The following is a 72089-nucleotide window of genomic DNA, read 5'->3' as shown; positions in this document are numbered from 1 at the left end:
TATATCGTGTTTGCTTTCGTTCTTATGGAGACCCAATCATGCCGACATACTTCACACTGGATCTTTCACTAATAAATAAAAACTAATTATTTTATAACGTGATATACCTTTGGAGTATTAGCTGCCTGCTGCCCTTGCACACATTATCTTTAAATCCTTCGTGCACGCACACCATTATTTGCTCTTTGTTAATGCAATAAATATTATATAAATAATAAAAACTCGGATACAATTATTATACCACATGCTTCTACTTATCTGTTACAAAAGTAAAACAAAATTTAATCATCACTATTGGAATTGTCTGTGCATCATGTTTGAGATGATACCATTAAAAATGATAACCACAAATTATACATACAAAAGAGAAATACAAACGTTTACAAAATCAAACAAATGGTTTCCCGAAACATGCCAGATTCATAACTAGAAAAATTAAAGACTTAATGAAAAATATAGAGAGAACTGATTGGGGATGAAGTATCGGTTGTCTTCAAACTAAAATGTTAAAAGTGTACTTAAAGAGAAACATGACTATCAAACATGACTATCGAATTGCCCTTCAATGTTTTTTCATCCACCACATTCTATCAACAATTGGAACTCTACTTTTTTTTTTCTCACCGTTTATACATTTTTTACATGTTAATTCTCAATACAACGTATAACATTTAATGTTAAGCATATAGAATCCTAGTCCTTCTTAAAGCACTACACTTTAAGTCAAGATACTAAACTTGATACAATTTAAATATCATTTGTGTGGGTGATTTTAAAGATGCTTAATAAATCCAATTTTCGTTCCAGTTCGAATTAAATGTAATACTTGCAAAAATCATTTGGTTCCAAAAGTCTAAAATTATGACAATTTTAATAGCATATGAGAAAGTAGCAATGAATAACAAAACAAGATTTACAAGTGTTCTACTACAAAAGTTGTGGTCTTCTAAAAGTCCACGATCTTCTATTTTTTTCCTCCATGAAATATAATCTTAGTGCATATCAAAATACAAGTGTTAGGGGTGGATAATCACAATGAGAAATACTCAAGGTGAACTCTTCAAGAATAATGGCTGGTTATGATAATCAAATTTCAAATGAAAACCCCTAAAAATAAATCTTAATCAAATTTCAAATGAAAACCCCTAAAAATAAATCTTAATATCAAAGATGATTTTATATACTTTAAAATTTTAATATAAATCAATATCATAAGTACAAAGATATTTTAACAAGAAAGTAATATGAAATACATATACAACTACACCCAAACCTACTTCAATATCATACCCAATCTCCCAAACAATGACATGGACTCCAAGCTTATGTATAGACCGCATAAAACACAACTACACAAATTTTACCTATATATAAAACTAGCTACTAGTGTCCATCATACTAGACCACCTATAGATCAAGAAGTCTACACATGCACATGACAACCGTTTAGAATGCTGCATCATCCTAATTTTTTAAAATAAAATTACATTTTTAAACCGATATAAACACTCATTTTCACAAAGGTACATTCAAAGGAAAAATCACTAGTTCATAAATTGAAATCCGTAAATCAGAGTTATAACAAAAGTATCATGGAATCTCCAATCATAAAACTGCTATTGTGTGTGTACAATCTCGCCTTTGCATCCCTACAAATCGATAAAGTACCTGGAAAACATTTAATCCACAACTGTAAACACAAATCTTAGTGAGTTTGCCAAAGTATCACATATATTAGATCACATCAAAACATATATATCAATTATGGTTTATTAGCAACCCTATAGACTATCAACAACCTTGAGTTATCAGCAACTTAAGTACAACAACTTGAGTTATCAACAACCTCGAGCTATCAGTAGCTAAAATACAACAACTTGGGTTATCAACAACCCAAGCTATCAGTAGCTCACAAACAACAAATTGGGTAATCAGCAACCCCAAGCTATCAGCAACTCATATACATCATATGATATAGGTAAAACATTAGGAAAACTCACCTAATCTAAACCATAAAAGCTCAACAACAACCTCATCAATATAACAACTAACACGAGCTACCTAATACCAACCAATACTAGCCCTTAGTAAAATACTCAATTCTACCAAAGTTTGACTAAAAGTTAAACTGGTCAAAAAGTCAGTGGTTAGTGGTCAAAGGCTCATCATGTCATGGAAAACCTTTGGCCGCATCGTAGCCAAGATAAGACAAAACAAACATGGGACCTCTTGTCTACCGTGTCGTGGCCAGCGACCCACCGACTTAGCAACCTTTACTATCAAGGAGTTAATCATTTAAGTCAAAAGCCACAAATCTCATATCTTACTCTTATAAGTTACTTAATGGATAAAGTTTCCAACTTTATCTATTCCCATGGTTCAACTAACCAAGATCTAGACTTTAAGTCTTAAAGAGTCCAGGAATGTATGTTTGTCGACTTAATCGATTAAGTCCAAGCCTCCAACTTTCAGATATGAATCAACATGATGTTTAGATGGATAATGTTTCTAACTTTGTCCATAATAATGCCACAAACTTCCAAGATCTAAAACCCTAAGCTAAGAAATGTCTAAAAAACCCACTTTCTTCTTTCATGGAGTAAGGAGAGTGGTTGCATACACTAATTACTCCACCAAATCACTATATCTAAACTTTAAACATGAACTAAAGCTCACGGAGTTCTTCAAACTGTATGGAATAATTCACAAAGGGACCACAACTCACAAAAATGGACCAAAACACCAAATATTCATAGATCTAATGATGAAACACAATAAAGCGAGGATGTTTGCAACTCACAAGGGCCCAAAAGGTAGATGAAGGCTGATCTTTCCAATTGCAAAGCTTAAAAACGAAGTCTTTGAAGAGCACAACATCTAAAAGCCATAAAAACTCAAGAATATGCATGAGAGGAGAGAAGAAGAGCTTGATTTATGAAAGGAGGCTAGGGTTTGCCAGAAAGAGGGGTTCTTGATGCAGTCGAGGCAGCAAAATAACCTACAACAAGGGTATGAAGCCTTTAAATATGAACAAAATCCTAATTTAATGAGCTTGGGTTGCACAACTCACCACTTCATGGTGAAATGCTCACCATGCCATGTTGATGTGATTTTCGCAAATTCATTCTAGCTTCAAACATTCATAACTTCTTTGTTTCAACTCCATTTTTAGTGATATTTATATACACACGAAGGTATTGATATGCCCCACAATTCTATATAATTACTTTTGATTTAAAACATACCACACTAAATACATTAATTCATGCAAGAAGTCAAAAATATAACTTTACACATTTTACCCTTTCGCTCCAAAGCATAATTCAAGGGCTTAAATCACTTAATTTAACATTAACAACATCCAATAGGGTCTAAATCCCATTCTCTTGAAGTCCAAGACCTTTATTCGATCAATTACAATCCGCTACCCCGAAATCAGAAACATCTTGAAACTGGATGTTACAAATGCTACTCATAAACACCCTTTAGGTTGTTAAAACTGAGCATAGGGATCCCAAGCTCAACTTGATACACAAGTAAATGGATCCTATGTGAAATATATTGTTTTCAAAATATATTTCATAGTATGTACACATACATTAGTGTCCATATTGCACATAATAGGTATATTATATGAAATCAACAAGTTATAAGAATAACAATAGATTTTTAGATACTTACTCATGTTATTGTTGGATTAGATGTCTAAGTCCATAACTATTAATGATATGCATTCGACCTGACTTGGCATGGTCTATTTGGGTTGCACTACATCGTAACGATTTGGATAAACTTTTGCAAGAAAAGGATATTTATGATTTATTAATATATTATAAGTTCTAATATATTAATATGAAATCATATTATTTAATTAGTATTGATCAAGATTTAATTTGGAATTAATTTTGTGATCAAAAGACACTAATTAAATATATGGGCATTGATTGTGTAAATCATTCATTCTTATATATGTAGGCTTATGATCCATACTTCTTCATGTTGGGCTAAACCCATGGAGTAACCCATGGATACTCCATGGAGGTTTTAACCCATGGAGCATGAAGAATATGAAAGGACATGAGTTACATGGTGTAACCTAATAGCTAAAATATATAAAGACCCCATAGCTCAAGAAATCGACCCTAAGGATTCATATGAGAGGTCTAGCCGATTTTGATCATAAGAACTTTTCTTTCAAGTTAATCCAAGTTGTTGTTAGTGTTGTGTGAACCATTTGAGGTGTCACACTTGGGGCACTCGACTCTTAAGCTCCATGGAATCAAGCTACAACAAAGAGGTATGTTATCCTAACTAGCATCTTGTATTATTTATGTTAAATTGCATGCTAGTTATAGGTTTAATGCCTTGGAATCCATTTACATGTATAATTAGTGAAAACATAGATCCAAGGTATTTAGGGTTGTACGTACACCATAGGATATTGTAGTATACTAAAACCCATCAGTGGTATCAAAGCCTAGGCTTGTTTTCAATTATACTTGATGCAAATTGCTGATATAAGGCTGAAAAATCAAATTATTTGCTGTCTGGACAGCTGAATCGCTGATTCCATTAAAGGACTCGACGAGTCCATGTATAATTTCATCTAACTCGTCAAGTTGGTTCATACACTCGACGAGTTGGACCCCCTGACAGCATATTTTCGAGTTTTTTTGGCTGGAACTGGACTAGGAACATTACCCTAAGCTGTTTTTGAACTTATAAATTTGTTTTTGATGTAGTAATGTTCATGATAATCCAATTTCAAAGATAATTGTCAATAGATTGATGTTTTGTATTAGTTTAATGGTTAGGCTAATTACCTGAATTTTTTTTTGATATGAATTATCTTTTTCTTATGATTTAACTTAGATTAACAAAAAAGTTATGTATAATGTGTTTTCAATGCAAATTGAACCAAAAGTTGTTCATAAAATGTGTTTTTGTAACTTGTCCTCAAGTTGTATGAAAAGTGACATTAATGATTTTTAAACCTCATAAAATTTCCATAAGTTATAAAATATGAGTCTCAATTTTAAATGTTTAAAGTCTTCCATAACTTGTCCTCAAGTTATGGAACTTGAAGATTTTTTCATTAAAACTATTTTAAAATCATAAGTTATAGAATTGAAAAGTTTTTTGAATTGTTCAAAAATTGACCTCAAGTTTTGGAATTTGTAAAGTTTCCCCATGAATACTTTAATTCCATGTTAAACCCTTAGAGTTTTAAAAGTTAAAATTCAACCCTTATACTATTATAATATTAATAGTTTTATATATATATATATATATATATATATATATATATATATATATATATATATATATATATATATATATACTAGCCGTTTACCCGCGCTAAGCGCCGGGCGGCAAAGAGTTTCTTTCGGAAGCTGGTTTTAATGTGATGATTAGCTTCCTTTAGATGTGGGTTATTTATAATCATACAATACGACAGGAGTTGAGTCTACATTTAGAATTTCATCTGATAGTTCATACTTGATTTTAGAATATATAAATACACAGCTATCTGCAATCATGTAGAAAAGTATGTTGTAGTTTTTGGGTAAAGGTTGATGTTTTGTGTTTTGGGTTTGAAACAAAAATACCATGTCATTGGGTTAAACATAAAAGTATGTTAGTGTTTTTGGTTAAAGTTAAAAATATAAAGTTATTTTGTGTTAGAATTAAAATAGTTCTTTTTTTCAAATTAATAATTGTAGTAATGTGTTTGTTCAAAACTATAAATATGTTACTCTTTTGCATTAAAAGTATAAATATAAGTTGGAGGTCGGAAATCAAAAATCGGCACTTAGCTTGGTCCGACCAATTATTGAATTTGTTGTTGTTGGGTCACTTGTTCATTTAACGAAATGAGAAGAATAGCATAGTCAAAGTAGGCCAAGTCGATCTTCGTTTCTAAAACTGTAGGAAGGCCTAACAGTTGTTGAAGGAATAAAGATTGTTTCGACTCTTAGAGTAACAGAGTAACGGGGAAGGGCTATGTGAGACTTTCGCATCATATGGCTCCGACCCAAAGCTTCCATTGTCGGCTTTGTCTTTAGTTATCAAAGGATACCATTTTAAGTTTCTAATCTTTATTGTGTCTATTGTTTATTGACATAGTTTCGGTTGAATAAAGTAATAAAAAATTATGATTGATTGACTTTTTATTTGAATCATTATAGTCTTTATCACATATGAAACTAAGATATCTCAAACACCTTTCCATCTTTCTTTATTTATATTAAATATCCATCTAATGAAGAAATTCATAAAAATATGACTTAATTATGTCTAGATGAGTAACTTAGTATTTACGACATCATTCTTGTAACTACAGATGTATGAGAAACACCCAAATAAGATATAAAACAATTTCTACACTTTGTGGAAAAATGACAATTTCTTATATATTTGTTTCTTCTTTGGTATCGGTGAAATACACATACATAGACAGATACAGTGGGGTCTGTTGGTAATGGCAGTTATGAGCATTTTTTCAATTAACCCATTTTAGTAGAAATGAAATTGGATAAATTTATTTTGGACATAATTCACTTACTTTAATGTGGTTTGTAAAGTTACAAAAAAAGAACATATTCACTTACCTTTCAAGTACAACACCCCTCTTTACCAGCCATTCTTTTTTTACATAAATTACAAGATGTGGATATCTGATGTTAACTGCACCACTATTAACTAAGACATAAATAGTTCACTACATTACAAGTGTGTATAAAAACAAAAACCTATATAGATCAAACTACATTAAACTATAATTATCAGGATAACATACAACTTCCCCTTTCGAATGACTTGAATATCATCAAAAGGTTCAACTTTACTCCCCTCCATGGACTTGATTTCACTACATCACCATTGCCTCCCCTCCATGGCAATGATTTCATTCAATAATACATTTAAAGAGAAAGAGAAAAGGAAAAATATAATAAAAATGTGAAAATATCCAACCAGATAACAATTGATGACTACAAAGAAGGAAAAAGAAAACTGGTCTTAAATAGGAATGAAAAAACATACATAAAGCTAAAAGATTCCCATTGTCAGACTATAACCCTACCATGTTTTATTCGAAAAAAAAGAAAAGATTCATATGTTAATCTAAAATCCTGAGGTAAACGTTTATTCAAAATAGAACATTGCCCAAACCTGTATCGAAAGCACCAACTTTGATCCTACAGCCAAACATACTAACAGATCTGGCACACAAAAGATTTAGAGAGAAAATAGTAGGGCAACCATATTAGCCTTCTTTGGACATCTACAAGAATTTTTGTTAGGCTGCCATATTTTCTCCAACTGGGCTGCAAAAATGAAAAAATAAAAACGATCAATCTCTGCAGCTTCTACAATGACCGGAATGGATTCAGCACTGACCTTAATTCCTGTTCCAGCTGGAAGTCTGGAATTTGATTTAGTAGAGCCACTGCATTTTACAATCTCACATTGTATAGTACCAACAAAAAAAGTGTTCTTAGAGGAAACCACAACAATATCTGAAGTAGAGATGATTCAGGTGCAAGTGCAACCTTGTCACTGTATCTCCCATTAGATACAACCAATGTACCATTGCCATTGGTAACAGAACTGCAAAAACAATGAAGATAATTACAATTTACAACTGAAAATGTATCAAAAGTAACAACAAATAGGTGCAGGGATGAAATTTACTTTGCCACATGTGCACCATTGTTTACTTTTCCAGAATCAATTGGAATGATCAGCCTTGAAACCCTTTATTCCTTCCCTGAACTCAAATTTCTCCGCCATTGATTACCTTGTGTCCATTTATAATCTTCAGATGTATGACTGCTTATCTAAATAAAATAGCAGAAACAACTTAATGAGTTGTTTCATCAAGAAAACTACAAGGTTTTTTGTATTGAAAGTTTGAAAGCCCAATCAATTGTATAACTTATAGATTTACGCCGATCATGTTTCTTTTTAACTTCATGAAAAGTATCTGCAAAGGCAAAGCAATAAGTCAATAACTATAACTTTCAACAAAATAAGCTAGTCAAAAGCCTCATAATATAGAACATCGAATACAACTAGTTTATAAGTACGTAAACAAGTTATGAATCAAAAAATTGAAAACACAATGCAGTGCGGATAGGTCCAAAACTGCCAATCTATCAAATATAAGAACCCTGATTCAGCTGTATACGTTGAAACAGACACTACAATAGTGATCATGTTACTTCTATCTTAGACATGCACACAGTTACTAAAAGTAAGATAAAAAGTTTTGTTAGGGTTTTTTACCGATATATAAGAGACTCTGAGCAGCTTCATTAGGATCCATGTTGCAGTCTTTAACCATTGTGTAAACATCCTCTACGTTGTGCTTCCCATCGATCTCTATGATATAATGAATCATCTTGAATCTTCGGCTAGCTTCCTTAGGATCCATATCACAGTCTCTGAGTGTTGTGTACACGAACTCATCCTTCTGCTTGGATCCTATGGTCTTTTTGATTTCTTGAATTACCTTCCGAGTGTTGTGCAGAATCGAAACCCTAGTGATGCCGCCGCCGCTCAAGGTGAAAAAGCGAGGCCAACAAGGCGCTGAAGAGATCTGCCTCTCATGTGGCATACCATTCGAGGTCAGGTGGTGACGGTGATGATGGTGGACGCACTGAGACATTCAACAACGATGCCAAGAGAGGGACGGTAGAGATTTGGTTTGATTTGGTGAGTATCGATCAATTTTGAAGCGATTAGGAAGGAGACGGAAAGAAGAGGGTTTTGATTGTTGTGTGTAGTGTTGAGTGTATAAAAGATCAGGGTAACATCTTATCGAAGGTAATCCTGTGTAAACCTATACGATAAGGTAATCCCGTGTATATTCTACATATCGATTATAAGCTTAATATTAGTGTACATTTTGTAATAGGTATTGTACCTCTTAATTTTCAAGAAACAAGCAATATGTTTAATAATATAGTAAAGATATATATATATATATATATATATATGTATCTATGTATGTATGTATGTATGTATGTATGTATGTATGTATGTATGTATGTATAAGAACAAAGCCAATCTTATCGTTAGTAGGCCTCATTCACGAAGTTGGTCTATAAGGGTGGGGGTGGGGGGTATAATGAGTGTCCACTCTCACCCACCGCTTCCTGGACTGGTGGAGAGTCGTTAGCTGAACGGGTTTGACAGGACTATAATTCTCCCTTCATTAAAAGTATAATGATAAATACTAAGTAACTAAACACTTATAAATTCCCAGTCTTAGTTACTTAGGAAAATGTGAATTTGATGCTAACCCATGAAATTACACTTTTGACCTTACCAAGTCATTGATGGAGCATGTGTGGGTAACCAGCACACTAACATGGACTAGTAAGAGTGGAAAAGGGTGACTTAATGTTTATCATAAATCGGTGGGGCACGTGTGGGTAACCGGCACATTGATTAGGTGATAAATATTAAGGGTACCAAGTCAATTTGCATGGTTATTCACACCTTGTTTGTGATCCTCGACATCCCAGTCACAAACTTGAGAGGGAACAATCGAGATATAAACATGCCATTGGTTAGTTCAATGAATCTAAAAAGATCTAGGAGTTTCAAACCAATTAAAACCTAATACCTATTTCGTTTTTCATGGTGGAAATTGGTGAATCATCATTTTCCTACCTTCAAATATTTTATAGCTTGGATTACGGCATTCCTCTTCCAAGTTATAAAATATAGTGTTGGGTCATATTGGGTGTTATATTAAGGACACTAATGAACTAACTTAAGTATCTCCCATTAAAGATGTCTGGTTCAGACAAACTATGATCTTCCTAAATCTCTTGAAATAAGCTTTCCTAATGAAGATAATGTCCCATGGTTGGATCATGGAAATCATACTTTTCTTCCTTCACCTCCTCCAATTATTCTCCTTAACCAACAAGTTCTTGAAATGTTCTAAGTCACTCAAGCCTTATTGGTAAGACTATGTGTGCTCACATCTTGGAGATGAAGTCACATAACGACCACCTTCATATTTTGTAAGGATAAGAATTGTGTTTTAGAGAAGTAGATCTCTTATTGGAATTATAAAGTGAATATCAATGTTATATATAACAAGTTCTACGTACAAACACATTTGACTTAAACTTGTTTTCAATCATACTTATCTATTTTATTGTTATCTTTATTATATAAATGAAATGCATATATTCCTAACTTCATGAAAGGGATCTTTGAAGGAAAATAATGTACCTTATTTGACATATTGAATCTTATTTATATATATATATATATATAAAAGACTCCTAATGGTATTTTAACTAAACTAAATAGAAAATAATTATTAAGGAATTATACATAGTGTTATATGACTTCATTTCTAATGAATGTCTAGATTTTTTTGTATTAGATTCCTAAATAAATTTATGAAATAACTATACTCGTTGTAAATATATTTTACATGTTAACATAATTGTGAAACCTTTATTGAAGTTTTAAAATATAAAGTTGTTATACAAACTAGTAAGAACCATGTAAAGCCTTAGTGATAATAAATGATGAATTAAACATTACTTGATATGGTTTACTATCTAATCGATAGAAATATTGTCATTTTATTCTTTTGGGATTATACCTTAATCACTATTACTTATATTTCGAATGCAATAACCAACTAATAAGTAGATAAAACACATAATAAGATTTAATATTGAAATTCTCCATCCCAATGTTACATAATGTTTTGTGGATTTGAAGCCAGTGTTAGACTAAAGCTACTAGATCCAAAATCTACTAAATACATATTTTTAGAATATTCTAACAGGTTGTTTAGATTATTATATTCAAACCCATCAAGAATAAGTTATCTTATTTGTAATGCCCTGATCCTCAGGTACGGTTTAAATAAGACTCCTTGGGTTAAGTCCTACTTGACGAGTTGGTTGCGCTACTCATCGAGTAGCATCGGGGTGGGATCGTGTGATAAGTGACCTACTCGACGAGTCCATATTGGGACTCGGCGAGTAGGATTTGGCAGATGAAACCCTAAATCTCGGGGTTTTACACCCTATTTAAAGGAACCTTAGCCTCCTGTGGGCCTCTTTACAGTTCTAGGGAGCCCTTGTGAGACCTTAATCCGTGTGTGTGTGTGTCTGCCCTTGTGTGTTGAAGCTTGAAAAGACGATTGAAACGACCCAAAAATACGACCAAAAAATTTCATTTTTCAATATAACCAAAAACTATAATCTGAGTGTCATATTATAAAAACTACACGTGATGTATCCCAAACATAATAAAAATTACTGTGCGGAAAAACTGTATCATATCTATGTCATATCAAAATTACAAACTAAATCAACTCCCAGGATAAAAGCTGAAGCTATGGTGTGTGCGATGCCATCATACCGAGCTCTTCCCTTTGCTTGCGGAAGTACCTGAAACCAAAACTGAAACTGTAAGCACGAAGCTTAGTGAGCTCCCCCAAACTACCACATACCATGCAATACATATATAAAGCACAGACTGGGCCTTGCCCACTGCATCAGACCGAAGTCTGGAACTAGCTGCATCGGACCGAAGTCCGGAACTGACTGGGACCTTGTCCCCTGCATCGGACCAGAGTCCGGAACTAAGTGCATCGGACCGAAGTCCGGAACTGACTGCATCGGACCGAAGTCCGGAACTGACTGATCATGGCATAGCATAAAACATAACAACTATTATAAACACATATACTGCATACTGCATCGGTATAGAGTCCGGAACACATAACACAAACATGCTTGTATCACAAAGACATCAAGCACTCTAACTACTGCATCAGACCAAATTCCGGAACTACTGATAATTAAACGGGCCGGCATTGTGGCCGTAGACCCGTTCCTACTGAAAGGAAACTCACCTCGTAAACTGGCTGCTGAGTGTATGGCTCTGGAAGCCAACTGTTGCTGCTCCGGTATCTCCCCGGCTACAAGTCCATAAACACACCCAATCAAATACTAAACACTGCACTGGGTAAAATAACTCTTTTACCCTTGGTCAAAGTCAACTCTCGGTCAAGGTCAACTTTCGGTCAAAGTCAACCCTCAGTTGACCTGACTCGCCGAGTTGGGCCGCCAACTCGCCGAGCCCCTATTCTCACTCCTCGACCCTACTCGCTGCTACTCGTCGAGTATGGCATCGACTCGACGAGTACCCTCTCAATCCAAGAACTCAGACAATCTTCATCCGTCTCGCCGAGTCATATGAACAACTCGACGAGTTGTTCTTGAGCTTAAGAAGATTGCCTTGGACTCGCCGAGTTGTATGAACAACTCGCCGAGTCCCTCCATTACTGAGTCTACCCTCAAACTCGTTGAGTCCACTCCACTACTCACTGGTCCCACTCGACGCCGCTCAAAAGGAAGAAATCGGGGACTCGCGACTCGACTCGCCGAGTCGTTCTTCCGACTCGCCGAGTCACCGCCATGCAACTATTCTACTATCGATTCTGCTCGAATCCAATACATACAAATGATAGATCTGAGTCCAATAAGCTGATTTACCGCGTAAAGTTTCCAACTTTACGTGTACAAACACATGAAAAAGGGGATAAAGGCTAAAAGACACTTAAAAGGGGTAGATCTAGGGTTATGATGCAAAATAGCTCCATAAAGGCAATAGATATGGGCTCTACAACTCCTAAATGAACAGATCTAAGGATATCTCAGCATAATAGGGCTTCCATATCAACATAAGGCTTGAGAAAAGCATCAACTAGATCTAGAGGGGGGGTTTTAAAGCCTAAAAGGGAAGGAAATCTGAAGAATACCTTAAAGAGCTCTTGCTTTCCCTTGAATCTCTGTTCTACAATCCTTCTCCTTGCTCCTTTCTTCTTCTCTTTCTTCAAGCCTTCACAATTGCACAGAAAATCACTTAAAATCACTCAAGAACGAATTAGGGTTTTCTCACAGCTTCTGAGGGTGAAGGAGGCGAGAATGGAGGCCATAAGGTGGCTTAAATAGTGGGCAACCCTGGGATTTAGGGTTTCTCCCAAACGGACAGACTCGCCTAGTCGCCAGCTAACACGTGCTCGAAATCCCGCCCCTACTCGGCGAGTCAGGCTATGAACTCGCCGAGTTCCTCTTTCAAAACTTCAAAATAAATACCAAGAAATCATCATACCGGAAACGGGTCGTTACAATTCTCCCCCACTTATCTCATACTTCATCCTCGAAGTCTACTACAGCTGAAGCTGCAAATATCTCTGGGTAGTGCTCTCTCATCTCCTCCTCAGCCTCCCACGTCCATTCAGACCCCTTCCGGTGCTGCCACTGCACCTTCACTAACTGAATTTCCTTGTTCCTCAAGGTCTTGGTCTTCCGGTCCAGAATCGCGACCGGCCTCTCAATATAATTCAGGCTGCTATCAACCTGAATATCTTCTAGGGGAACGACTGTCGACTCGTCTATCAAACACTTCCTTAACTGAGACACATGGAAAGTGTTGTGGATCTGACTAAGCTCCTCCGGAAGATCTAACCGATAAGCAACCCGACCCACCCGGGCCAAAACCCTGAAAGGACCAATAAACCTGGGACCCAACTTGCCCCTCTTCCGGAATCTGATGACGCCCTTCCAAGGTGAGACCTTCAGAAGGACCATATCTCCCACCTGGAACTCCAAGTCTGAACGCCTCCTGTCGGCGTAGCTCTTCTGCCGACTCTGCGCAGTTTGCAGTCTACTACGGACCTGCTGGATCAACTCGGTCGTCTTGAGCACCACCTCTGTGCTTCCGATGACTCGCTGACCGACCTCGCCCCAACAAATCGGGGTCCTACACTTCCTCCCATACAGCATCTCAAAGGGAGGTCGGTCAATGCTCGCATGATAACTGTTGTTATACGAAAATTCCGCCAGCGGAAGATACGTATCCCAACTGCCACCAAAATCTAGAACACATGCCCTAAGCATGTCCTCGAGAGTCTGAATCATCCTCTCGCTCTGTCCATCCGTCTGAGGGTGGAAAGCGGTGCTGAAATGGAGACGAGTACCCATCTCGTCGTGGAACCGCTTCCAGAATCTGGATGTAAAACGGACATCTCGGTCTGACACCACCGATACCGGTACTCCATGACGTGCCACAATCTCCCGCACGTAGATATCGGCTAACTTCTCCGCCGATATACTCTCCTGGATCGGGATAAAATGGGCACTCTTCGTCAACCGATCCACTACTACCCATATCGAATCCACTCCTTGTGCGGTCCTGGGAAGCTTGGTGACAAAATCCATGGTGATGTCCTCCCATTTGCACACGGGAATGTCTAACGGTTGCATCTTGCCGTGAGGTCTCTGGTGCTCCTCCTTGACCTTCCGGCAGGTCAGGCATCTCTCAACGTACCAGGCGACGTCCCGCTTCATGCAGGGCCACCAATAATCAGGTCGAAGGTCTCGATACATCTTCGTCGCCCCTGGGTGGATAGAAAATCGAGACTTATGAGCCTCGTCCATCAATACTTGCCGTACTCCACCCCAGTACGGTACCCACACCCTCCCGTGAAGCGTCAGCAATCCCCGACTGTCATAATCAAACGAGGCTACACGGCCCACTATCCTCTCACACTTCTGCCTCTCCTCCTTGAGGCCCTCCACCTGAGCCTCCTTGATCCGCTCCAACAACGGAGTGATCATTGTCATCCTCAAACACAGATCTCTGATAGGGGCCGCCGACACTTTGCGGCTTAGGGCGTCGGCCACCACATTGGCCTTCCCTGGATGGTAAAGGATCTCACAATCATAATCCTTTAGCACATCCAACCACCTCCTCTGCCTCATGTTCAGACTCGGCTGATCCATAAGGTACCTCAAACTTTTGTGATCCGTGTAAATAGTACAACGGACCCCATAAAGGTAATGCCTCAAAATCTTGAGGGCAAACACAACTGCCCCCAGCTCCAAATCATGGGTAGGATAATTAGCCTCGTGAGGCTTCAACTGTCTCGAGGCATAAGCTATCATATGGCCTCGCTGCATCAATACTGCTCCCATACTTGTGATCGAGGCATCACAGTAGACCACGAAGTCCTCTACTCCCTCTGGCAAGGTAAGAATCGGAGCCTCGCACAATCTCTGTCTGAGGGTCTCGAACGCTGCCTGCTGCTCAGGCCCCCAACGAAATACCACCGACTTCCTGGTCAGTCGGGTGAGCGGCACTGCTATCTTGGAGAAGTCCTGAATAAATCTCCGATAATACCTTGCCAATCCTAGGAAGCTCCGAATCTCAGATGGAGACTTCGGGACCTCCTACTGCATCACGGCCTCTATCTTGGCCGGGTCTACCAAAATACCCTTCTGGTTGACGAGGTGACCAAGGAACTGCACCTCGCGCAACCAGAACTCACATTTGGAGAACTTTGCGAAAAGTCTCGCCCTCCTCAAAGCCTCCAGCACCTCCCGCAGGTGCTCCTCATGCTGCTCCTGCGTCTTGGAATATACCAAGATATCATCTATGAATACTATCACCGACCGATCCAACATCGGCCTGCACACGCGATTCATGAGATCCATGAACGCGGCTGGAGCATTGGTGAGCCCAAATGGCATCACCACAAACTCATAATGACCATACCTGGTCCTGAAAGCAGTCTTCTGTACATCCTCATCTCTAACCTGCATATGATGATAACCGGAGCGTAGATCGATCTTGGAGAACCAAGACGCTCCCTGAAGCTGATCAAACAAATCATCTATCCTCGGAAGTGGGTAACGGTTCTTCACCGTTACCTTATTCAACTCCCGATAATCTATACACATACGATGTGACCCATCCTTCTTCCTCACAAACAAGATCGGCGCTCCCCAAGGCAAACTGCTCGGCCGAGTGAATCCCTTGTCTAACAGCTCCTGCAGCTGTGTAGACAACTCCTTCATCTCAGGGGGAGCTAGTCGATACGGTGCCTTGGCTATCGGAGCCGCACCAGGAATTAGGTCGATCCTGAACTCAACCTGTCTCTCAGGAGGTATCCCCGACAAATCCTCGGGAAACACATCCGGGTAGTCTCGCACTATAGGGACATCATCAACTGTCGTCTTGCCCTTCTCCCAGGCATCCAAGACCTAAGCTACAAAACCGGCGCAACCCTGCTGAACATAGCGCCTCGCCCTAGCGGCGGAACAAAAGGTCGGTCCACGCTGTGGTCTCTCGCCCTGAATCACTAACTCTCCCCCACTGGGAGTGCGAACCCTCACTAGCTGAAGCTCACAATCAATCACCGCCCCATTGGGGCATAGCCAATCCATGCCCACAATAACCTTATTCCCACGCAGGGGAATAGGTACCAGGTCCACTGAAAACTGCTCATCGAACAACTGAAGGGAACACCCTCTATGCACTTTGCCGACCCTCACGGTCCTATCATCCGCTATCTCAACCTCTAATGGACAATCCAGCTCCCCTGGAGCTCTACTAAATCTCTTGCTAAGCGCAAGCGATACAAATGATCGGGTAGCCCCCAAATCGAATAATACCATAGCAGAAATGCCGTTCACAGAGAACGACCCTGAATAAAACATACAATAATAAGCAATGTTCAAACGATAATAATAATAAAGAGATGGAGGGAAGATACATACCCGTCACCACATCAGGAGTTGCTCGCGCCTCCTCTGCTGTCATCTGAAATGCCCTACTCTTCGCCACTGGCACATCAGCTCGGCCCTGCCGGCCATCTGTAATCCTCAAGGTAGCAGGGGCAGGTGCAGCCACCTTCCCTGCTGCAGCTAAACTCAGACACTGGGACTTTTTATGTCCCCTCTGATTGCGCTGAAAGCAAATAAGATCTGATGCTGCAATGGCAGTAGCAGGGGCCGTACAATCCCTACTCAAATGCCCAATCCGACCGCACTTGTAGCAGCCGGAACTCCTTGCCTTGCACGCCCCCTCGTGCAATCTCCCACACTTGCCAGATCGACCGTGGCTCTGCTGACTCCTAGATCTGTGATCTGAAACCTTGGGCTTTTTGCCCGAACCGCCTGAACCCGGAACCGCCTCCGGTTTCCTCTTCTTCTCCATCTCGAGATCAATCTCCCTCTCCCGAGCCCTAGCAATCATATCTTCCAGCGTTTTACAACTGGACCGGCTCACAAACTGGCGGATATCGCTCCGCAACATCTCATGATAACGGGCCTTCTTCATTTCCTCATCAGCCACGTACTGAGGAACGAGAAGAGCCCTCTCCCTGAACTTGGCGGTGATCTCCGCCACTGTCTCTGTAGTCTGGGTGAGGTCCTGAAACTCCTTAGCTAACTGCTGCACCTCAATAACCGGTGCAAACTCCGCCCTGAACCTGGTAGAGAAATCAGCCCAGGTCATGGCGTTCAATGCTGCATCATCCCCAATGGCATGTCCGACCTCCTCCCACCAATCCCGTGCCCTGTCCTTCAGAAGACAGGACGCCAATCTGACCTTGTCCCCCTCGGGACACCTGCTAGTGCGGAAAGCGTTGGCCACATCCGCCAACCATCTAGTACTCGCTATAGGGTCCCGCACCCCATGATAATCCGGAGCTCCACATGCCCTGAACTCCCTGAAAGTAAGGGTGCGCGACCCCATCATGGCCGCTACCTCGGCACGGAAGGTGCCTAATCTCTCTTCCATCAGCTCTAGAACTCCCTCCTTGATCGAACCGAAGATCACAGGAGTCTGCTCTATAATGATGCGCGTAATCTCCGAAGAAAGGAACTCTCGGGTCTGCTCATCCATGCGCTCGTCCCCCGAGCCTGAACCTGATCCCTCCCCGGCACCTCCACTGCCGGCTGCTGTTCTGGAACGCAAAACCACCATTCTGAAACACATCACAACTACATCAGAAAACGGAAATATCTCAAGGGATCATTGATACTACAACTAGCTTCCTGGTATTGTCTCAGCCTTTCTTGATTCGAGTACGGATCCTCTGCTTTCAGTAGTACGGGCCCATACTACCTTCCACATCTATCCGTACTTTCTTCAAGAACTGCCTTGACTCCACCAAGTCACTTCTACTACTACTGATCTCCGCTACTCTCATCCTAGGCTTGCCCTAGGGAAACCTCAGACTCAACTCAACTAGTCCTCAGCTGCTGGAGGTCTCCTTATAATGCTAATTTGCCACCACCTGAACACCATTACATGTGACGAGGATCAGATAATCCTTCAAGTAAAAGATCCGTCCCTATAACAGTTGGACTCAAACAAGAGCTGCACAATAGGGCCAGTTCCAGCACTCTGGGATTATTCAACCCTGATCACATGTGGCGAGACGTGTTCACCTAATGGCTAACTCCCATCACTCAGAACCCCACAAAGCACGAAGCAAGCAGCATTCGGATAAAGGAAACATACTCAGGCAAACTATTCTCATAACGAGAAACTGTACTAGCATACAATGCTAAGCTCATACTATCAGGCATAACCTAAACAGGCTATCCTACTGCTGTCTACTCAATACTAGCATGCAATACTCATAAAGCTGTAACACATAAAGCAGGCACATAAGGCATCCTCCTAGATCCTTAGTCCTATACTAGCATGCTGTTCTACTGAAACTGAAACTGCACAAATAACTTGTATGGGTAATTTGGGAGTACTTACTTGAGCTCGACTGATCGCATGCACCACACCTTTATCTCGTTTAAAAAAATTTCTTTCTTTCTAAGTGCTTTCAAAATTATTTTAGAAAACATTTTCCTTTTAAAAATCTTTTTATTTCCCCTTAGTTTGAGTTCAGATACGCTATAAGTGTATTCGAATCCCTCAAACCAGGGCTCTGATACCAACTTGAAACGACCCAAAAATACGACCCAAAAATTTCATTTTTCAATATAACCAAAAACCATAATCTGAGTGTCATATTATAAAAACCACACGTGATGTATCCCAAACATAACAAAAATTACTGTGCGGAAAAACTGTATCATATCTATGTCATATCAAAATTACAAACTAAATCAACTCCCAGGATAAAAGCTGAAGCTATGGTGTGTGCGATGCCATCATCCCAAGCTCTTCCCTTTGCTTGCGGAAGTACCTGAAACCAAAACTGAAACTATAAGCACGAAGCTTAGTGAGTTCCCCAAAACTACCACATACCATGCAATACATATATAAAGCACATACTGGGCCTTGCCCACTGCATCAGACCGAAGTCTGGAACTAGCTGCATCGGACCGAAGTCCGGAACTGACTGCATCGGACGGAAGTCCGGAACTAACTGCATCGGACGGAATTCCGGAACTGACTGCATCGGACCGAAGACCGGAACTGACTGATCATGGCATAGCATAAAACATAACAACTATTATAAACACATATACTGCATACTGCATCGGTACAGAGTCCGGAACACATAACACAAACATGCTTGTATCACAAAGACATCAAGCACTCTAACTACTGCATCAGACCAAAGTCCGGAACTACTGATAATTAAACGGGCCGACATTATGGCCATAGACCCATTCCTACTGAAAGGAAACTCACCTCGTAAACTGGCTGCTGAGTGTATGGCTCTGGAAGCCAACTGTTGCTGCTCCGGTATCTCCCCGGCTACAAGTCCATAAACACACCCAATCAAATACTAAACACTGCACTGGGTAAAATGACTCTTTTACCCTTGGTCAAAGTCAACTCTCGGTTAAGGTCAACTTTCGGTCAAAGTCAACTCTCAGTTGACTTGACTCGCTGAGTTGGGCCGCCAACTCGCCGAGCCCCTATTCTCACTCCTCAACCCTACTCGCTGCTATTCGTCGAGTATGGCATCGACTCGACGAGTACCCTCTCGATCCAAGAACTCAGACAATCTTCATTCGTCTCGCCGAGTCATATGAACAACTCGACGAGTTGTTCTTGAGCTTAAGAAGATTGCCTTGGACTCGCCGAGTTGTATGAACAACTCGCCGGGTCCCTCCATTACTGAGTCTACCCTCAAACTCGCTGAGTCCACTCCACTACTCACTGGTCCCACTCGACACCGCTCAAAAGGAAAAAATCGGGGACTCGCGACTCGACTCGCCGAGTCACCGCCATGCAACTATTCTACTCTCGATTATGCTCGAATCCAATACATACAAATGATAGATCTGAGTCCAATAACCTGATTTACCACGTAAAGTTTCCAACTTTACGTGTACAAACACATGAAAAGGGGGATAAAGGCTAAAAGACACTTAAAAGGGGTAGATCTAGGGTTATGATGCAAAATAGCTCCATAAAGGCAATAGATCTGGGCTCTACAACTCCTAAATGAACAGATCTAAGGATATCTCAGCATAATAGGGATTCCATATCAATATAAGGCTTGAGAAAAGCATCAACTAGATCTAGAGGGGCGGGGGTTTAAAGCATAAAAGGGAAGGAAATCTGAAGAATACCTCAAAGAGCTCTTGCTTTCCCTTGAATCTCTATTCTACAATCCTTCTCCTTGCTCCTTTCTTCTTCTCCTTCTTCAAGCCTTCATAATTGCACACAAAATCACTTAAAATCACTCAAGAACGAATTAGGGTTTTCTCACAGCTTCTGAGGGTGAAGGAGGCGAGAATGGAGGCCATAAGGTGGCTTAAATAGTGGGCAACCCGGGGATTTAGGGTTTCTCCCAGACGGACAGACTCGCCGAGTCCAGAATATGGACTCGCCGAGTCGCCAGCTAAACTTCAAAACTTCAAAATAAATACCAAGAAATCATCATACCGGAAACGGGTCGTTACAAGGATCTTTGGAGGGAGAAGGCTTGGAGGAGAAGGAGATTGGAGCAAGTGGAGTGTGGGAATCAACACTTATCGTAGTTATCATCTTTCTAGAGGTACCCAAATCGCCATTTCCTTGTAGATCTCTTCTATTGCTTGAGTTCTAGGGTTTCTTTTATGGAATGTTAAGCTGATAAGATGAGCTATGGGCTAGATCTGAAGTTGTAACTTCAGATCTGGACCTTCCTTGGATTCTAGAAGCATAAAGTAGCAGTCATGGTCATGATTGAAGTCTCTCTTGAGCATGAATCCCCGTGAAGAACTTAAATTAGGCATTTAGAGCCTTTATAGCCATGCATGCATGTAAAGTTTGCAACTTTACGTGAAAAGCATGCCCTAGAAGCTTGGATTTGTGATTTGGAGCCGTTGCATGGCTCAATTCAGGTCTGTATGGAAAAAGGACTGAATGGACTCGGCGAGTTGCAAGGTTGACTCGGCGAGTCGTATGAAGATAGCCGTGGACTCGATGAGTAGGATTAGCATCTCGGCGAGCCCGATGAAGATTGCCATAGAGTCGACGAGTTGTATGAACAACTTGGCGAGTCGGATGAGTTTTCCCTAAGTTATGGATGCGTGTGTATCCGTTGTGTGGTTAGAAGGAAACCCGGTGAGTAGTCTTAAGGGTTCAATCGAAAATCATAAGAACTCGGCGAGTCACCCCGGTGACTCGGTGAGTGGGAAGGAGTTTCGAGGAACTCAGCGAGTAGCCTCAGGTACTCGGCGAGTTAAGGTCAACATGGATTGTTGACCTTGATTAGGGACTTTGACTTTGATCAGGGGTAAACTGGTCATTATACCCTCAGTTCAGTTATCGGTATCTGATTTAGTGCTTATGGAAATTGTACCCGGGGAATTCCGGAGCAGCAGTCATCCAGCTTCGGATTTAACATCTCAGCAGCTAGAGTTACGAGGTGAGTTTCCTTCTAGTAGGAACGGGCCTACGACCACAATGTTGGTCCGTTTATTTAGCAGTTGTTCTGGACTTCGTTCCGATGCAGTAGTATGTATGCTTGATGTCTTTGTGATTCATGCATGTTTTGTTATGTGTAGTATGTCAGGCAAGCACGATACATAATGTGATTAAGCTATATGTTCATGATATGCTATATCCAGTTTATTCCGGACTTCAGTCCGATGCCGAGCGGGGCCTGATGAAGTGGGCGGGGTCCAAGTTATTCCGAACTTCAGTTCGATGCCGGGTGGGGCCCAGGTATTCCGGAATTCGGTCTGATGTCGGGTGGGGCCCGATGCAGTGGGCGGGGCCCAAGTTATTCTGGACTTCGGTCCGATGTCGAGCGGGGCCCGATGTAGTGGGCGGGGCCCAATATGTGTTTATATGTTATCGTATGGTATGTGGTAGTTTGAGGGAGCTCACTAAGCTTCGTGCTTACAGTTTTCAGTTTTGGTTTCAAGTACTTCCACTAGCAAAGGGAAGCGCTCAGAATGATGGCATTGCATACACCACAACTTCAGTTTATCCTGGGAGTTCATTTCAGATATTGTCATGTTTGATACAGTGTTGTTTTGATACTGTTACTTTGACATTTGAGTTACTCATTTCATGATTTTGTTATATATGATGTTCGAAGATTTGATTTTTAGTAATATTAGAACAAAAATTTTTGGGTCGTATTTTTGGGTTGTAACAAATTTGTATCAGAGCCTTGGTTTGAGGGATTCAGGCACACCCTCGGGTATGACTGGACTCAAACTAAGGGGATGGTAAAATATTTTTTTTATTCAAAAGAAAAATATTTTCAAAAGAACCTCTGGAAAAGAAATTTAAATGAAAGAAGTTTTGAGAAAGAGAAAAGGGTGTGGTGCATGCAATCAACCGATCTCAAGTAAGTAATCCCAAATTACCCATACAAATTATGTTATGCTTATCAGTTTCAGTTTCAATAGAACAACATGCTAGAATAGGACTAAGGATCTAGGAGGATGCCTTATGTGCCTGCCATATGTGTTTCAGCTCTATGATAATTGCATGTCAGCATTGAGTAGACAGTAGTAGGATAGCCTGTTTAGGTTATGCCTGACAGTATGAGCTTAGCATTGTATCTTAGTACAATTTCTTATTATGAGGATAGACTTGCTTGAGTAGTTTCCTATGTCCGAATGCTGCTTTCTTTGTGCTTTGTGAGACTCTGAATAATGGGAGTTAGCCATTAGGTGAATACGTCAAGTCACATGTGATCAGGGTTAAATAATCTCAGAGTGCTGGATTTGGCTCTATTGCACAACTCTTATTCGAGTCTAACCGTTGTAGGGACGAGTCTTTTACTCGAAGGATTATTTGAGCCTCGTCACATGTGATGGTATTCAGGTGATGGCTAATTGGCATTACAAGGAGGCCTTCAGCAGCTGAGGACTGGTTTGGGTAGAGTCAGGAATTTCCCTAGGGCAAGCCTAGGATGAGAGTAGCAAAGATCAGTAGTAGTAGTAGAGGGGACTTGGTGGAGTTGAGGTAGTTCTTGAGTAAGGTACGGATAGAAGTGCAAAGTAGAAGGGGCCCATACTACTAGAAGCAGAGGATCTGTACTTTAACCAAGGAAGGCCGAGGCGAGACCAGGAAACCTGTAAATAATAGTGATCCCTCGAGGTATATCAGTGTTTCTAATGTGTGATGTGATGTGCTTTCAGAGAATGGTTGGTTTACGCTCTAGACTAGCAGGCGGCAGTTCAAGTGTCGGGGAGGGATCAGGATCAGGCTCGGGGGCCGAGTATTTGGATGAGCAGACTAGGGAGTTTTTCACTTCAGAGGTTACCCATATCATACTTGAGCAGACTCTTGTGATCTTTGGGTCAATCAAGGAGGGTATTTTGGAGTTGATGGAGGAGAAGTTGAGCACGTTTCGTGCTGAGGTGGCGACTATGATGGGCTCGCACACACTCACCTTCATGGAGTTCAGAGCTTGTGGAGCTCCAGACTATCATGGGGCGCGGGACCCTATTGCGAGTACTAGATGGTTGATAGATGTTGCCAACGCGTTCCGCACCAGTAGATGTCCCGAGGGGGACAAGGTCAGACTAGCATCCTGTCTTCTGAAGGATAGGGCACGTGACTGGTGGGAGGAGGTTGGTCATGTCATCGGGGATGACGCAACACTTGATGCTATGACTTGGGCTGATTTTAACACCAGGTTCAGAGCCAAGTTAGCACCGGTTATTGAGGTGCAACAGTTAGCCATGCAGTTTCAGGATCTTACTCTGACTATAGAGACGGTGGCGGAGATTACCGCCAAGTTCAAGGAGAGGGCCCTTCTTGTTCCTTAGTATGCAAATGATGAGGAGATGAAGAAAGCCCGTTATCATGAGATGTTGCAGAGTGATATCCGTCGGTTTGTGAGCTGGTCCAGCTATAAAACGTTGGACGATATGATTGCAAGGGCTCGTGAGGGAGAGATAGATCTAGAGATGGAGAGGAAGAGGAAGCCAGAGGTGGCTACAAGTGCAGGGAGTTCAGGAAAAAGGCCCAAGGTGTCAGATCATAGGTCCAGGGGACAACAGAGCCACTGTCGGTGTGGCAAGTGTGGGAGAGTGCACAATGTGGTGTGCAAGGCAGGGAGTCACGGCTGCTTTAAGTGCGGCCGGATTAGGCATATGAGCAGAGGCTGTACAACTACTACTACCACCACCACAACAGCAAATCTGATTTTCTTTCATTGCAATCAGAGGGGACATAAAAAGTCCCAGTGTCCGAGCTTAGCCACAACAGGGAACGTGTCGGCACCTGCCCCTGCTACTTTGAGGATTACGGACGGTCGTCAGGGCTGGGCCGAGGCACCAGTGGCGATGAGTAGAGCTTTTCAGATGACAGTAGGGGAGGCGCGAGCGACTCCTGACGTGGTGATGGGTATGTATTTACTTTTATCTCTGCATTTATTATTGATTGTTTCTCATGATTATATGTTTTCGTATAGGGTCGTTCTTAGTCAACGACATTTCAGCTACAATCTAGATCGATTCGGGGGCTACCCGATCGTTTTTTTTCGTTTACGCTTAGCAAGAGGTTTAGCAGAGCTCTGGGGAACTGGATTGTCCACTTGAGGTTGAGATAGCTGATGACAGGACCGTCAGGGTCGCGAGAGTGCATAAGTGGTGTTCGCTTAAGTTATTCGATGAGCAGTTTTCAGTAGACCTGGTTCCTATTCCCCTGCGAGGGAGTAAGGTTATAGTGGGTATGGATTGGCTGAGCCCCAATGGGACAGTGATTGATTGTCAGCTACAACTAGTGAGGGTCCGCAACCCAAGTGGGGGAGATTTAGTGATTCAGGGCGAGAGGCCACATCAGGGACCGATTCTTTGCTCAGCAGCGAGGGCAACACACTACTTTCAGCAGGGTTGCGTAAGGTTCGTTGCCTGCGTTCTACATGCTCGGGAGAAGGGCAAGGCGACAGTTGACAACGTACCGGTGGTGCGAGACTACCCGGACGTATTCTCGGAGGATTTGCCTAGGATACCTACGGAGAGATAGGTTGAGTTCAGGATTGACCTAGTCCCTGGTGCGGCTCCGATAGCCAAGGCACCGTATTGGTTGGCTCTTCCAGAGATGGAGGAGTTGTCTACGCAACTGTAGGAGCTGCTAGACAAGGGTTTCATTAGACCGAGTAGTTCACCATGGGGAGCCCCGATCCTATTTGTGAAGAAGAAGGATGGGTCGCACTGTATGTGTATAGATTACCGGGAGTTAAACAAGGTAACAGTGAAGAACCGTTACCTACTCCCGAGGATAGACAACTTGTTCGATCAGCTTCAGGGAGCATCTTAGTTTTCCAAGATTGATTTGCGCTCCGGTTACCATCAGATGCAGGTCAGGGGTGAGGATGTCCAGAAGACCGCTTTTAGGACCCGCTATGGTCATTATGAGTTTGTGGTGATGCCGTTTGGGCTCACCAACTCTCCAACCGTGTTAGTGGACCTCATGAACCGCGTATGCAGACCCATGCTGGATCAGTCTGTGATAGTATTCATTGATGACATATTGGTTTACTCCAAGACTCAGGAGCAGCATGAGGAGCACGTGAGAGAGGTGCTAGAGACGCTAAGGAGGGAGAGACTTTTTGCGAAGTTCTCCAAGTGTGAGTTCTGGTTGCACGAGGTGAAATTCCTTGGTCACCTCGTCAACCAGAAGGGTATTCTAGTAGATCCAGCCAAGACCAAGGTCGTGATGCAGTGGGAAGTCCCGAGGTCTCCATCAGAGATTCGGTGCTTCCTGTGATTGGCAAGGTACTATAGGAGATTCATCCAGGATTTCTCTAAGGTAGCAGTTCCACTCACCCGACTGACAAAGAAGTCGGTGGTGTTTTGTTGGGGGCCTGAGTAGCAGGCGGCATTTGAAACCCTCAGGCGAAGGCTGTTTGAGGCGCCGATTCTTACCCTGCAGGAGGGTGTAGAGGATTTTGTAGTCTACTATGATGCCTCGATCACAGGTATGGGAGCAGTGTTGATGCAACGGGGGCATATGATAGCTTATGCCTCTAGACAGTTGAAGCCTCACGAGGCTAACTACCCGATACACGATTTAGAGTTGGGGGTAGTGGTGTTTGCCCTCAAGATTTGGTGACATTACCTATATGGGGTCCATTGTACCATGTACACGGATCATAAGAGTCTAAGGTACCTCATGGACCAGCCGAATTTAAACATTAGGAGGCGTCGATGGTTAGATGTAGTGAAGGACTACGACTGTGAGATCCTTTATCATCCAGGAAATGCCAACGTTGTGGCCGACGCCCTGAGCCGCAAGGCGATAGCGACACCGATTAGAGATATACGTCCGAGGATGACATTGATTACGCTAATGTTGGAGCAGATTAGAGAGGCTCAGGTCGAGGGCCTCAAGGAGGAGAGACAGAAGTGTCAGAGGATCATGGGCCGAGTAGCTTCCTTTGATTATGAGAGTCGAGGATTGTTGACCCTTCATGGGAGAGTCTGGGTGTCGTATTAGGGAGGAGTACGGCAGGTGTTGATGGATGAGGCCTACAAGTCTCGATTTTCCTTTGACCCACGGGCGACGAACATGTATAGAGATCTTCGACCCGACTATTAGTGGCCCTACATGAAGTGGGATGTCGTCTGGTATGTGGAGATATGCCTAACCTGTAGGAAGGTCAAGGCAGAGCACCCGAGACCCCACGACAAGATGTAACCGTTAGACATTCCCGTGTGGAAATAGGAGGACTTCACCATGGATTTCATCACTAAGCTTCCCAGGACCGCACGGGGAGTTGATTCAATTTGGGTTATTGTGGATCGGTTGACGAAGAGTGCCCATTTTATACTGATCCAGCAGAGCATATCGACTGAGAGGCTAGCCGATATCTATGTGCGTGAGATAATGGCACGACATGGAGTGCCTGTTTCGGTAGTGTCAGATCGAGACGTCCGTTTTACTTCCAGATTCTGGAAACGGTTTCACGATGAGATGGATACTCGTCTCCATTTCAGTATGACGTTCCACCCTCAGACGGACGGGCAGAGCGAGCGGACGATTCAGACTCTTGAGGACATGCTTCGGGCATGTGTTTTAGATTTCGGTGGCAGTTGAGATACATATCTTCCGTTAGTAGAATTTTCATATAACAACAGTTACCACGCCAGCATTAACCGCCCTCCCTTTGAGATGCTCTACGGGAGGAAGTGTAGGACCCCGATTTGTTGGGGAGAGGTCGGCCAGCGAGTCATCGGGAGCACGGAAGTGGTGCTCAAGACCACAGAGTTGATCCAGCAGGTTTGCAGTAGACTGCAGACTGCCCAGAGTGGGCAGCAGAGTTACACCGACATGAGGCGTTCAGACTTGGAGTTTCAGGTGGGCGATATGGTCCTCCTGATGGTATCACCCTGGAAGGGTGTTATCAGGTTCCAGAAGAGGGGAAAGTTGGGCCCCAGGTTCATTGTTCCTTTTAGGGGTTTGGCCTGGGTGGGTCGGGTTGCTTATCGGTTGGATCTTCCCATAGAGCTTGGCCAGATCCACAACACCTTCCATGTTTCTCAGTTGAGGAAGTGTATGGTGGACAAGTAAGCGGTTGTACCCTTAGAGGATATTCAGGTTGATAGCAGCCTGAATTATATCGAGATACCAGTTGTGATCCTGGATCGGAAGACGAAGGCCTTGAGGAACAAGGTGGTTCAGTTGGTAAAGGTGCAGTGGCAATACCGAAAGGGTTCAGAGTGGACGTGGGAGACCGAATAAGAGATAACGGAGCACTATCCAGAGTTGTTTTCAGTTTCAACAACAACAAACTTCAAGGACAAAGTCTAAGATAAGTGGGGCTGAATTGTAACGCCCTGATCCTTCGGTATGGTTTAAATAAGACTTCTTGGGTTAAGGCCTACTCAACGAGTGGGTTGGCCTACTCATTGAGTAGGAGCTGGCAGATGAAATCCTAAATCTCGGAGTTTATACCCTATTTAAAGGAACCTTAGCCTCCTTTGGTCCTCTTAATAGTTATAGGGAGCCCTTGTGAGACCCTAATCCGTGTGTGTGCCCTTGTGTGTTGAAGCTTGAAAAGAGGATCTTTGGAGGGAGAAGGCTTGGAAGAGAAGGAGATTAGAGCAAGTGGAGTGTGGGAATCAACACTAATCTCAATTATCATATTTCTAGAGGTACCCAAATAGCCATTTCCTAGTAGATCTCTTCTATTGGTTGAGTTCTAGGGTTTCTTTTATGGAATGTTAAGTTGATATGATGAGCTATGGGCTAGATCTGAAGTGGTAACTTCAGATCTGGACCCTCCTTGGATTCTAGAAGCATAATTTTGCAGTCCTTGTCATGATTGAAGTCCCTCTTGAACATGATGCCCCATGAAGAACTTAAATTAGGCAATTAGAGCCTTTTATAGCCATGCATGCACGTAAAGTTTGCAACTTTACGTGAAAAGCATGCCCTAGAAGCTTGGATCTGTGATTTGGAGCTGCTGCATGGCTCAAAATAGGTCTGTATGGAAAAAGGACTGAATGGACTTGGCGAATCGCAAGGTTGACTTGGCGAGTCTGTAACAACCCGAAGTTTTCCATCGTCGAAAACTCGTTCTACCCGTGAGATTTCGCCGTTAGTCGATCCGTTTCGTTCTTGCTTTGGGTTAATTAATTAAATTTATAGGTTTATTATAATTTAATGAGTGTTCAAATCCCTTGGAACTCATAAAATTAACCCAAAAGTATTCATTTCAAAAAGTTAGAAACATTCCCGCCAGGTGACGATAACTTAATCGGGTGCGACCTAAAGCCCCGTTTAATGCCAGTATCGGGTGGAATTCCACCGCGTCCAAGTTTTGGGAACTATATAAACGTGTTAAACCTTTCATTTGAAGCTTTTTCCCTCTCTCTACTCTCTCTCTAACCTCTCTCCGAAATCCAAGTTTAAAGGTCCAAATCATTAATTTTAAGCTCCAAATCTTTGAGGTACTTCCCTTAGCTTGTTATGTAACATTCCTAGCCTTCAAATTCGAGTTCAAAGCATGAAATATGACCATAATCATGAGTTTACGGCCATGGAACCATCCTAGGCCGTAAACTCATATATCATGGGTTTTGGAGCTCAAAAACCCTTCCTAAGCACAATTGGACCTTAGATATGGCTAGATGGCTTTATGAATTGGACTTATAACATTTTAAACTTGGATTTTGAGTCATTTGAAGGAGTTTACGGCCAAGGATCATTCTTGGGCCGTAAACTCATATATCTAGGGTTTTCATGCCCTTAAACCCTTCCAAATCACTCACATGTCTTAGTTATGAATTATAGAACATAGATCTTTGCATTTGGACACTTGAAACACAATTTTTGGGGGACTAACATGAGTTTACGGCCAAGGCTTGTGCTTGGGCTGTAAACTCCATAAAACATGGTGCAAATCCATTTCTGGGGTGTTTGAAAGCCATCCAACACCACCAAAAGCCTTGGAATAAATCAAAGGACCAACCAAAAATAGTTTTAAGGATTTAAAAAAAAAAAACCCCACATTTTAGAGTTTACGGCCATAGAGCATGTCTCATGGCCGTAAACTCATAAAAAGGTGTCAAATGGTGCCTTAAACTCATTTCTAGGCTTGTGGGAATTTTTAGAATCACATGTGATTGATTTTAACACCTTAAAAACACTAAATCTTGGAGATTTGAGAGTTTACGGCCAAAGACCCCATGCCTAGGCCGTAAACTCCCTTATGTATTGTAAATGATGTTTTTAATTCAATCTAAGCCTTAAGAAAAATTAATCCAAGCATGCCCAAGTGTCCATATCCATTTATGACTCAAATTTGCACCATAAACCACCCTACCATGAGTTTACGGCCGTAAACTCATGGGGAATGGGTGTTTTGAACCAAAAACTCTTGTATAAGTTTATTCATGGGGAGTAAACTCAAGTCCCAAGTCCCTCGCATCATTACGTGTCCCTAAACGCCACCCGGGTCCCTCCAAACACTTGTATCAGAGTGTTTTCGTGACTTGAAACAATGGTCCCTATCCAACAATCAATCTAAGTCCTAATTAGATACAAATGTGTATCTTAACATTATACTTAGGAACCTCGTGTGTTTGCAAGCCCCGGACCAACACTTAGCATCCGAATTCGCCACATTTCTCGTCCGGTGAGTTCATACCCCTACCCTTTTTCAACTGTTTTCACTGTTTTCAGGGGGGGAATACAAGCAAAAGTACAAGGAAAACTTGTACTCAAACTTATTGTTTTCAGTTAAATCGTTTTCATTCTATATGTTCTAATATCAATAACTGTGTTTATCAAATAGTTCGAATTACAAATTTAGCTTTCAAACGAATCATAGATATCTCGATGAAATGATCTAATCTAAATTATGTTTCATAAACTATGAATAACTTACTAATTTCCAATGATAACTAATTACGAAAACGAAAACGAATACGAAGCTATAACTAGAAACAGAACGAATAACACATCTATAACTAGGAACAGAATGGATAACGAAACTATAATTAGGAACAGAACGAATACAAATACGAATACGACTGCGAATACGAATACGAATACGAATACGACTGCGAATAGTATTAGGAGTAGGATTAGGGATAGGATTGCGACTACGAATACGAATACGAATACGACTGCGAATACGAATACGAATACGAATACGAATACGAATACGAATACGAATACGAATAGTATTAGGAGTAGGATTAAGGATAGGAATGCGACTACGAATACGAATACAAACACGACTACGAATACGAATGCGAATACGAAAATTAATAGGAGTAAGAATAGAGAAACGAATACAGTAACGAATACGAATACGAGGACGAATAAGTACACGAATATGTTTAAGAAGAAGAATACTGAATATCACCGTAACCAGTAAAGACACACACACACACAGTCAGGGGAACATGGGGTTTTCCTGGGGAAATCAAAACATTTCCTAATCACTTGTATATCTTTTACATCTTTAACATCTTTCACATTAGAAACCAACATGCAGGAAAGCATGGGGCTTTCCTGGGTAACACTTACATAACTAGAAAGAGTAGCAAACCGAATAACATTACATATTTCACAACTAGTAATGTATAATTAGGAAAGTATGGGACTTTCCTGGGTTCATAGTTAAACATAACCAGAATCGTGTAACCTAACAATCAATTAACCTTCTCTCTTAAGAAAATATGGGATTTTCTTGGATAACAACTTTTCGATAAACAAAAGGAAACTCGTACATTTCCACAAAACAAACATCTTATGAACTCACCAGCTTTATGCTGATTTTCAAACTGCTTGTATTCTCAGGTCCACATTAGACAGGTACCTAGCTAACCTTTTGGAGAAGACGGAGCGTACAGAAGACTCGTCTCTACTTTTGTTCAAATATACTATGTATTACGAATGTATAACTTTACTTTTAAACAAATGTAAACTTTGATATGTAATGTATTGGTTGTTTACTTTGCTTACTATGTACATTGGATTTGATACTCAACTTGGAGTCAACCCCGGAGACGTTTCCGCCTTCGGTTTTCGGGGTGTGACAGATTGGTATCAGAGCCCTTGTTTATAGTGAATGGAGTATACCAAACCTTACATGGTATAAAACTATAAACACTAAAGGGCCTAAATGCTCTGAACTAAAAGTATACCTCAAATATAAGTATTTTCAAAAGTATACAAGTATACCCGATAGTCGAAAATCCGTAACTACAAGTAGAACAAAACATAAGTAAATGGGTGTTGTACACTTCGGTTAAACCTGGGCAGCTATGTAGTCGTGTCTAGTATCAATATACCCTGGCCAACTATATTCATACAAGACACGGACAACATGTGCTTGGGAGTGACTGTGGTACGCAACATGCCTAAGACTTACCCAATACCCAAACAATGAGTCGTCGCTGCAGTGAATCATGAAATACTATGGGAGTATTTCTCGAGCCAAATCCGTTATAGAATTTCTCATCCTAGCGTTACTCCTTAATCATTTCTTTAGCGATAATTTATCTGTTTGATAAATCTTTCCTGCTTTACCGCTTAATAGAATTCTATGTATACCATAAAGAGATATCCTTTGTATCATATCTCTTGATTCAACTTAGAGGACTTATCATCCTCTCTTCGTGATCTTATTAGATCAAGATGCCTCCAAGAAAGAGACCCAGCTCGCAGAACAACAACAACCCTCCTCAAACACCACCTTCTCTTCAAATCGACCTGGCAACCCTTCAGTCAGTTTTAACTGCAGCATTTTCAGCAGCCATGTCGCAAACGAACCCCGGAAGTTCAGGAGGTGGTCCCCAATCTCAAAACCAGGAAAATAGCCAGGGACACCGAAAGGAGTGTTCCTATAAAGACTTTATGCATGCGAAACCTACATTCTTCGATGGCACATGAGGTGTCATTGCTCTAACTCGATGGTTGGAAAGAATCGAATCCATCTTCGAGATCTGTGCTTGTTCAGAATCCGACAAAGTGAAGTTTGTCGCTTGCACTCTCACCAACAAAGCCCTGACTTGGTGGAACAGCCGAGTCAAATCTCTAACTTTACCTGTAGCCAATGCTATGGGTTGGGAAGTTATGAAGGAACTTCTACACGCTGAGTATTGCCCTCGGGGTGAAATCCAGAAGTTGGAGCATGAACTTTGGAATCTGAAGATGAAAGGTTCCGATATCGCTGCCTACACATCCAGATTTGATGACTTAGCACTTCTTTGTCCAGGGATGGTTACCCCTGAAAGTAAAAAGATTGAGAGGTTTATCTGGGTATTAACCCAGCCAACCAAAGGGAACGTCTTAGCTGCGAGGCCGGATACATACGACAGCGCCAAATGCCTAGCGCAAATCTTGATTGACCATAGTGAGGACGTAGAAGAAGCAGCCACCACTCCTGAGCCGACAGAAAGAAGTGGTGAGAAAAGAAAGTACTGGGAGGCAGGGGATAAGTATCAGCCTTCCCAGGAGTACTTGAAGAGACAACAAATGGTGACAGTCCACGCTGCCACTAACCCTGCTGTTGTACCCGTCATCGGTTCCTCAGCTCGAGCACCTGTTACCGGATATGCCGGTGTTCTCCTGTGGTGTAACCAGTGCAGTTACCACCACTATATCCCCGGTCCCTGTCGTATAAAACTTTGCAAAAATTGTGGCCAAGAGGGTCACCTTGCGCGGAATTGTAGAACACCAACAAATCAAGCTCCCAGAGCGGGCATTAATCAGGTCTGTTATGGTTGAGGAAAGGTCGGGCATTATAAGAGAAACTGCCCCAATGCAACAGCAGCAGGCAACTCTGGAAGAGTCCTAGCTATAGGACAAGGTGAGACATCCACCGATCCCACAGTTGCCCCAGGTATATTCCTTTTTGACGATCATTTCGCTTGCAGTTCTTTTTCAACCCTAATCTAGAAAGATAAATTGTTATCTATTCATTCGAACCTTTCCATAAACGTAGAAGTTTTCGAAATCCTCATTAGGATTAATCCCGTAACATACAAACTTCGATTATCCTCGAAACCTAGAAACATTCCTATGGTACGTCACGTCTCGGTCTTTTAGAGATATCTACCCAACGAAATCAAGATGTTTCCCGATAGTGAGGGTTCACTGGAACGTCTAGTGGAGACTCGATTCCACGTGGAAGCGTGAAGATCCGAAGCAGTAAACTCAGCCATGATTCTCTATTCAACTTGCAATTTGAGTCCAAATCTTTGAATTTCGGGACGAAATTCCCTCTAACAGGGGGATAATGTAACAACCCGAAGTTTTCCATCATCAAGAACTCGTTCTACCCGTGAGATTTCGCCGTTAGTCGATCCGTTTCGTTCTTGCTTTGGGTTAATTAATTAAATTTATAGGTTTATTATAATTTAATGAGTGTTCAAATCCCTTGGAACTCATAAAATTAACCCAAAAGTATTCATTTCAAAAAGTTAGAAACATTCCCGCCAGGTGACGATAACTTAATCGGGTGCGACCTAAAGCCCCGTTTAATGCCGGTATCGGGTGGAATTCCACCGCGTCCAAGTTTTGGGAACTATATAAACGTGTTAAACCTTTCATTTGAAGCTTTTTCCCTCTCTCTACTCTCTCTCTAACCTCTCTCCGAAATCCAAGTTTAAAGGTCCAAATCATCAATTTTAAGCTCCAAATCTTTGAGGTACTTCCCTTAGCTTGTTATGTAACATTCCTAGCCTTCAAATTCGAGTTCAAAGCATGAAATATGACCATAATCATGAGTTTACGGCCATGGAACCATCCTAGGCCGTAAACTCATATATCATGGGTTTTGGAGCTCAAAAACCCTTCCTAAGCACAATTGGACCTTAGATATGGCTAGATGGCTTTATGAATTGGACTTATAACATTTTAAACTTGGATTTTGAGTCATTTGAAGGAGTTTACGGCCAAGGATCATTCTTGGGCCGTAAACTCATATATCTAGGGTTTTCATGCCCTTAAACCCTTCCAAATCACTCACATGTCTTAGTTATGAATTATAGAACATAGATCTTTGCATTTGGACACTTGAAACACAAATTTTGGGGGACTAACATGAGTTTACAGCCAAGGCTTGTGCTTGGGCTGTAAACTCCATAAAACATGGTGCAAATCCATTTCTAGGGTGTTTGAAAGCCATCCAACACCACCAAAAGCCTTGGAATAAATCAAAGGACCAATCAAAAATAGTTTTAAGGCTTTACAAACAACAAAACCCCACATTTTAGAGTTTACGGCCATAGAGCATGTCTCATGGCCGTAAACTCATAAAAAGGTGTCAAATGGTGCCTTAAACTCATTTCTAGGCTTGTGGGAATTTTTAGAATCACATGTGATTGATTTTAACACCTTAAAAACACTAAATCTTGGAGATTTGAGAGTTTACGGCCAAAGACCCCATGCCTAGGCCGTAAACTCCCTTATGTATTGTAAATGATGTTTTTAATTCAATCTAAGCCTTAAGAAAAATTAATCCAAGCATGCCCAAGTGTCCATATCCATTTATGACTCAAATTTGCACCATAAACCACCCTACCATGAGTTTACGACCGTAAACTCATGGGGAATGGGTGTTTTGAAGCAAAAACTCTTGTATAAGTTTATTCATGGGGAGTAAACTCAAGTCCCAAGTCCCTCGCATCATTACGTGTCCCTAAACGCCACCCGGGTCCCTCCAAACACTTGTACCGGAGTGTTTTCGTGACTTGAAACAATGGTCCCTATCCAACAATCAATCTAAGTCCTAATTAGATACAAATGTGTATCTTAACATTATACTTAGGAACCTCGTGTGTTTGCAAGCCTCGGACCAACACTTAGCATCCGAATTCGCCACATTTCTCGTCCGGTGAGTTCATACCCCTACCCTTTTTCAACTGTTTTCACTGTTTTCAGGGGGGGGGGGGGAATACAAGCAAAAGTACAAGGAAAACTTGTACTCAAACTTATTGTTTTCAGTTAAATCGTTTTCATTCTGTATGTTCTAATATCAATAACTGTGTTTATCAAATAGTTCGAATTACAAATTTAGCTTTCAAACGAATCATAGATATCTCGATGAAATGATCTAATCTAAATTATGTTTCATAAACTACGAATAACTTACTAATTTCCAATGATAACTAATTACGAAAACGAAAATGAATATGAATCTATAACTAGAAACAGAACGAATAACACATCTATAACTAGGAACAGAATGGATAACGAAACTATAATTAGGAACAGAACGAATACGAATACGAATACGACTGCGAATATGAATACGAATACGAATACGACTGCGAATAGTATTAGGGATAGGATTGCGACTACGAATACGAATACGAATACGACTGCGAATACGAATACGAATACGAATACAAATAGTATTAGGAGTAGGATTAAGGATAGGAATGCGACTACGAATACGAATACGAATACGACTACGAATACGAATGCGAATACGAAAATTAATAGGAGTAAGAATAGAGAAACGAATACAGTAACGAATACGAATACAAGGACGAATAAGTACACGAATATGTTTAAGAAGAAGAATACTGAATATCACCGTAACCAGTAAAGACACACACACACACAGTCAGGTAAACATGGGGTTTTCCTGGGGAAATCAAAACATTTCCTAATCACTTGTATATCTTTTACATCTTTAACATCTTTCACATTAGAAACCAACATGCAGGAAAGCATGGGGCTTTCCTGGATAACACTTACATAACTAGAAAGAGTAGCAAACCGAATAACATTACATATTTCACAACTAGTAATGTATAATTAGGAAAGTATGGGACTTTCCTGGGTTCATAGTTAAACATAACCAGAATCGTGTAACCTAACAATCAATTAACCTTCTCTCTTAAGAAAATATGAGATTTTCTTGGATAACAACTTTTCGATAAACAAAAGGAAACTCGTACATTTCCACAAAACAAACATCTTATGAACTCACCAGCTTTATGCTGATTTTCAAACTGCTTGTATTCTCAGGTCCACATTAGACAGGTACCTAGCTAACCTTTTGGAGAAGACGGAGCGTACAGAAGACTCGTCTCTACTTTTGTTCATATATACTATGTATTACGAATGTATAACTTTACTTTTAAACAAATGTAAACTTTGATATGTAATGTATTGGTTGTTTACTTTGCTTACTATGTACATTGGATTTGATACTCAACTTGGAGTCAACCCCGGAGACGTTTCCGCCTTCGGTTTTCGGGGTGTGACAGATTGGTATCAGAGCCCTTGTTTATAGTGAATGGAGTATACCAAACCTTACATGGTATAAAACTATAAACACTAAAGGGCCTAAATGCTCTGAACTAAAAGTATACCTCAAATATAAGTATTTTCAAAAGTATACAAGTATACCCGATAGTCGAAAATCCGTAACTACAAGTAGAACAAAACATAAGTAAATGGGTGTTGTACACTGCGGTTAAACCTGGGCAGCTATGTAGTCGTGTCTAGTATCAATATACCCTGGCCAACTATATTCATACAAGACACGGACAACATGTGCTTGGGAGTGACTGTGGTACGCAACATGCCTAAGACTTACCCAATACCCAAACAATGAGTCGTCGCTGCAGTGAATCATGAAATACTATGGGAGTATTTCTCGAGCCAAATCCGTTATAGAATTTCTCATCCTAGCGTTACTCCTTAATCATTTCTTTAGCGATAATTTATCTGTTTGATAAATCTTTCCTGCTTTACCGCTTAATAGAATTCTATGTATACCATAAAGAGATATCCTTTGTATCATATCTCTTGATTCAACTTAGAGGACTTATCATCCTCTCTTCGTGATCTTATTAGATCAAGATGCCTCCAAGAAAGAGACCCAGCTCGCAGAACAACAACAACCCTCCTCAAACACCACCTTCTCTTCAAATCGACCTAGCAACCCTTCAGTCAGTTTTAACTGCAGCATTTTCAGCAGCCATGTCGCAAACGAACCCCGGAAGTTCAGGAGGTGGTCCCCAATCTCAAAACCAGGAAAATAGCCAGGGACACCGAAAGGAGTGTTCCTATAAAGACTTTATGCATGCGAAACCTACATTCTTCGATGGCACATGAGGTGTCATTGCTCTAACTCGATGGTTGGAAAGAATCGAATCCATCTTCGAGATCTGTGCTTGTTCAGAATCCGACAAAGTGAAGTTTGTCGCTTGCACTCTCACCAACAAAGCCCTGACTTGGTGGAACAGCCGAGTCAAATCTCTAACTTTACCTGTAGCCAATGCTATGGGTTGGGAAGTTATGAAGGAACTTCTACACGCTGAATATTGCCCTCGGGGTGAAATCCAGAAGTTGGAGCATGAACTTTGGAATCTGAAGATGAAAGGTTCCGATATCGCTGCCTACACATCCAGATTTGATGACTTAGCACTTCTTTGTCCAGGGATGGTTACCCCTGAAAGTAAAAAGATTGAGAGGTTTATCTGGGTATTAACCCAGCCAACCAAAGGGAACGTCTTAGCTGCGAGGCCGGATACATACGACAGCGCCAAATGCCTAGCGCAAATCTTGATTGACCATAGTGAGGACGTAGAAGAAGCAGCCACCACTCCTGAGCCGACAGAAAGAAGTGGTGAGAAAAGAAAGTACTGGGAGGCAGGGGATAAGTATCAGCCTTCCCAGGAGTACTCGAAGAGACAACAAATGGTGACAGTCCACGCTGCCACTAACCCTGCTGTTGTACCCGTCATCGGTTCCTCAGCTCGAGCACCTGTTACCGGATATGCCGGTGTTCTCCTGTGGTGTAACCAGTGCAGTTACCACCACTATATCCCCGGTCCCTGTCGTATAAAACTTTGCAAAAATTGTGGCCAAGAGGGTCACCTTGCGCGGAATTGTAGAACACCAACAAATCAAGCTCCCAGAGCGGGCATTAATCAGGTATGTTATGGTTGAGGAAAGGTCGGGCATTATAAGAGAAACTGCCCCAATGCAACAGCAGCAGGCAACTCTGGAAGAGTCCTAGCTATAGGACAAGGTGAGACATCCACCGATCCCACAGTTGCCCCAGGTATATTCCTTTTTGACGATCATTTCGCTTGCAGTTCTTTTTCAACCCTAATCTAGAAAGATAAATTGTTATCTATTCATTCGAACCTTTCCATAAACGTAGAACTTTTCGAAATCCTCATTAGGATTAATCCCGTAACATACAAACTTCGATTATCCTCGAAACCTAGAAACATTCCTATGGTACGTCACGTCTCGGTCTTTTAGAGATATCTACCCAACGAAATCAAGATGTTTCCCGATAGTGAGGGTTCACTGGAACGTCTAGTGGAGACTCGATTCCACGTGGAAGCGTGAAGATCCGAAGCAGTAAACTCAGCCACGATTCTCTTTTCAACTTGCAATTTGAGTCCAAATCTTTGAATTTCGGGACGAAATTCCCTCTAACAGGGGGATAATGTAACAACCCGAAGTTTTCCATCATCAAGAACTCGTTCTACCCGTGAGATTTCGCCGTTAGTCGATCCGTTTCGTTCTCGCTTTGGGTTAATTAATTAAATTTATACGTTTATTATAATTTAATGAGTGTTCAAATCCCTTGGAACTCATAAAATTAACCCAAAAGTATTCATTTCAAAAAGTTAGAAACATTCCCGCCGGGTGATGGTAACTTAATCGGGTGCGACCTAAAGCCCCGTTTAATGCCGGTATCGGGTAGAATTCCACGGCGTCCAAGTTTTGGGAACTATATAAACGTGTTAAACCTTTCATTTGAAGCTTTTTCCCTCTCTCTCTACTCTCTCTCTAACCTCTCTCCTAAATCCAAGTTTAAAGGTCCAAATCATCAATTTTAAGCTCCAAATCTTTGAGGTACTTCCCTTAGCTTGTTATGTAACATTCCTAGCCTTCAAATTCGAGTTCAAAGCATGAAATATGACCATAATCATGAGTTTACGGCCATGGAACCATCCTAGGCCGTAAACTCATATATCATGGGTTTTGGAGCTCAAAAACCCTTCCTAAGCACAATTGGACCTTAGATATGGCTAGATGGCTTTATGAATTGGACTTATAACATTTTAAACTTGGATTTTGAGTCATTTGAAGGAGTTTACGGCCAAGGATCATTCTTGGGCCGTAAACTCATATATCTAGGGTTTTCATGCCCTTAAACCCTTCCAAATCACTCACATGTCTTAGTTATGAATTATAGAACATAGATCTTTGCATTTGGACACTTGAAACACAATTTTTGGGGGACTAACATGAGTTTACGGCCAAGGCTTGTGCTTGGGCTGTAAACTCCATAAAACATGGTGCAAATCCATTTCTAGGGTGTTTGAAAGCCATCCAACACCACCAAAAGCCTTGGAATAAATCAAAGGACCAATCAAAAATAGTTTTAAGGCTTTACAAACAACAAAACCCCACATTTTAGAGTTTACGGCCATAGAGCATGTCTCATGGCCGTAAACTCATAAAAAGGTGTCAAATGGTGCCTTAAACTCATTTCTAGGCTTGTGGGAATTTTTAGAATCACATGTGATTGATTTTAACACCTTAAAAACACTAAATCTTGGAGATTTGAGAGTTTACGGCCAAAGACCCCATGCCTAGGCCGTAAACTCCCTTATGTATTGTAAATGATGTTTTTAATTCAATCTAAGCCTTAAGAAAAATTAATCCAAGCATGCCCAAGTGTCCATATCCATTTATGGCTCAAATTTGCACCATAAACCACCCTACCATGAGTTTACGGCCGTAAACTCATGGGGAATGGGTGTTTTGAAGCAAAAACTCTTGTATAAGTTTATTCATGGGGAGTAAACTCAAGTCCCAAGTCCCTCGCATCATTACGTGTCCCTAAACGCCACCCGGGTCCCTCCAAACACTTGTACCGGAGTGTTTTCGTGACTTGAAACAATGGTCCCTATCCAACAATCAATCTAAGTCCTAATTAGATACAAATGTGTATCTTAACATTATACTTAGGAACCTCGTGTGTTTGCAAGCCTCGGACCAACACTTAGCATCCGAATTCGCCACATTTCTCGTCCGGTGAGTTCATACCCCTACCCTTTTTCAACTGTTTTCACTGTTTTCAGGGGGGGGGGGGGAATACAAGCAAAAGTACAAGGAAAACTTGTACTCAAACTTATTGTTTTCAGTTAAATCGTTTTCATTCTGTATGTTCTAATATCAATAACTGTGTTTATCAAATAGTTCGAATTACAAATTTAGCTTTCAAACGAATCATAGATATCTCGATGAAATGATCTAATCTAAATTATGTTTCATAAACTACGAATAACTTACTAATTTCCAATGATAACTAATTACGAAAACGAAAATGAATATGAATCTATAACTAGAAACAGAACGAATAACACATCTATAACTAGGAACAGAATGGATAACGAAACTATAATTAGGAACAGAACGAATACGAATACGAATACGACTGCGAATATGAATACGAATACGAATACGACTGCGAATAGTATTAGGGATAGGATTGCGACTACGAATACGAATACGAATACGACTGCGAATACGAATACGAATACGAATACGAATAGTATTAGGAGTAGGATTAAGGATAGGAATGCGACTACGAATACGAATACGAATACGACTACGAATACGAATGCGAATACGAAAATTAATAGGAGTAAGAATAGAGAAACGAATACAGTAACGAATACGAATACAAGGACGAATAAGTACACGAATATGTTTAAGAAGAAGAATACTGAATATCACCGTAACCAGTAAAGACACACACACACACAGTCAGGTAAACATGGGGTTTTCCTGGGGAAATCAAAACATTTCCTAATCACTTGTATATCTTTTACATCTTTAACATCTTTCACATTAGAAACCAACATGCAGGAAAGCATGGGGCTTTCCTGGATAACACTTACATAACTAGAAAGAGTAGCAAACCGAATAACATTACATATTTCACAACTAGTAATGTATAATTAGGAAAGTATGGGACTTTCCTGGGTTCATAGTTAAACATAACCAGAATCGTGTAACCTAACAATCAATTAACCTTCTCTCTTAAGAAAATATGAGATTTTCTTGGATAACAACTTTTCGATAAACAAAAGGAAACTCGTACATTTCCACAAAACAAACATCTTATGAACTCACCAGCTTTATGCTGATTTTCAAACTGCTTGTATTCTCAGGTCCACATTAGACAGGTACCTAGCTAACCTTTTGGAGAAGACGGAGCGTACAGAAGACTCGTCTCTACTTTTGTTCATATATACTATGTATTACGAATGTATAACTTTACTTTTAAACAAATGTAAACTTTGATATGTAATGTATTGGTTGTTTACTTTGCTTACTATGTACATTGGATTTGATACTCAACTTGGAGTCAACCCCGGAGACGTTTCCGCCTTCGGTTTTCGGGGTGTGACAGATTGGTATCAGAGCCCTTGTTTATAGTGAATGGAGTATACCAAACCTTACATGGTATAAAACTATAAACACTAAAGGGCCTAAATGCTCTGAACTAAAAGTATACCTCAAATATAAGTATTTTCAAAAGTATACAAGTATACCCGATAGTCGAAAATCCGTAACTACAAGTAGAACAAAACATAAGTAAATGGGTGTTGTACACTGCGGTTAAACCTGGGCAGCTATGTAGTCGTGTCTAGTATCAATATACCCTGGCCAACTATATTCATACAAGACACGGACAACATGTGCTTGGGAGTGACTGTGGTACGCAACATGCCTAAGACTTACCCAATACCCAAACAATGAGTCGTCGCTGCAGTGAATCATGAAATACTATGGGAGTATTTCTCGAGCCAAATCCGTTATAGAATTTCTCATCCTAGCGTTACTCCTTAATCATTTCTTTAGCGATAATTTATCTGTTTGATAAATCTTTCCTGCTTTACCGCTTAATAGAATTCTATGTATACCATAAAGAGATATCCTTTGTATCATATCTCTTGATTCAACTTAGAGGACTTATCATCCTCTCTTCGTGATCTTATTAGATCAAGATGCCTCCAAGAAAGAGACCCAGCTCGCAGAACAACAACAACCCTCCTCAAACACCACCTTCTCTTCAAATCGACCTGGCAACCCTTCAGTCAGTTTTAACTGCAGCATTTTCAGCAGCCATGTCGCAAACGAACCCCGGAAGTTCAGGAGGTGGTCCCCAATCTCAAAACCAGGAAAATAGCCAGGGACACCGAAAGGAGTGTTCCTATAAAGACTTTATGCATGCGAAACCTACATTCTTCGATGGCACATGAGGTGTCATTGCTCTAACTCGATGGTTGGAAAGAATCGAATCCATCTTCGAGATCTGTGCTTGTTCAGAATCCGACAAAGTGAAGTTTGTCGCTTGCACTCTCACCAACAAAGCCCTGACTTGGTGGAACAGCCGAGTCAAATCTCTAACTTTACCTGTAGCCAATGCTATGGGTTGGGAAGTTATGAAGGAACTTCTACACGCTGAGTATTGCCCTCGGGGTGAAATCCAGAAGTTGGAGCATGAACTTTGGAATCTGAAGATGAAAGGTTCCGATATCGCTGCCTACACATCCAGATTTGACGACTTAGCACTTCTTTGTCCAGGGATGGTTACCCCTGAAAGTAAAAAGATTGAGAGGTTTATCTGGGTATTAACCCAGCCAACCAAAGGGAACGTCTTAGCTGCGAGGCCGGATACATACGACAGCGCCAAATGCCTAGCGCAAATCTTGATTGACCATAGTGAGGACGTAGAAGAAGCAGCCACCACTCCTGAGCCGACAGAAAGAAGTGGTGAGAAAAGAAAGTACTGGGAGGCAGGGGATAATTATCAGCCTTCCCAGGAGTACTCGAAGAGACAACAAATGGTGACAGTCCACGCTGCCACTAACCCTGCTGTTGTACCCGTCATCGGTTCCTCAGCTCGAGCACCTGTTACCGGATATGCCGGTGTTCTCCTGTGGTGTAACCAGTGCAGTTACCACCACTATATCCCCGGTCCCTGTCGTATAAAACTTTGCAAAAATTGTGGCCAAGAGGGTCACCTTGCGCGGAATTGTAGAACACCAACAAATCAAGCTCCCAGAGCGGGCATTAATCAGGTCTGTTATGGTTGAGGAAAGGTCGGGCATTATAAGAGAAACTGCCCCAATGCAACAGTAGCAGGCAAATCTGGAAGAGTCCTAGCTATAGGACAAGGTGAGACATCCACCGATCCCACAGTTGCCCCAGGTATATTCCTTTTTGACGATCATTTCGCTTGCAGTTCTTTTTCAACCCTAATCTAGAAAGATAAATTGTTATCTATTCATTCGAACCTTTCCATAAACGTAGAACTTTTCGAAATCCTCATTAGGATTAATCCCGTAACATACAAACTTCGATTATCCTCGAAACCTAGAAACATTCCTATGGTACGTCACGTCTCAGTCTTTTAGAGATATCTACCCAACGAAATCACGATGTTTCCCGATAGTGAGGGTTCACTGGAACGTCTAGTGGAGACTCGATTCCACGTGGAAGCGTGAAGATCCGAAGCAGTAAACTCAGCCACGATTCTCTTTTCAACTTGCAATTTGAGTCCAAATCTTTGAATTTCGGGACGAAATTCCCTCTAACAGGGGGATAATGTAACAACCCGAAGTTTTCCATCATCGAGAACTCGTTCTACCCGTGAGATTTCGCCGTTAGTCGATCCGTTTCGTTCTCACTTTGGGTTAATTAATTAAATTTATACGTTTATTATAATTTAATGAGTGTTCAAATCCCTTGGAACTCATAAAATTAACCCAAAAGTATTCATTTCAAAAAGTTAGAAACATTCCCGCCGGGTGATGGTAACTTAATCGGGTGCGACCTAAAGCCCCGTTTAATGCCGGTATCGGGTAGAATTCCACGGCGTCCAAGTTTTGGGAACTATATAAACGTGTTAAACCTTTCATTTGAAGCTTTTTCCCTCTCTCTCTACTCTCTCTCTAACCTCTCTCCTAAATCCAAGTTTAAAGGTCCAAATCATCAATTTTAAGCTCCAAATCTTTGAGGTACTTCCCTTAGCTTGTTATGTAACATTCCTAGCCTTCAAATTCGAGTTCAAAGCATGAAATATGACCATAATCATGAGTTTACGGCCATGGAACCATCCTAGGCCGTAAACTCATATATCATGGGTTTTGGAGCTCAAAAACCCTTCCTAAGCACAATTGGACCTTAGATATGGCTAGATGGCTTTATGAATTGGACTTATAACATTTTAAACTTGGATTTTGAGTCATTTGAAGGAGTTTACGGCCAAGGATCATTCTTGGGCCGTAAACTCATATATCTAGGGTTTTCATGCCCTTAAACCCTTCCAAATCACTCACATGTCTTAGTTATGAATTATAGAACATAGATCTTTGCATTTGGACACTTGAAACACAATTTTTGGGGGACTAACATGAGTTTACGGCCAAGGATTGTGCTTGGGCTGTAAACTCCATAAAACATGGTGCAAATCCATTTCTAGGGTGTTTGAAAGTCATCCAACACCACCAAAAGCCTTGGAATAAATCAAAGGACCAATCAAAAATAGTTTTAAGGCTTTACAAACAACAAAACCCCACATTTTAGAGTTTACGGCCATAGAGCATGTCTTATGGCCGTAAACTCATAAAAAGGTGTCAAATGGTGCCTTAACCTCATTTCTAGGCTTGTGGGAATTTTTAGAATCACATGTGATTGATTTTAACACCTTAAAAACACTAAATCTTGGAGATTTGAGAGTTTACGGCCAAAGACCCCATGCCTAGGCCGTAAACTCCCTTATGTATTGTAAATGATGTTTTTAATTCAATCTAAGCCTTAAGAAAAATTAATCCAAGCATGCCCAAGTGTCCATATCCATTTATGACTCAAATTTGCACCATAAACCACCCTACCATGAGTTTACGGCCGTAAACTCATGGGGAATGGGTGTTTTGAAGCAAAAACTCTTGTATAAGTTTATTCATGGGGAGTAAACTCAAGTCCCAAGTCCCTCGCATCATTACGTGTCCCTAAACGCCACCCGGGTCCCTCCAAACACTTGTACCGGAGTGTTTTCGTGACTTGAAACAATGGTCCCTATCCAACAATCAATCTAAGTCCTAATTAGATACAAATGTGTATCTTAACATTATACTTAGGAACCTCGTGTGTTTGCAAGCCTCGGACCAACACTTAGCATCCGAATTCGCCACATTTCTCGTCCGGTGAGTTCATACCCCTACCCTTTTTCAACTGTTTTCACTGTTTTCAGGGGGGGGGGGGGGAATACAAGCAAAAGTACAAGGAAAACTTGTACTCAAACTTATTGTTTTCAGTTAAATCGTTTTCATTCTGTATGTTCTAATATCAATAACTGTGTTTATCAAATAGTTCGAATTACAAATTTAGCTTTCAAACGAATCATAGATATCTCGATGAAATGATCTAATCTAAATTATGTTTCATAAACTACGAATAACTTACTAATTTCCAATGATAACTAATTACGAAAACGAAAATGAATATGAATCTATAACTAGAAACAGAACGAATAACACATCTATAACTAGGAACAGAATGGATAACGAAACTATAATTAGGAACAGAACGAATACGAATACGAATACGACTGCAAATATGAATACGAATACGAATACGACTGCGAATAGTATTAGGAGTAGGATTAGGGATAGGATTGCGACTACGAATACGAATACGAATACGACTGCGAATACGAATACGAATACGAATACGAATAGTATTAGGAGTAGGATTAAGGATAGGAATGCGACTACGAATACGAATACGAATACGACTACGAATACGAATGCGAATACGAAAATTAATAGGAGTAAGAATAGAGAAACGAATACAGTAACGAATACGAATACGAGGACGAATAAGTACACGAATATGTTTAAGAAGAAGAATACTGAATATCACCGTAACCAGTAAAGACACACACACACACAGTCAGGTAAACATGGGGTTTTCCTGGGGAAATCAAAACATTTCCTAATCACTTGTATATCTTTTACATCTTTAACATCATTCACATTAGAAACCAACATGCAGGAAAGCATGGGGCTTTCCTGGATAACACTTACATAACTAGAAAGAGTAGCAAACCGAATAACATTACATATTTCACAACTAGTAATGTATAATTAGGAAAGTATGGGACTTTCCTGGGTTCATAGTTAAACATAACCAGAATCGTGTAACCTAACAATCAATTAACCTTCTCTCTTAAGAAAATATGGGATTTTCTTGGATAACAACTTTTCGATAAACAAAAGGAAACTCGTACATTTCCACAAAACAAACATCTTATGAACTCACCAGCTTTATGCTGATTTTCAAACTGCTTGTATTCTCAGGTCCACATTAGACAGGTACCTAGCTAACCTTTTGGAGAAGACGGAGCGTACAGAAGACTCGTCTCTACTTTTGTTCATATATACTATGTATTACGAATGTATAACTTTACTTTTAAACAAATGTAAACTTTGATATGTAATGTATTGGTTGTTTACTTTGCTTACTATGTACATTGGATTTGATACTCAACTTGGAGTCAACCCCGGAGACGTTTCCGCCTTCGGTTTTCGGGGTGTGATAGATTGGTATCAGAGCCCTTGTTTATAGTGAATGGAGTATACCAAACCTTACATGGTATAAAACTATAAACACTAAAGGGCCTAAATGCTCTGAACTAAAAGTATACCTCAAATATAAGTATTTTCAAAAGTATACAAGTATACCCGATAGTCGAAAATCCGTAACTACAAGTAGAACAAAACATAAGTAAATGGGTGTTGTACACTGCGGTTAAACCTGGGCAGCTATGTAGTCGTGTCTAGTATCAATATACCCTGGCCAACTATATTCATACAAGACACGGCCAACATGTGCTTGGGAGTGACTGTGGTACGCAACATGCCTAAGACTTACCCAATACCCAAACAATGAGCCGTCGCTGCAGTGAATCATGAAATACTATGGGAGTATTTCTCGAGCCAAATCCGTTATAGAATTTCTCATCCTAGCGTTACTCCTTAATCATTTCTTTAGCGATAATTTATCTGTTTGATAAATCTTTCCTGCTTTACCGCTTAATAGAATTCTATGTATACCATAAAGAGATATCCTTTGTATCATATCTCTTGATTCAACTTAAAGGACTTATCATCCTCTCTTCGTGATCTTATTAGATCAAGATGCCTCCAAGAAAGAGACCCAGCTCGCAGAACAACAACAACCCTCCTCAAACACCACCTTCTCTTCAAATCGACCTGGCAACCCTTCAGTCAGTTTTAACTGCAGCATTTTCAGCAGCCATGTCGCAAACGAACCCCGGAAGTTCAGGAGGTGGTCCCCAATCTCAAAACCAGGAAAATAGCCAGGGACACCGAAAGGAGTGTTCCTATAAAGACTTTATGCATGCGAAACCTACATTCTTCGATGGCACATGAGGTGTCATTGCTCTAACTCGATGGTTGGAAAGAATCGAATCCATCTTCGAGATCTGTGCTTGTTCAGAATCCGACAAAGTGAAGTTTGTCGCTTGCACTCTCACCAACAAAGCCCTGACTTGGTGGAACAGCCGAGTCAAATCTCTAAATTTACTTGTAGCCAATGCTATGGTTTGGGAAGTTATGAAGGAACTTCTACACGCTGAGTATTGCCCTCGGGGTGAAATCCAGAAGTTGGAGCATGAACTTTGGAATCTGAAGATGAAAGGTTCCGATATCGCTGCCTACACATCCAGATTTGATGACTTAGCACTTCTTTGTCCAGGGATGGTTACCCCTGAAAGTAAAAAGATTGAGAGGTTTATCTGGGTATTAACCCAGCCAACCAAAGGGAACGTCTTAGCTGCGAGGCCGGATACATACGACAGCGCCAAATGCCTAGCGCAAATCTTGATTGACCATAGTGAGGACGTAGAAGAAGCAGCCACCACTCCTGAGCCGACAGAAAGAAGTGGTGAGAAAAGAAAGTACTGGGAGGCAGGGGATAAGTATCAGCCTTCCCAGGTGTACTCGAAGAGACAACAAATGGTGACAGTCCACGCTGCTACTAACCCTGCTGTTGTACCCGTCATCGGTTCCTCAGCTCGAGCACCTGTTACCGGTTATGCCGGTGTTCTCCTGTGGTGTAACCAGTGCAGTTACCACCACTATATCCCCGGTCCCCGTCGTATAAAACTTTGCAAAAATTGTGGCCAAGATGGTCACCTTGCGCGGAATTGTAGAACACCAACAAATCAAGCTCCCGGAGCGGGCATTAATCAGGTCTGTTATGGTTGCGGAAAGGTCGGGCATTATAAGAGAAACTGCCCCAATGCAACAGCAGCAGGCAACTCTGGAAGAGTCCTAGCGATAGGACAAGGTGAGACATCCACCGATCCCACAGTTGCCCCAGGTATATTCCTTTTCGACGATCATTTCGCTTGCAGTTCTTTTTCAACCCTAATCTAGAAAGGGAAGAGCTCAGAATGATGGCATTGCATACACCACAACTTCAGTTTATCTTGGAAGTTCATTTCGGATATTGTCATGTTTGATACAGTGTTGTTTTGATACTGTTACTATGATATTTGAGTTACTCATTTCTTGATTTTGTTATATATGATGTTCGAAGATTTGATTTTTAGTAATATTAGAATAAAAATTTTTAGGTCGTATTTTTGGGTTCTAACATTATTCCTATTGAAGCTGAGTTATTAGAAAACAAGCTTCTACGGAAAAAACAAGTGGGAGGCATATGATAATTGAACCAGTTCAAAACGAGGATCAGATTAGATAGCCCTTTGGGCAACCAACCCATTTCGCTCTATCGTTTCTTCTTTCTTTCCTAGCCAACTCAAAAACTAAAACCTCCTAACTACTATTATTATAGCAACTAATGTTCTTAACAAACGTGATATGAGTACATGAATTGAAAAAGAAAAGGTATTCAGACTAGCTATTATATTGGTAGTAATCAACATCAGAAGGTAGCAGAACGAAGTATTATAATAGTCCCAATAGCTAGAGACTGAAGTGGGTCGAGAGTCAGACTAGATAACGAGGTTCGACAGAGACGACGTCTCATTTTTTCCATGGTTTGAATCTTGCGGGAAGTGTATGGGCTTGATTAATCTTCCTCCCTATAGCAAGACTGGAAGGAGTAAGTAATTCTTTTAGAAATAATATATACACGGAGATCTATACAGATTTTGCAAGACATGTTGCTAAAGGCTTTAATCACACTCATATCAATAACTATGATAAAACCTATCCTCCAGTAGATGTGATTAGATCAACAGGGATATTATTTACCATACAACATAATCTAATTATGAGACATGGCAAATAGAATTCAAGAAAAACGACTTTTCATAATACACACCATTTTGAAGATGTGTACATAGCTTTATCTTTGCCTTGAGGTTTTATTAATCCTAGTTATCCTAACAAAAATTTATAAGTGTTTAAAACTATTTGTGGATATAAATAAAATGACTCAAGTTTGGAATTGTCATTTTAAAATGAAAGTACAAGTTATGCTTTTATATTAAATGAAGAAAACATATGTGTTTACTAAGAACTAGTGGGATGTGACTACTGGAAAATTTTGAATCAAACAAGGTTTGAGGTGTATCTATGTATAATGTAAAACCACGATGTAACCTTGTTGCAATAAAACTTTGAAAGCCAAAAGGGCATTATTTGTATAAGTTTGTGTGAGTGTGTGTATGTGTGTGTGTGTATATATATATATATATATATATATGCATACTTTGAAAATCATGTTTGTAGTAAACACTTAAAAGTCAAGCAAAGTCAAATCGTTGGAACACAAAATCATGAAGTTAAATCATTTCTTTATAGTTTTAGGCCTAGTACCCCACCCACCTTGAGAATTTGGTTGTAAGGAGGCCGAAATCACCAACCTATAACACCCCTAGGCCAAAAACACCTAAGATCCAAACCACTAACACCGAAATCAACATGGTGGAGGGGTTAGGCCTGAAATCACATATGGTATAAGGTGATTTCAGTCATGCCATGGCCGAAATCACCCATTTGATCCTCCCAAATGTGATTTCGGTGGGATAAAGAGATAAGGAAGTTGACTTCTTTACTTGATGCTTCAACAATTTCCCATAAGAATTAATATTCAGCGTATAACCAAGCAAATACCCAAAAGTAAACCAAGTAAACATCCCATCATTTTACCACCTTATCTTTGGACGGAATCTTTTCCACAACCCCCACCATATCCATTCTACCTCTTTTTACCTCATTATTCTCTGAAGATAGATCAAGCCCAAGCTCTCATGTTAAAAAAACTCCAAGCTTAATCTTAGTATTTTTGGTAAGATTTTCTTGATGGTATAGTGTTTTTCATACCCTTCATGTTAAGTTTCATCCTATTTATACATAATATTATGTGTTAAAACTCTTACGGTAAGATTTTCTTGATGGTCTAGTGTTTTTCATACCACATTCACGTGTTTAGGCTTGGAAATCTTCACACCATCTTCTCAAACAACCCACAAATCCACTCAAGGTGAGTTCATACCCCCACATTTTTGAGATTTTCATGTTTTAGGGGGGGGGGGGTACCAGTAAAAAATTTGTTTATCACACAAATACTTGCATGTATCATCTTTATGTTAAAGTATAAGGCATTATTTGGATAAGATGTGATTAATACTAGCTTTGGTACAAATATTTGTGATATATTAGTTCAAATGCAAAACTAATAAAAAAACATGATCTATGTTTTAAAACTTTTTAGCAAAATATACTTTTCTAACAAAAAGGAGTCCGTTCTAGTTATTTAACAATTTTGTGGATTACAACCCCAAAAATATGATGTTTTACCTTACATTTTAGATACTTGACAAGATACCAACTTTGTATTTATATGAAAGTATCATACACTAGCACCGCAGATTCTCATAACCCAACTCATGTTACACATCAGATTGAGGATCCTTTCCCATAGAATCACCAGTTCTCCCCCACTTAGAGTTCGAACCATCGTCCATTGACATAACAAAAGGCCACACTACAGACTCGCTCGCCAGATGTACCATTTCCGACTCATGGAATGTACTACACAAAACTCGATGATCTTCTAGATAATGACCAAATAACCCTAATATCCCATATCTTAGAGGAAAACCTTAGAATCCTCCTAACGTTACTGCCTCTAGTCCTCCAGAAATCTCATAACGACACCCCGTTGGATATCCCAACAGTCCCGAATTAATTATGACTCTCAATCTGGAAATAGTGCACTATCACACACCTCATCTCCTATTCCTCAACCAATATTCCATCGCGTAAGCTATTATAGGATAAAGAGAACTCACTTTCACAGTCGTTATACCACATAGGCAACGAGGGCCACCGCCCCAGTATACTCCTCTAGATCACCTGGAACTGCTGCTAAAAAGTATGCCTTACTCAACTAAGTCATCTCCTTGTCCTCATCCATCTCAGTCCCCACTGATGTCTCTTTCACGGTATGAGAAATACCCCGCAACAAAATATTTTGGTGAAAATATCGCAATTATGTGCTACCCCTAGGGGTTACCTCCAAATTCTGGAACCAGAAGCTCGTTATCTCGTTCACTTGACACGAGATGCGGAAATGGTGTAATTCTCATCACATGAAGTGACACCTCAACCATCAGCTGATCACTCAACCCAGACCACAATCCTTCTCAGCGCATCACCTCCACTTTTCCTCAAGTCTTGCGACTCCAAATGGCAACCAACCAGTCAACTCCTTAGAATCTAAACTCAATTTCATCACAAGTTACACTCTATCGAAGCTCAACTGACAAGGCCCTATGGCCCCATAGTTTACCATATCAATTCTCAGTCTGAACACCCATCTTCGGATAACTGGTAAAGATGGAAATACACTCTGCTACGAATCATGATACTCGAACCATGTTATCTCCCCTTAACATGCTATTTATAACCTCTATAATTCTCCCTGTTTCGAGTATGGGTCCTCTACATTCACTAGTATGGGCCCATACTACTTTCCACATCTACCTAAACTATCCACACAGATCATCCCAGATTTCCTAAGTAGCTACTGAGCCTTCTTGATCACCAATCCCGTTACACATGTTCACTCTCCAGTGAATACTCTCGTCTGTCAGCATACACATCTGACTAAAGTCACTCCCTAGGCTCTTCCTAGGTTCTCACACTTCTCTGCCATCAGTTGCTGAAGAACTCTTCATGATGACAGCCTTCTACCTCCTGAATATCGTTATATACACTTAGTAACTGTCTCCCTTCTACAGAGCACAAAGCAAGCAGCATTTAGCACCTAATCTCCTCCACCAACACATAAAACCACTCTAGCACACAACTCCACTCACTTTGTCCACAACTCTAAATGACATTTCCGAACTCAGGCAACCCTCCCTCTCGTGGGTATGTCACCACTCTCTTAATAAATTCTTCAAATGCACATCTAGATATCCCTGTTAAATTACTCATCTACTCAAAGATCTCTATAAAATATTCTTTCTAGATACTATTACTTAGCACATACATAGAGAAAATAGGAGATAATATCAATCAATAGCATTCCCTAGGCTAAGGCATCATGAATCAGGCAACCCTAGCCTGAATTTCTAAAACAACTATCATATTCTCTAGCATGCAGCTCTAATCTCTCATAAATATCTCATAATGTAAACAAATAATGGTATTTTGGAAAATCAGTGCTCGGGCTCTAGATGATTGTACACATTGTTCCGTGTTGTTTTCCCTTTAAGCTCTTACTTATTTTAGAAAAATCATTTCTTTTTGAAATTTTTTCTCAAATCCTCAGCTTGAGTCCAAATATACCTAAGAGTACATATGAATCCCTCAAACCAAGGCTCTGATACCAACTTGTAGCACTATAAATTTCAAACAAAATTTTCATTTTAAATTCACATATTCTCATTAACACATTTCACAAAACCCAAAGTACCATTTATTAAAAACACAAATCCATAATTGAATGATTAAAAATTGAGGATCCTCAAAAACATAACTCCATCTCGTGTGTACAATCAAGCCAACGCCTTCCTGCGATCCTGAGAAGTACCTGAAACACATGTCACATAACATGGTAAGCCTGAAGCTTAGTGAGTTCTCCAAAATACAACATACACAAATATTAAGCCGCTCATGCTATAGCTCAGCATGGACCCTCCGGTCATGTGTCTCGGTGATGACTCTCCAGTCTCACGGTTCGGTATGGACCCTCCAGTCCTACTCAGTGAAGCACAAAATAATACTCAGTAAAGCATAGAATAATATAACATATATCACAAAGACAAAATGCTTAATATCAAATAACTGAAATAAGACCCTCCGGTCACTCAATAGCACCACTCAAGTATGTATAGTAAGAAGACTCACCTCGTAGAGTAAAGCATTGTATCCCACACTCAAATTTCTGGTTAAATCTCCGCCCCTCCATGGCCTCCAAAATCCACAGTTGACCAAAACCCTATATTCAACAGAAATGAACAGTCAAAACTGATCCAACTCTAAAAGTCAATGCAAGTCCACACCCAAGTGAACATTCCATGTTGACTCAACTCGCCGAGTACAACTCATGAACTCGTGGAGTCCCTTAGAACTCAGTAAATAGCGAAAACCCAATTCTACTTGCCAAGTTGCTAGCTAATTATTCGAGTCCATACGGTGTCGAGAAGGCCAGGGAACCCCACCTACTCGTCGAGTTGTCTCATCATCTCATCGAGTTCACTCTGAATCCAAATACAGGTAAAACCCTCTCAACTTGTCGAGTTGTCTATTTAACTCGTCAATTTTGTAACATGTCCAAACCATCGGGGTAAAGCCTAACTAACTCATCGAGTCAACTCACCAACTCGTCGAGTCTCTTCATTCCAATTCCTCATTCAGACGATTTTGGACAGAAATAAGGTCTCATACTCTGGATCTAGCCTCCTAAGGCTGAATCATTACGTAAAGTTGCAAACTTTACGTTCATGCATGGCATATAGGCTCAAAATTCCCAAACAAGCTCCATAAACATCTTTATGCTTGAAGACTTTCCCAAAGCTTGATAAATCAAGAAGCTTTGGGCTCATAGGGACTCATATAGCTCAGCTCTGCAGTCTTAACTTCCATGACCAGTTTCAACAACTCCAAACCAAAAGATGGATGGAATAAAGCCCTAAAATATCTAGAAAGAGATATAACAAAAGGAGTGATCAAGGAGATAGCTTTTTACCTCCAATTGATAGCTAGCACCGAAAGAAAACTGGATCCAAAGCTTTTTCACGTTCTAAATCTTCTTGCTCTTCAGTCCTCTTCTAAAAATGCGCTTGAACATAAGATATTTAACCCTTCTCTCTCTCTCTCTCACAACGACTACAACTTGTCTAGGGTTTCTATCAATGTGTCTAAATGGTCAGGGAGACGGAAATGAGGGCTTAAGGGCCTTTAAATAGGGTGCAAGGCCTAAACTTAGGGTTTTCTCAATACATACTCAACTCGTCGAGTCCAGCCCTTCAATTCGACGAGTAGGCTTCATAATTCGTGTGGCCATCTTTGCCCATACACGACAAGTCAGGACCAACCAACTTGTCAAGTAGGTCCTCCAAAGTGCATTATAACTCTTAAATTTCTCATCTAGGATTAGGGGTGTTACAGTATTATGGTGTGCTCATAGCATGATCATACACCATGTCTTATGCATAATATAGCTTAAGTGATGGATTCATTTGCCAAGCATATCGAATATAAATCATTTCAACTAGTTCAAACCTATGATCTAGGTCCTTTTGAGTTTGGATCAAACTAAGTTCCATGTGACAATGCCAAGATTCCTCTAAAGGAATCTTGTGTCTTGATCTCTTTCAAGATATCGTCCATATATACATAAAGATATAAAACATTTAACATTCGTTTTATCTATGTATATAGTGTTTACATTCCAAAAATGTATTTTGTCATTTCTAAGTCTTTCATCCTAGCAACACATCCGTCAAGCTGAAAATCCTAGCATAGTCGAAATGTAATTTCTCATGATTAAGTATGTCTTATTCATATAAGATTAGGAATATCACTATGCTTCAAATAGTTCTTTAGTAAACACACATGTTCTATTTATTTTAATATAAAATAATACCTTATGGTTTCATATTAAAATGATGATTGCGACCTTGAGATGTTTTCGTTATATCTACAAGTAGATCTCAAGCTTTACACTTTTATTAGCATAATTTGGATTAAGAAAACCTCCAGTCTAATCTATATAGCTATCTTTTAGTAGATTTCTATTAAGAAACACAATCTTTATTGAAATCTATTTTCTATATGTCATATTAAGAATTTGAATTTATAGTAAATAATATCACTGTTGATCTAATTGTAGCTACTTCCGAAAAAGGTTTGATCATAGTCAATTTCATGAGTATGATGGGGACCACATTCAATGACATGAGTATGATATGGACCACATTCAATGACATGAGTATTAGAAAATCCTTCTATAACAAGTCTTTAAGTGTGTATAGTTATCCATGTAATGTATTCTCTCTAGAAGAATCACTTACTCCTTCCATTTTTGCTATAGGGAGGAACTTTAATCAAGACCATAATTGATTATTATACATGGGTTACATCTCATTTTCATGACTCTAAGTCATTTATCATATTCTAGATTTGATATAGCATCTTGGTGGTGGATAGATTTTCCAAAAACTACCATGAAAAGCTCACCAATGAGAGATTCCACATTTCTCAAGTCAAAGATGATTTCTATCACTAATGCAAACAATTTTTGTTTGTGAATAACTATTATTTAAGTTTAACAATACCTTTTTAAAACTAGTGCGAATTGTTACTACATCATGCTATGGTTCTAGAGCTGCTTCAAATTCCATGTACCTCCCACTTGCTTTGCCATTAGAAATATGTTTTCTATTAACTTATCTTTTCACAAGAATATGGTAGGTTTGTATATAATTATCTAAGCTACATTTAGACCATTATACAAATATGTATTTAGTAGATTTTGGGTTTCGAAGCTTTAGTCGAACATACACTTCAAATCCACAAAACATTTAAATAAGATAGGGATAGAGTCTTTCCATACAAAATCTTATAAATAAAATGTTTTATCTACTTATTAGTATGTATTATACTCAAGGTACAATTGATAGAGTTCTAGGTGTTATCAAACAAAAATAAGAGGAGGACATTTCTACCAACTAGAAAGCAAATTATACCCAATAAGATTTAATTCATCATTTATTATTATTAAGTCTTTAGTTAGTTTTTACCGGTTTGTATTTCAACTTTATATTTGAAACCTTCAACAAAGATTTCATAATTACGTTTTAACATATAAAATATAATTTATAACTACTATAGATGTTAATAAAGTTGATTTGGTAAAAGGAAGTCATACATCACAATGTATAGTCCCTTAATAATTTATTTTCTCTACTACTTAGCAAAAATATCATTATGAATCTTTTATATATAAATAGATCTCACATATGTCAAATAAAATACGTTATTTGCCTTCAAAGATCCATTTCTTGAAGCTAGAATATGTAAATTCCATTTATATAAGAAAGATAACAATGTCAAAAATGAGTTTGATTTAAAACAACTTTAAGTCAAAAGTGCTTTCCATATAGAACTATTTATTTATAAAACATTGATATCTACTTTATAAATATTATTAAGAGATCCAGTCTCATAAAAAGAATTTTAATCATTTTCGAATATGAAGATGATCGTTATGAAAAAATGACTTAAGTAAATATTCAATCATTCATAAATTAACCGATGCATATATTTAGATAAGCTAAAATAAAAAAAAATACATTGTTAAAAAAAAAACATTTTTCTACAATACAAGGACATTATGTTCCTAGCATAATTAATAAACTAAACACCGAGAGTGTAGTTCCAAATTGATTGTGTTCAGTTGGTTACTCTTCTGTAAATATTTGGACACCATTTACAAATATTAGATTAACATTTACCTACCAAGTACCTGAGTGTTAATCTGTAAATTAAGAGTTCTCTCTAGTAGATACCTAAAGTACTAGTAGATTTATACTTTCTTTATAGATAGGAGGAGTAGTTCCTCTACCACTGTCCAATTTTCCACAAAAGAAACAAGATCCATCTATTGGCCTCTTAGATAACAAAAAATGACTCTTTTAGCCTTGCACTATTCCAATATTTGAACTAGTTTAAAACAAAATATCACTATTTTTTTGGAATATTACTTAACCTATTATATCATCTGATATACATCTAAATTATCCAAGACTTCCTGGAATTCAGTAATAACTATTCCTAGTTTGATGTTAGAAGCATCTTTAGCATCACATTGATGTCATTACTAGGTTTCACGTTCAGGTCTATTTCTCCAAGTAAACAGTTCAGGATTAGGACCCTTAAGTGTGTACAACTTCACATCTCTCATAAGATTTTCTATAAACATTGAATCCATTCATTGAAGTTGTATCTATTAAATGTTACTGTTTTATTAATTCATTAAAGAAAAAAACAATTCATGGTAATGAGAATGGATTATCTATCTACAAAATATTTACGGAATTCATTTATTATTTTGAATATTTAAATTCTTTAATAATTAATATCTTTTTAGTTTCCAAAAACATTAATTATCGAAGTCTATAATCTAATATGCAAAACAAATAAATTGTTAGGTATCATTTATCCCATCCATTTGAATTATATCATGCTATATAATTTCTATATTTATGGGATCGCTAACAACAAATTTAATTAGACATGTTTGATCCCATTTATGCCTCGAAACTCGCTTGCTTAGGTATCATTTATCACAAAAGATTTCCGATCAAATCATTCAATTTGAAAAACTTGTGTAATCGGCCTATAACTTGGTTATAGAAATCGAGAAGACACCTCGGCTATCAAAATATAACACTAACCGATTAGGTATCTCACTAGTGCATACAAAAGATGTGCGAGTGTTCTTCAAAATTGATTGCATAGATTTGAGGTTTGAAAGGGTGTTTTATGTTTTATAATTCTATTTTTAAAAACATATGCTATCATGATAATTGCATGCATCCAATTAATCTTGGTATCAGTTTTCCAAAAAAAATCACATTTAAGGTCAAAATATAAAATTATATTTGATGCGATTAATTTTAACAATAATATCCAATATTAAGTTGGAATTTAAGCGATAGAGAATCTTATTTATTACTTAATAAAACTTCCTTTTATTATTAATATGATGGAGTTTGAATAAGTTATCAAATCACCATTAAAAGACTTATGATTTTACAATTTCAAAATTTGCAATTTTTTATGTTTTAAAAAAACCGAGTTTTATTTTAAAGTTACAACTTGTTACATCCTATTTTCTTATCTTATACATTGGAAACCAAAATCCATGTGATGTTTATTTTGTCCAAAAAAGAGTTTGGTTTTATGAAAAGCTAAATTATCAACCAAACCAAATATTTACTTGAAAAATAAACAACACAAAGATACATTTAACATAAACAAACCTTGATCTAATTAACAATTTTCCGAGCCAACATAAAAGTGTTAAGCCCTTCCTAAGGTACAAAGCGACCAAATATAACAACTTGTTCTTCATGTGATCTTTCAGCTCCTACTTGTAATGAAAATCAACTTTGTTGCAATTTTATAAAGATTTTATAAAAGTTATGAACTCTTATAAAATGTTCATAAAACCATTGGTCTCCGTGGTTCTTCAAGAAATGGAATCCATCTTTATCTTCTTACATATTTTATAAAATAAATCTAGTCTAAAACTAATTTATAACATAAAAAACTACAATAATAAAAATAGCTACTTTTATGACATACTTTGTGAATAAAAGAATATTAAAAACAATATTTAACCAAATCACACAAACAAAACCACAAATGGTCCAAGGCTTGTTTAAGCTTTAATACATATAAATATAAAACAACTTTTGTTTTTATAAGACAACTTTAGGTGACAAAAAAAATGTATGTAAGTTTTTGTCATATAAAATAATCACTAATAAGTTGACAAAGAAAATATGTATGAATATATTTTTATACAAAAAAAAAGTTATGCATATTCTCCAAAAACTAAGATTTCAAAAAATATAATATCTAACCAAACCTACAAGGTATCTCTTGATACCAATTATTAGAGTTTATTTCAAAATTAGTTTCATAAACTAGTAAAATGGAAAATGGATGACTTGTGTTTTTCGAAAATAACATAACAAATTACACCCACCAAGTACCATCTTGCAAGTAATGGAAAGACAAAAGCACAACCAAAGAAGGAAATGAAGTATAACAACCTTTCTAGTTCTTTAGGTCATCTTGGGAGGATTGGATGTTGATGGAGAAGGTGGAAACCTTTAAGACACCAAGAAGAACTCAACTTGATTTGAGATACAAGTCTTGTAAAACTATTAAAACTATTAAAAATTTAAGTTCATAACCAAAGTATGAACTTAAAGAGAGAAAAATGCAACTGTTATTTCATGTGTAAAAGCAAAAACAAGAGATAATCAGTATGACAAGCATATTCACGATTTTGGCATTTAAAAAGCTCAAAAATGAAATCATTTCATTCAATATCTAAATGCTAAAACAATACACAGGAGTCCTTAACGAATTAAGCACTCATGTCATAAAAAGAACTTGTCCCCCATGCCTGTAAGAACTACCCATGTTTTTATTAAACAAATCAAAAGGTCGTGTTTCTTTTATTATTTCTTATAAAGATATAAAAGAACAAAAAAATTTAGAAATTTTGTAAACTTCTTTTATAAAATACAAACTTTGGCTTTTGGCTAAAAGACAAAAGACTTTCTAGTCTAAAATAACATATATGACTTAATAAATCGTATCATATGATATATTATGCTACTTCCTAATGAAAAATCATTATTTCCAAGAAATAATAATTTTCAATTAATTGTAAGAGTTTATTGAATATTTAATAAAATCAATTTCTAATAAATAATTAATTGTATCAAGTTGTTGTTAGTGTGACTTATTAGCATCATATGTATATTAGGAATATCATTTTAATATGAATCTTGAGCATTCAATTCTTTCAGTAAGGGATAAATAAAAGCATGGTTTTTTACTTCCGAAGCATGTTTCAACAAAACAAGTTGTTGATTTTTCACAAAAGGATTATATGTTCCTCAATTTAAAATTCGTTTGTCTATGTTGAACCTCAAGGACATTCACCAAGGTTCAAGTTGAGGGGAGAATGTTAAGATTCAACACATGGAGAAATGTTTGTTCCAATTCAGTTATTCGGTTAGATCATTTGTAATTATTCTTAGATAGAGATAGTTACAGAATAGCAACATACGTTTGTAATATACATAGAACATAGTTACATCAATAACAAGTATCATATTTCAATACAATTAAATTGGTGATATACCGTAGTTAGGACTCTAATTAAATTGACATTAAAGCTCCAAAACTCCATGATTAACTCAAATAAAAGTGTAACATCCCAAAATTCAGGACAAAAGATTTCATTTTTAATGTAACCAAAACACATTTGTAACTAGGTTCACACATTGAAAAGCATTTTAAATTAAAACGTTTATTAGAGTTAATTCCAAAAGTGAAAATTGTAAACACGAAACTTAGTGACTTCCCCATGAGAACATAAGAACATAAATCATATACTATCATACATAACCATGAGCCATATATATATATATATATATATATATATATATATATATATATATATATATATATATATATATATATCATAATCAATAAAGATGCTGTGTCCCAAACATAGTCTTTCCATTACGTTACGGGTCGCCATGTGGTCTTTCTTACCAAGTCGGGGCACTCCCTCGGTCATACAGACAAGTACCAAGAGCTACATCTTGGTCTTCCATGCAAGCATCAGAAAGAAAACTAGCATACATACTACTCTACTTATCCAATTAGCATACAATGTGCCAGGAGCCACCTCCTTATCTTTCATACATAATGCTAAGGGCTAACCCCCGGGTCTTCCTACCAAACATAATAACATACAGTGTGCTAGGAGCCGCCTCCTGGTCTTTCATACATAATGCCTTGGGCTAACCCTCGGATATTCCTACAATACATAAATCAAATGGGTTGGTATTGGTGCCTTCGACCCATACAAAGAGTAAGGAGACTCACCTCGCACTGCTGAAGTCCTGTGGATAAAACTCTAGCTGCTGGATGATAGATTCTCGAACTGTCAACATCAAAACAACACTTAGTTAATAATTAGGTTCCAATACATAACCATAAGTCCATGCTTGGAGTAAAAAGACCACCTTACCCCTAACCTAGCTTGATTCAAGCCCAAGGCCCTACCATTTATTCTAGGCCCAACCATTTATTCAAGTCCCAACACTTGGCATTTTGATGGTCTAATATCTCCTAATCATTAAGGCCTAATTATGGCCCATCTATGACCTAATTTTCCTAATTGGGACCAAGACTTTCCAATGGGCCTTGTGTTAAAGCCCAACAATTTCATTACTCTATAAACCTATTCCCACTTGGCCCACGAAGGCCCACAACAACTTAGTCCATGAAAGGGACCAACAAAAACCTAAACCGAATTAGGATTTTTCACATAAAATGAAGATTAGGGTTAAGTGTTCTCGCTTAACTCATTAAGGACGTAATCCAATAAGTACATCACTCTACTAGGTTAACCATACAATATGGTCGAGTTAATCCATAATTCCAATCCAATGGTCCAAACATATGTGTCCCGACAATTCCAAATTAACGTATCCAAAATTAGGGTTTTCTAAACCCTAATCAGGGTTTCCAACCCAATCGCATTCCAATTAGTTCATTTTTTAAGTTTTTAGGTTAATTAATGTTAATTAAGTCGGGCACCACCCACTACCACCTTGGGTAGTGATGGTCAATGGCGGCTCGCGGAGGCGGCCACCACCTCACAGTGGTGGTGATGAATTTCCTTGATTATATCGGGTATATTACAATTATACACACAATATCCAATCAACACACACAGAAAATACCACACACACACACAACTACCCTTATGGTGGCCGACTGTGGCATAAGGTGGCAACCACGACCTCATGGTGGTGGTGGCGAGTTTTCCATCTAAAAGTTGCACATACAACTCCACGAATATGAAACATAGCTTTCACACTCGAACACACATCCACAGAACCACCGCCTAGGTAGCAAAGGTCGATAGTATGGCGGCAACCACCATGGTTAGCTGCCATGGTGGTTGTTTGTGATTTCCGGCCATCTACACATACATGTGACCGAATGTGTTACATCAGCACATGCAACACACACAAACACGAGAAAAAAAACACCACGTCTTAACTTTTATACTGGAGGAGGACGACGATGGCGAGGCCCTGAAGGAACGACGCAAGGAAACAACATTGACAAACGCAGCGCTACGATCGATGAAGGACGATAGCGACTACGTCTTCAATGGTTTTGGCACAGTGGCAGCAGTAATCTCGACGATTGACAACCCACAACAACACTCCTTGTTCCGCCTCCAGCCTTTGGTGGATCTCCCGGTTGTTCGCTACGTTCCGGCAACGGTGGTAGCGCTTCGATGGCGAAGCAGCAGGTGGCGGATGAGGGCTTCACATGGTGATGGCAGAAGAAGGAGAAGAAGAAGAATGGTGGAAATACAACGGTCTCTTGGTGGCCGTTAGGTGATCGGAAAAACGAGCTACATGGATGGTAGCGGCGATCGGAGGTGAAAGGAGGCATAAGGAGGGTGGTGGCTATGATGAGTGTCACCTTTACGGTTAAGGTTACGGGAATGACGGGTTATAAACCCCGACTCACATGAAACTTCATCCCATATTGACACAATCGGTCTTTCCTTGTCCTTTTTCTTTCAAATTAAGTCCCTATATTACCATTCAGCCCCTTCGCCTCCAAAATCTTTAAATTTTACGTCCATTATTTACCAAACACTCCTTGGCCTCTGAAAATCTTTACAAAACTAGTATGGACTTACACTTTAAAATCCCCAATTCCAAAATTAAGACGTTTAACTCCCCGAAGCCAACACCTTACTAACTTATTATTGATTTTTTCTACAATAATCTAAAATATAATATAATTTACATCTTGGGGTTTTAGAAATTATTATTTATTTACTTATTTTATTTAATTTCAAACGAATTGCTACAGGTCTCCCCCACTTAAATTAGATTTTCTCCTCGAAATCATTCCTTACCACTCCTGACACGCTAGACAACTTGAGCAACATGGCCGCAACCACAATCATACCTTAACCTTTCCAAGGCAACAAAAAACACTCCCAGAAGGGTTATAAAACCCGAAAATGAACGAATTCCCTGCAAAATTATTGTTGAATCCAGTCCATATATCTCTCAACTAACTATTCAACTTTTGATAACTGGAGGTTCCCACTGGAAAACAGAATCGCAGACCTAATTATCTCTGTAGATCACTTATACTCGGACAAGGCTCAAATCATCCTTCCAGTAGAAGATCCCTCCCGGCAGCGGTTAAACTCAGACGAGAGCTATGCATCATGGTCAAATCTATTACTCTGAGATTATTTAATCTTACTACATGTGACATAGCATTTCCCAAACACCCATATACTTCTCATACACACGAAAACCCAAATCGCTAATACTACCCTACAAAAGGAAACTGTCTGAGATATAGTAGGCTGCCTTCTGGTTGCTTCCAAAATCCACTGAGACCTCCTTGGTCCCAACTTATCTGGAGTACTGAAGTTCTGCCCGGTTGCTGAACCAAGATCAATCTCACAGTCGCCCCACACGACTTCCGTAGGAAACTTCGACTAGCAACAACTGCCCTAGCTATATCGCCACTCATGGATCCATCAATCCTTCTGGTGTGACATCCCCATTTTCACAACCAGAAAAGACCGATTTCGTTTATGCTGTATAAAAATCAGTGTACCTATTTTAATAAAAATGTTGCGGAATTTGTGTCCCAGTAAAACATGATAAATACGTTATCAAAACATTTCCAAAGAAAAGTATTTTTTATTCCTTTTAAAACATTTAGGATGCCATCGTCAATACAGAACGTAAGCATAAATAGAACTTACATTCATTATCACTAGTGATTTACATCTCCTTAATCTCTCAGTGTAATGTGACTTCATATCAACACCTGTGATATAAATAAACCAAGTGGGTCAGGTTAGGAAACCTGGTGAGTACATAGGGTTTTCAACCCATAATAATATAATTATTATGTTTAATCATCAAACAGTTAACCCAAATACCCATCCCCATTATCTTCCTTACTCTTAAGGATCTACCCTAAGAATCAACTATTTCTCATTCATTCATTCTGAAGGATTATCCTAAGGAATGGATACGAAGTCCATCATTGTCAATGAAATAGCTGTCAAGCACAACTGCTAGTTCTATCACTTAGGCGCAGCTGCCAGAATTGTGACATTCTGTATGAGGCGCAGCTGCCAATATTGTCCTTCGAACACAGCTGCTAGGGTTATCTCGTTTATTGACAATATCGTTTTCGAGAATCCACTCGTAATACATATCAATGGGTTTTTAGAGTACACCGGTGAACACATCGTTCACAACACCTACAGGTTGAGAGCTTGCTAGTGTTCCACTGGACTGTCTAGAATAGTCTATGGTTGTCATCCATACTCTACTAGATGACGGGGCCAACATTTAGGAACAAGGCTTCTCACATCGTCCACCTCTTACCCTTACCTCATGGTCTATATCACCTCTCAACTCATCATCCAACTCATATTTCATATACCCATGTTTTATCCAACATATTATGTGTGTATATATATATATATATACACACACACACACACAGTTTAAATCATATAAAAGTTGTACAAAATCATTCATCCAGCATAGATAACAAGTATACAGATAATATGCACACATAACATGTAGTTTATCTAAAATACTTCATATCTATGTGTAACATGAAAGGGACCATGCACTCACTTGAAAAGGTGGTGATTCTGAACTCAGACAACGCTTCGCTTCTTAAAAATAAGTTCCTTCGATGAAATCTAGTATTATTACCACTAGAGTTTAGTCTATTATTCGCCGAGACTAATTAATAGTCTTTCTATTATTACTATTATTTAGCATTAAACAATACTTATATAACCTATAATAATAGCCCAAGTACTTATTATAAGTTCCTAATAACGTTACTATAATTAAATAAAAGCTATATTAAAAATAGCGTAGGCGTAGCTTATTTACATCGAGTTTTATAGAAAACCAGACTTTGCTTGGAGCAGCATTTCAGAGCCAAAAAGCGCTTCTTCTTGGAGCCGTTGAGCACTCCGGGGATTCCGCCTCGTGCTAGGGAGGTTCCCTAGACTTTTCAGGGGGTTTCGGGGCTAGAGAGAGGTTCTAAAGAGAGGGTAAAGGAAAAAAGAATGGGAAAGGTGTGAAGAAAATGAGGGTGGGAGAGGTTCTATATATAGGGTGAAATATGGCTGAACTTGGTGCCACATGTCAGCATCTGGTGGCAAGACTTGGGGAAAAAGCAATGGCCAAGATTGTGCCACGTCACCCATTTTCGCACAGCACACTTCCGACTTCTAAATCTGTAACTTTCACATACGAGTTCTGTTTTTGACTTTCTTTCTATCCACACGTAGGTAAAAATAAGGTCTACAACTTTCATTTTGACTCCGTCGGCTAATTCTCAACCGATCTTAAATTTAATAGTATGAGGATATTAGACTATTCAATGACCGCAAAAAAATTCGTAACTCTTTCATACAAACTCCGTTTTCATCTGTCTTTTTACCATTGAGTTCCTATTAATGAGATATTCAAGTCTATTTAGGTCGCATAAGCAAAAAACCTCTCGAACTAAAATTCGAGTTTCGGGCCTTGCACTTCTATGCCAAATCTTAGAAAATTCATAACTTCCTCATATGAAGTCAGATTTGGACATTCTTTTTTTGTATGTTCTCAGTTTAATGTATACTACAAATTTGGTTTAGATCACTAAGGCTAAAAATTCCACTATCATAAATTCACTTTTTACGTCTCCCAGTGCCGTATTAGTTTTGCCATAAAACTTTGATGGGCCATAACTTCTTCGTTATAACTTGGATTTCGGCGTTCTTTATATGTACAGAACCCTTGTAACGTATACTACAACTTGGTTAAGATTAATCATTATAAATAATCTTCCATTAAAAACCCATTTTTGACGCTCATTGTCTCTAAATTGACTAGCCCAGATCTGCGGGCGTTACATCTGGTCCATCCGATCATAATAGCCATACAACCTGTTGCCACCGAAGCCAATGTGAAAAGTGAATGCTACTAGAATAATTGTAGCCTTACATCATGCCTGGTCTCCAACGACCTACCATTTCCTGATTCCAATCATGTTGTGGTCTATCCACAATCTTGCGAACTGGCCCACCCTGGCCTAATCCCCTAAAAGAATTCGTGAATTCTACGTGTCATAACGCAGTATTATAACACTTCCCACACTATCTGATATTAGTGAATAATATGGGTACCCCCACAGTATTACAACACTTTTGCCCTAGCACAACCGCGACCCGATGCCTTACCCTTATTCTATCAATTCGAAAAACACAGAGTCGAGCACGCTCTTGACCGAACACCATAACAGAACTTAATTCATGATTGGAACCCCAACTTGTTTCCCCCAAATTTTGCTATCAAGCATCAAGAAGATGTAATTCACATGCTGAGAACTTTTACTGAACTCCCAACTCACAAAACCCTCAAGCCAAACAGCCACTTGGTCCTCCCTTCTCCTCGGTGGGGATGCGAAACTCATCCTAGTTTCATAACCACTCCTTCTCCTAAAGAACTGAATGATTCTCACCCACTTTGAATTGACTAAATTTCCCAAGCACATGAGAATTCGAGGATTTCCCAATCTCTCTTACCTTACAACGATCGACCCGATGACAACTAGTGCTCCATCACTAGCCAATCTCAACAATTACCCAACTCTTGGGATCCGGAAGAGTACTCTTGAGACCATAACTAGTATGGTAATCCAAACCACCTCCCATGATAACATAGCAATTCCTTGAGTTGTTATGCCGACGACTAAGAACCATAACTATGGGCATGTGTTGACGAATCTCTACTCTAATTTATATCCTCAGGGACTCATTGAACTGTAAATGACTTGAGACCACTCAAACGTACGATTCCTTGCACACATTCAATAATCAAACAACTCATGTAATTGACACCACCATCTCTGTCCTACCGTTCCTTTCCAAGCAACGATAGTTCCTTAAACCCAAAGTTCTTCCATAGGCAGATGTCGTTCATACCCGGACAGATGACAGGACCACTGAACCTTGGCTTCACTGGAGAACTACCGTGCTGATTCCTGGCCAAAAATTCTCCAAGCAATACTCTTGAATGGATCTCGACGAGGACCCGGTACGATAATGATACACGCGGAACCCACTCCACAAGATACGTCTATCTATAGGTTTCTCAAAGGATTTCTCGACATGCAGAATAGAATATAAAAATCCTTGATAACCCGGACTATATCATAGAACTGGCCCGAGATCTAGCTTATCCAAACTCAATCAAAATTCCAAAGCGATACATTTTCCTGATACCCACTTTGAAGTGGCAGAAGATGACATACCCGCGAACATCTGAAGAAATCCTAACCACCTCTTCCTGAGTTACCTCGATCAACCTGAGGACATGGTATAAAACTCCTTTTCGATCCTAATGACAAGAACTAACAATAGGATCCTCCTTCCTGAAGGATTCTAAGGATCCACAAGCTTTGGGCTCCAGATGAGCCCCTAACTACACCGCAACAAATCTGGTCCGAAAGGCCCCGATACGACTATTGAGAGCTCCAGAATCCCTTAATTGGATGAATTAAATACCACCAAGCTCCATTCCAAAACTCTGCGAGTAATCTCCGATGAGATGAACTTCCGCGATCGCGCATCGATCGGCCCAAGTGCTGCTCCTGAGCTGGAACTAGAATCTAAGTCCCATTCCAGTGCTCAATATGATACTGAACCGACATTTAAGAGATACAAATATACCTAAGAATCCTCATCCCACAACATTCCTAGATTCTCCAAGACTCTTCCCGATTCGAGTATGGATCCTACGCTTTCAATAGTACGAGCCGAATACTACCTTCCACGCCTATCTATACTCTCCTCAAGAATCATCCTAGATCTTCCAAGTCACCCTATAAAATTGATACCCTGAATTCTCGCTAACAACGCAACCAAATCCACTAAAGCATTTCCAAGGCTTTCTTAGGTTCTCGACCTCGCCTAGCCCTCAACTGCTGAAAGACTCCCACCAATATCAACTAACTACCTCATGGATATATTCACATGCAACAGAGATCAAATAATCCTTTGAGTAAAAGACTCAATCCTAGAATGGTTGGGCTTAGATAAGAGTTGTGCAATAGGGCCAACTCTATCACCCTGAGATTATCCAGTTTGTATCACATGTGACCTAGCATATTCACTTAGTATCTAACTCACATTGCTAAGAGTCCTACAAAACACAAAGAAAGCAACATTAGAACAATGGAAAAACTAATCAACATACTCTAATCAAGCCATTCCATTCAACTATCTGAACCATACTAACAAACAATTCCAAGAGCTTAAACAATCAGGCATAACCTAAAGAGGCCATCCTATCATTGACTGATCAATACTAGCATGTAGGTCTACAAGCTCATACAATAGATATACAGGGCATCCTTCCTAGATCCTTAGCCTTAATCTAGCATGCATTTCACATATTCACAATTCATATCATAACATAACATGTATGGGTATCTTGGGGAAAACTTACTTGAGCTCAACTGATTGCATGCATCACACTCATTGTTCTATTTCAAAATCCTTAATTTTAAATATTAGAAAAATTGTGTTCATTGTAAAAAATTTCTCAAACCCTCTATTTGAGTCTAGACACTCTCAAAAGTGTGTCCGAATCCCTCAAACCAAGGCTCTGATACCAACTTGTAACATCTCAAAATTCAGCACCAAAAATATCATTTTAAATATAACTAAAACACATTTGTAACTAGGGTTTTCACACATTGAAAAGAATTTTAAAATAAAATATTTATCAGAGTTAATTCCTGGAAATCACATATTGCGGAAAACATAGGTGTATGCGATATGATCGTCTCGAGCTCCTTTATTTGAAAACTATGTTGGGTTTCGAACACTATAACACTCCTATGGTGCACATGCAACCCTAAATTCTTTGGATCTATGTTTTCTCTAATTATACATGCATTTTATTTTTCCAAAGCATTCTCCCTATCTAGCATACAATTAAAGCTATATAACATAAAACTGTTGGTTTGGACGCTTACCTCTTGAGTAAGGTAGAGTTCTTGACCTTTGAAAGCTTTAGCACCTCAAGTGTGATGCCTATATTGGTTCACAAATACCATATGCAAGAGGAGGCTTGAGAGAATAGGTTAGCAAGCTCAAAATCATGTATCATTCTCTTGGAATGATGGAGTAATCGATTTTGGCTCTAAAGGGCCCTATTTATAGTGTTGCACATGCTAGGGTTACACTTTGTAAACCCTAATAACCCATGACTTTCTACATTCTCATGGTCCATTGGTTTAACCTCCATGGACTATCCATGGATTAGTTTAGCCCATAATCATGGATCATTGGCCCACACTATTAGAATCATTGAATTATATAATCAATCCCCATATATCTAATTAGTCTCTTTTGACCACAAAATTAATTCTAAATTAATTCTTGATCAATACTAATTAAATAATATGATTTCATTAATATATTATACTTGTAATACATTAATAAATCATAAATAACCTTATTCTCAAAAGTCGATCTTATTAAATTTAACTGGTGAAGGCAACCGAAAAAGGCTCATGCTACAATCTGCTCAAGTACATCCCAGTTATAGTTATGGGCCTAGACACCAAATCCAACAGTCTCCCACTTGGATAAGTCTAATAACTATAAATGCCAATGTACCTTTAGGATCCGACATAGCAATTGTAAGCTTTTAAAAGTCGTTGTCGAACTCTGACCTAGTTAGTGACTCGTCCTTTAGATAAGGGATCATATATTCCTATGTCCTAAAGATATCAGCTGGACAAATACATGGAACAATTAATATTTATTGTCCAACAGTTTGTTTCTCGATTTTCGATTCATTTGACATCGAACATAACTGAACACATCAGTTTAGTTATGATCGGGCCTGGCACATAAGTCAAAACAGAATCATCGAAGGGACCAAGATATTGCTTTTAATCCGCTTAGGATAAAAGGAACAAATAAAGTTTGACATTATATGGTTTGTACTAACTAATTATTAAATCATGCACAACGATATGTTTTATAACATCAAGTTACTGATGGTTTTTCGTATCATCAATGCACAACCAACTCGTAGTTAACAACTCATATATCTCGGTTTGAACACTATATGATATTATCGTCTCACGATCACTCATGATAAATTGCATGAAGTGATTCAAGTGAGCGCGGGTTGATCCAATACTCAAATCTTATATCAAAAGTACTCATGAATGGTGTAGCAACTGTTGCAATGCCTAACGCCTTAAACGAATTTACAAGCCAACTCATGCCAGCCTCGCTTCATACCTACTTCCAAAGTATGATCGATTGTGGATAGCTGGAATAATCTTATTATTCCGGAAATTAAAACATTCAAAGTGAAACACAAGAATAATACTAATTCTATATGGCCCTAAAACTTGTGAGCATAAATAAAACACTGTTTATTTAATCACCATATTAATTACTCATTATTCATTGTATAATGTTTCGATTGATCAACTTAATACTTGAATTAAAACAATAATTATCGCATGCTCCTAGCATGCACACTATGTTTACCTATGGCCCTTACTTTATGAAATAAATCAATTTGATTTCCAATTAACCTCATTTCACAATTCCAAATCTTCAAGTGTAAGAATACCAAATTCTTGCCACTATTATAGTGTGTTAGTTCTAAACTATGATACAAACATTCCTTTGGAGATTGTCAAGACAATTCCATGGAAATGAAGTCTCAAATTAAAAGGACATTCCTTTGAACATCCTTCTTAGCATTAAGGTTTCTAACTAACTCATATATTCTTGATATCCAACTCCTATTATGGAAACGTTTCCATAGTTGTCATATGACTATCCATTCTCAACAGAATACTATCTATTCAGAATTATATCAATATGGTTCATTCATTACTATACTCCCA

Source organism: Lactuca saligna, chromosome 4 (genome assembly GCF_052625555.1).
Source record: "Lactuca saligna cultivar CGN05327 chromosome 4, ASM5262555v1, whole genome shotgun sequence".
Lineage (NCBI taxonomy): Eukaryota > Viridiplantae > Streptophyta > Magnoliopsida > Asterales > Asteraceae > Lactuca > Lactuca saligna.
Note: the sequence above shows the minus strand (reverse complement) of the source record.